The sequence below is a fragment of the Salvia miltiorrhiza genome, chromosome 2 (assembly GCF_028751815.1).
Source record: "Salvia miltiorrhiza cultivar Shanhuang (shh) chromosome 2, IMPLAD_Smil_shh, whole genome shotgun sequence".
Taxonomy (NCBI): Eukaryota; Viridiplantae; Streptophyta; class Magnoliopsida; order Lamiales; family Lamiaceae; genus Salvia; species Salvia miltiorrhiza.
The window spans coordinates 59,124,915-59,197,003 of NC_080388.1; the positions used below are offsets into that span (position 1 = coordinate 59,124,915).

General features: G+C 35.3%; 6 protein-coding genes and 2 long non-coding RNA genes across 9 annotated transcripts; 4 read left to right on the forward strand and 4 right to left on the reverse strand.

Annotated features, from left to right (window-relative positions):
• Window positions 1-2,686: 2,686 nt before the first annotated feature.
• Window positions 2,687-5,456, forward strand: LOC131010716 (uncharacterized). Of its 2 annotated transcripts, XM_057938384.1 has the most exons (4): window positions 2,687-3,055; window positions 4,617-4,722; window positions 4,955-5,005; window positions 5,251-5,456. In XM_057938384.1, exons 1-3 carry the CDS (start codon window positions 2,946-2,948, stop codon window positions 4,967-4,969), a joined length of 231 nt encoding a protein of 76 aa, XP_057794367.1. In that variant the 5' UTR covers window positions 2,687-2,945; the 3' UTR covers window positions 4,970-5,005; window positions 5,251-5,456. The 2 variants fall into 2 exon arrangements, with proteins under 2 accessions (XP_057794367.1, XP_057794366.1); XM_057938383.1 differs by having other exon boundaries at window positions 2,793-3,055; window positions 4,955-5,456.
• Window positions 5,457-5,477: 21 nt separating this feature from the next.
• LOC131010682 (protein NPGR1) lies at window positions 5,478-9,078 on the reverse strand. The gene is given in 6 exon segments (XM_057938340.1): window positions 5,478-5,907; window positions 6,171-6,318; window positions 6,398-7,060; window positions 7,062-7,609; window positions 7,984-8,245; window positions 8,321-9,078. Coding segments are annotated over 6 exon segments (2,133 nt in total). The 5' UTR covers window positions 8,522-9,078; the 3' UTR covers window positions 5,478-5,596.
• Window positions 9,079-15,233: 6,155 nt separating this feature from the next.
• LOC131010708 (60S ribosomal protein L15-like) lies at window positions 15,234-17,175 on the reverse strand. The gene is made up of 4 exons (XM_057938373.1): window positions 17,030-17,175; window positions 16,773-16,939; window positions 15,762-15,959; window positions 15,234-15,629 (listed from the first exon to the last, which is right to left on the reverse strand). Exons 1-4 carry the CDS (start codon window positions 17,031-17,033, stop codon window positions 15,384-15,386), a joined length of 615 nt encoding a protein of 204 aa, XP_057794356.1. The 5' UTR covers window positions 17,034-17,175; the 3' UTR covers window positions 15,234-15,383.
• Window positions 17,176-31,663: 14,488 nt separating this feature from the next.
• Window positions 31,664-32,325, reverse strand: LOC131010722 (uncharacterized). Its single transcript, XR_009096643.1, has 2 exons — window positions 32,105-32,325; window positions 31,664-31,914 (listed from the first exon to the last, which is right to left on the reverse strand). It is a non-coding gene; the product is annotated as an uncharacterized LOC131010722 (long non-coding RNA).
• LOC131010721 (uncharacterized) lies at window positions 31,739-32,403 on the forward strand. The gene is made up of 2 exons (XR_009096642.1): window positions 31,739-32,009; window positions 32,169-32,403. It is a non-coding gene; the product is annotated as an uncharacterized LOC131010721 (long non-coding RNA).
• A 911-nt stretch (window positions 32,404-33,314) lies between these two features.
• LOC131010677 (uncharacterized) lies at window positions 33,315-37,729 on the forward strand. Its single transcript, XM_057938335.1, has 3 exons — window positions 33,315-33,668; window positions 34,543-34,886; window positions 35,711-37,729. The coding sequence occupies exons 1-3, from the start codon at window positions 33,452-33,454 to the stop codon at window positions 37,565-37,567; spliced, it is 2,418 nt and encodes an 805-aa protein (XP_057794318.1). The 5' UTR covers window positions 33,315-33,451; the 3' UTR covers window positions 37,568-37,729.
• A 4,602-nt stretch (window positions 37,730-42,331) lies between these two features.
• On the reverse strand, window positions 42,332-45,816 carry LOC131010685 (proteinaceous RNase P 2-like). Its single transcript, XM_057938343.1, has 7 exons — window positions 45,207-45,816; window positions 44,432-44,824; window positions 43,981-44,082; window positions 43,708-43,880; window positions 43,094-43,214; window positions 42,792-42,860; window positions 42,332-42,596 (listed from the first exon to the last, which is right to left on the reverse strand). The coding sequence occupies exons 1-7, from the start codon at window positions 45,714-45,716 to the stop codon at window positions 42,465-42,467; spliced, it is 1,500 nt and encodes a 499-aa protein (XP_057794326.1). The 5' UTR covers window positions 45,717-45,816; the 3' UTR covers window positions 42,332-42,464.
• Window positions 45,817-48,989: 3,173 nt separating this feature from the next.
• On the forward strand, window positions 48,990-49,808 carry LOC131009811 (uncharacterized). The gene has a single exon (XM_057937218.1). The coding sequence runs from the start codon at window positions 48,990-48,992 to the stop codon at window positions 49,806-49,808; it is 819 nt and encodes a 272-aa protein (XP_057793201.1).
• The last annotated feature ends 22,281 nt before the right edge of the window (window positions 49,809-72,089 follow it).

Consider the following 72,089-nt stretch of genomic DNA (forward strand, 5'->3'; position numbering starts at 1 on the left):
GGGCCCTAAAATGTATTGGCCTATTAAGCTTAATTTGGCCCAGGCACTCAGGCAGCTTTTGATGAAATGGGTCGGAAAACTAATTTTTACGTGGACTTTGTAAGTCTTTTATTTAAAATGTCCTTTTTTTTCTTTTCTTTTTTCTTTTCTTCTTTTTTTACCTCTAAAAGAGTATAAGTATCGAAATTTGATCTTCGATTCCTTCTCCCCCAACTTGAGAAAAGATGTCATTTACAATATGATTTTGATTGGTTCAGTTCGAATTTTAGTATTTTCGATTTAGATTCGATTAATATCTGTAAAAGTTAATATTTATTCAATTCGGTTCAAATTTCAGTTCAAAAATTTTGATTCAAACTAAATCAACCGAAGCTTTAATATTCAATATTTTTTCTTTTTAAAAAATCTTAAATATACTTCACTTCCCGTCATTTTCCTGCATTAAATTTCAATTAGGTCAAAACCTAATTAATAATAATAATAATAATAATAATAATAATAATAATAATAATAATATTATTATTATTATTATTATTATTATTATTATTATTATTATTATTATTATTTTGGGCTCCTTCAAAGTGCTTTAGTTGAGACAGGCTACACTGATTTCATTTTATAATAGATTTGATTTTTTAAAAGTTTAACCATGTATTATATCCCTATTTTTAATATCTTTCAGAAAATATCTCTAAATTTGGTTTTATATTCAAAACCCCTAGATTTTTATCATTTTTAAAAAATGTATCGCTATACAAAATTTGGCGACAAATTAATGAGTCATCACGCTAGATTATTAGGTGGAATTTTTTTTTCAACTCACCTAATAAAATGACATCATTCCACATAAAAATTTAGCAAGGTGACTCATTACTCTGCTGGTGAATTTTGTGCAGCAGATTCTTTCAAAAAAATGTTGAATTTGAGAATTTTTAAATAAAAAATAAACATTAAGAATATTATATAAAAGAAAAGTTTGGGCATAATTAACCCTTAAAAAATAAATACTACTTTCTCCGTCCACGATATCATTTTCATTTTTGCTATTTTGGTTCGTTTACAATATTATTTTCACTTTCATTTATAACAGTAGGGTCCATAAAACTCCACTCATAATAATAATGAGATCCCAATTCCACTTATAATAATATTAAATACTGTTATTTTCTTAAAATTTGTGTTATCCATAAAGTGAAACGATATCGTGGATGGATTATAATTTAGATAAAAGATCGGTCAATCGAAAAGCGAACCCATATTGAAATTTGAACCCATTTTTGGTAGTGGTTGAGGTGAAATTTTGGTGTATTAATTTGTGTTTATCTTATGACGACAAATGCTTAATCGAAGGATGGATTCGAAGTGATGAAATGAGCGAGGAAAGTTTATGTATATTGAGTTGTCATTAGCCCAACTAACCCTGCTTATAATATTTAATAAGAGATAAAATATTTAATATAGAATATGCATTATTGTTGGTCAGTTTCTTATATTGAAACTGGAAAAAAGTTGATTGACACCATTAAATATTTGCAAATAAGAAATTGAATCACCCATTACGTTGATAAATATTTTTATTACTAACAACAAAGGAATAAAACAATGGGTGGTTGGATGGCTACATAAGTATAATAAAATATGGATAGTCTTGTTCATTGTTAAGCGCACCCATTTTTTCTATCAACATTTTATTCAAACGGTGATCTTTCATTAGTTTGTGAGTTATTGCACAATAACATATTGTTCAATACATATTTGATCAAATTGTGACTGTGAGTTGTTCTCAATGTGAAAATAACTTTAGAACTTTTACATACTGCAGAAAATATATGTAACAATTTTACAAGAAAGTAATGAAAAAATAAAAGTATATCTAATGAAATAAAAGAGAATCTTCAAAGGCATGGGACACAAGAGTTGAATAACTTTTTGTTCAAGAAGAAGCCCTTTGGTCTCCGATCGAAGAAATAGGAATTCATGGTCTAGCCATACTTAATAAAAGTAAATATGATAAACTCATACTTATAAAAAAAAGTTAATTGAATTCAAAATTGAGATATTTAATTTTAGAAATATCTATTTTATCACTAAGTAATCCCCGATTCCTAAGGGACATTCGTAGATACTTTATATTGATTGAATGACATAATTTAATTTTCGAGATTGGTCATCTTATTTAAATGTTAGTATTGTTTATTGTTTTAGTGTTCTATTCGATTAATACGAGTTTTAAGAAAAAATTGATGAATATTCAGTGTTCTATTTGATTTAAGATAGAGCTAATATTAATATTTTATCCTTTTTATTGGATAAACATTATACTTAGTAATTATATACACACATTCTAACCAGGGGGCTTAGCCCACTGGCCACCAGGTCCTCACTTAAGTGAAGTGACCCGGGTTCGATCCCTCTTGGGAGCGAATTGGAGATTGGAGATATAAGGTGAATTTGGTGAATGGAGAGATAAGAACTAACTACTAACATCTAACATGACTTTGCCCGATCAAAAAAAATATATATATATATATACACACATTCTTGAAATAGAAAAATGACGAGTTTTTTAAAATAAATTATGTTAAAGAAATTATGTTAAAGAGACACTCTCTCGAGTAATCTATTTTCAGAATCTGTGTATGTTACTTGTTAGATAGATACGGCTTTAACGCTTTTAGCATTCACCAAGCAATGTCCCCATATTATTTGAATAAGTATTTATTTGCACTAATTAAAAATATAAAACGACTAGTAAAAAGAACTAAAACAATTAATTGTTTTACGTAAAAATTAAACGATTAATTCTAAGTCAGACTTTGGTATTTGATAAGTGAGAATGTCCGAATCTACAATCTCGTGTCGTGACTGAAACCCATTTTTACCTTAGAACTCACAAAATTAGATTAAGTCAATCAAGAAATTAACAGAGAGAGGAGAATTGTGAGATGGGTTGCTTCGCTTGTTTCGATGGCGGAAGCAAGCAGCGCCAACGAGAAGAGGAGCGTTTGGCCTCCGAAGAAGCCCGCGCCAAAGCCGCCGAAGCTGCCCAGAAAAGGTTTCCTTCTTTTCCTTTGTTTGAGTTTATATGTGTGTGCTTTGCATTTGGATTGGGGCCGTTATTGGTTGTCTAGGAAAGTTCTTGATTAGAGCAATGTACACTTATCTCGGACTGTGATCGCAAGAATTAAGAAAGAATCTTTTAGCCGTAGTTGATTAAGAATTGCAATTTTTCCCCAAAAGTTAGTATAACCGAGTTAGACAAGGTTTGATTTTTATTAATTGGGCTTATTTATTTATTTTTTACTCAATTCCTTTATATGCATTTGTTTAATTTGATCGCTATTCTTGGTAGTATTTAGCCTGATTTATGAAGTTTTTTTCTTTCTTGTAATAGTTCATTGGTGCACCTTGCTACAAGTTTCATATGCTTCTTCAAATTAATAACTTGTTTAATGTGAGCTATGCGTGAGCTGTTGTGAAAGGGAAATAGACAAGACTAGGGAGGTCGTAAAATCGAAACTAGTCGAACAACCGCTTATATGTGGTGCCTGCATTTCCATTGATTTGTGTCATGGATCAATGGGCATATAAAAAAGAGAGAGAATTTGAAATATTGTATGTCTGCTCAATAGAAAATCATATTATTCCTACTACAAAGACTTCATCAATGATCAAACCCATTTTGAAAAATGATGTCTTCGTCTTGTTCTTGCTAATTTCAAACGGTTTTCTTACTATATTTGATCTTTTTTCTTGATAATTTTTTTAGCAAAGTAGTATAAGTAAAGATGATTAAAGCCCTCTGCTCAATATCAGTATGGGAGAGTACTTGTACATGCCTGTGACGATGACATGCATAGCAATGTGAACTCAAAACCGTGTTGAAACCAATTTATCAGAGAGTGGGTTCATGTAACCTTGTGTGATGTCACAAATCTAGTAACTGAGAATATGTTTTTGAGTAATTACCATTTCAGGAAACTGTATTGTTTAGTTGCCTCTTTGTGTGAGGATCTGTAGGTTTATTATGAGAAGCTTCAGTGCCCCTCACAATTAAGTAACTTTTCTCGCAAGGGTGCCTTATGGAATGATAAATAAATGCTTATGAGATGCTAGTGGCCACAAGACTAATGAGGACAGTAATGTGTAATGATTATGTCACTCGAACAGAGTCCGTATCTGATATTGTCGTACAACGGTTTTAAGAGGATCTTAATGTAAGAATTTGGTCAAATGACATGATGGATGTGTTTGACCCAATGCAAAAAGGGATAACCGGCATTGTTGGCCTTTCGGTAATTTAGCCCTCGAGAGGGGGATGCATCCAAACATAATGTACTAGAAGCAGAAGTAGAGGCACCGGACAACTCTTCATGTCGAGAATTTGTTTATATTCAAGTCAAAGGATCTTTCAAGTGTTGACAATCGTCATCCCCTCGATGATTCCTCTAGCAAAGTTGACTTAGAAGGATCATTTTCTTATACACTCTCATGACAGCTTCCGAAAAATTTGATAAATATTCTTGTGCCAGTATGTGAGACTGTTAGAATGTTTAATACTTAAGGTATTATGTTCAAATATTGTGTAATATGCCATGACAACTGCAATATTGTAGGCAAGAGCAATTTGAGCAATCCGCAGCAGGAAGAGCTGCAAAAGCACAGCTAGCGGCTGTTGCAAAACAAAACGCAAACACCAACAAAGGTGAACCAGTTCTTAAGGTATTATTCTCCTACTGCATAATTTTTTGCATCGTGCAGAGTATTGAAGCCTCGTTACTATGACAAAATTTCATCTTATTTTTCTATTTCTTTTTACTTGTGATTTGAATGGTCCAAGTTGCAGCGTAGTATTCTCATTGTGCTCGGATTCTCTACTTCATGCGCTTCATTTAATTGTGTTCCGATTATGATGCTTCAAGTTGCTGATTTTTGGTTCATACTATGACTGCAGTGGCAAATGGGATGAGGTTACACTTCATTGCTAGACCTTCAAGCATACCAAGTGAGTATACGAGTTGCTTTTGTCGACCATATTTCCTCTCAATTTCTTTAGTACAATAGACCATAACCGATTATACCATGGTGCTCCTAAGGCTTCTTTTTCCTATTTGCTGTTTTTTCTTTTTGCCCTTTTCTGCATGGTGAAGATGCTGAGGCGCGAATCGATTATGTGTTTCTTTAGCCTATTATATCGCCTCCACAACGGATAGAATGTAACTGCTCTGTTTTTTTTTTTTCTTCATGCAGATTTATGAACATATATGGCTTGACAAAGTTCATCTATCTATCAATGTGGAGGCATCTTTTTATTCTTAAAAATGTAAGTCTCTGTATAGAAGTGTGGATAAACTGAATAATTTCTCGTTGTATTATGCTCGATGTCTCAACTAATTGCTCTGTAACTTGTGTTGGTATATTATATAAAGATGGCTCTCACTTTTCTTCGAAGGAAACTACGAATATTGCAAGCCAAATTCACACCTATTGACATCATTTTATTTCACCGTACCATCAAAACAAGGCAATGAAAGAATTGCTTCTTTTATGACCAAAATTAGCATTCAATTTTTATGGAACAAATGAATGTGTGGTGTCATACAAAGCTTTGGACAGGGGCAGAGAGCTCGAGCTCATGCGCCGCTTGGAACGCGTCCGCTGCTTGCTGCACCGATCCTTCCATCTTGTAGACGTGCCCGAGGCTGGACCACGCCTCGTGGCTCGTGGGCTCCAACCGTAACGCGCTCATTAGGAAACTTTTCGCAATGTGGAGCGAGCGATCACTCATCTTCAACAGTATTCTAGCGGTAGAAACTATACTCGGGACGTAATCCGGTACTATCGACAAAGAAACCGCGAACGCCGCGATCGCATCTCGATATTGTTGTTTGGCTTCGAAAAGCCTCCCTGCTTAGCGTTGGAGGAAAAAATAAGCACAGCATTGCACGAAGCAATCAGAAATTCTAACCTGACCTTTCCCGCCAATTTTCAAAAATGTCCCTACCTTTACAAAATAAGATAAAAAATAACAGCGGATCGGTGGTGTTTGTAATGTCGTAGGTGATCTTGTAAAGGTCGGGATAGTTTTGAAAACGATCCTAAAGGTCAGGTTAGAATACGATATTTGCCCGTAAAGAAAAATATGCCAAGTTACGGAAGAGCTTATCGACCTCTTTCGTGCCAGCCACGAGCGGAGTAGAATTTCTTCGCCTTGGCCTTCCGAATGCAGATATCCGCATCCAACCATAGCTCGTGGTTCGAATAAAGTCGAGCTAAATCTAACCACGCATCTAACTCGAGACTCCTCTCAGCTTCCACCTGCCAAGAAACAACGCCAACAATAAACACATCGTTATCGCAGGAAATGTTGGTTCAAGTTTCGACAGTGTATGCACACCTCATTCGCGCTTTTTTCAGGATTTTCACCTTGTCCCCGAATCAGAGCTAGCAAGATCCTATAGCTTTCTATAGCCTGTTTCGGTTGCTCTTGAGCGATCTGAACGAGGGCTTTTAACCTAAGAAGCTCGAGCTGTTCGATGCCCTCTGTTTCATCCAATGCAAGATCAACGACGGCTTCTGCATCCACCAGCCTCTGCTCGGCTGATGCAATGCGCGCCAAAAGCTTCCAGCCTCTCGCTGAGCTTCCCGCACTCGTTTTTGAGTATGTCATGGCTTGGTTGAAAGCTGAAGCCAAGTTTCGCTGGACCGCGTTTTCTAGCCCGAGCTGGAAGCTGATCTCCGGATCTTTGATCCCAGCGCATAATGTAAGGTTTAGGGAGTTAACCGAGTCTTTATGTAGAGCGACTCTTTCAGAATCCGACATGGATATCATCGCAGCATTCCCATAGCAGATGCCGAGAAACTTATGAGCTTGGCCTAGCATATGCTCGTTTTGGTTTATCGAGGCATCAATTACTCTGCGCGCAAAGTTCACCCCTTCCAAAGACTCGGCTGGATCTAGAGCACAGACCTTCGATCCGAGCAAGAATGATGCTAGATGAGGCTTATGGTTATTCTCCGACAATCCAGACACTTTCTTTAGAAGATTCAGCGCTGTCCTGATTCTGACCAGCAGCACTGTAGCAGAGAGCGAGAAAGTACCACCTCTCAGCTCGATTGTATATCCCAGGCAGAACTTGCTCCACGTGATCTGCCAAAGACTCGAATTCTCCACACATTGCGAGTGCGAAAGTTAAATGATCCATAATCTCAGGATCCCACTCGATTTCACCGTAAACAACCTTCTGCATCAGTATAAACAACAGAAGAATCGACTCCTCCATGCTGCTGTCAGGGAATGTGGCTCCGATAGGTTTAAACTCGGAAGGAATGCTTGCCTCGACACCTCCGTAGAGCAATGTGGCTGCTAGGTCCTTCTGCACTTTCGCCAGTCTTTGAGGATCTAGATTCCATGGCCTCAGCAGCGCCCTCCGATATGCAGCAATCGCCTCGTCTAGAGACCCTGCTTGTAACCATAGCTTGGGAAGCAATTCGAGTGCTCTGTGAAACATCTCCAGCAATTTACTATCTCCATTCACCTCACCATATATACCGTGAGGAAGAGCTGATTCGACCGTGTCCAAGATAATCTTGCACTCCCTCGCGGCTTCTACATTCGTAACGAGAAACAAACATATTAGAAGTGAAAAATCTCTTTACTCATCAAGAATCTTAAACAATCTAATCCAACTTTCCAAGACTTCCAATAACACACATCAAATGTCAGGCTAATCTAGTGATTCTGATCAAATTCATGACTGCAGATAAACGATTAAGACTAATGATACCCGAAAAAATACAATCTAGACACCAAAAAAAGAAGTGCAGAATCTATCTACTCATCAAGAATCTTATTCAAACTAATACAACTCTAGAAGAGCTCCAACAACACCACATCACATGCCAAGCTAACCTAGAGATTTCAATCGAGTTCATCAACCCGAAAAAAAACCAATTTAGAGATGAAAGAGAAGTGATGAATACCTTTAACACGCCCCAGCTCAGCTAGAGAATTAGCTTTGAGCAGCATTGCTTCAAGAAGTAGGCTGACTGAATGCAGCGACATTACACCAGTCAGCACACTTCTGCCTCTGGAAGACCGTGATTTTCGTGGTCGAGTTCTCTCAGTAATGGCCTTGGACATTCTAGGGGATAGCAGCCTGATATCAATCCCTTGAAAAACTTGAAGGGCAGCATCAAAATTGCCTCTTTGGTATTCAAGTCTTCCCAGCAACGCTCTAGCTTCCTAAAATCCACCAAATTCTCACTCAAACGTGACATATTTGAAGCGATTTTTTTCAAGAGAGGTGATGGTGTGTACCTCGTAATTCAGAGAAAGTGCCTCCTTCAACGTGGACTCGGCTTCATCAACTTGAGCATCTTCGAGCTTGGATTCCCAATCACCATTTCCAGTTCTCGATGAGATGCCACTGGCAGAAAAATCCCTCGTGGCCAGTGATTCAGGAGACTGCGGGATTGCCTCTTCGAGCTTGAATTGCTCTCCGGAACACGCGCACAACATGTTTGATATTTTGCCCCAGAGAAGCAAAGCTAACAAATCCCACTTCTCGCCTTTCTCTTATTTCTTTTCACCAATTCTCATGAGAAAAAGCTAGGTAATGAAGAAAGATTCAAGAAATCCATTGTAAAGCAAACAAAAGTAGGCTGAAATTTTGAAAAAAAAGGAGCAAGCGGAGAAAAAATCAAAACTTTCTCACATTTTGTGTTAGATTCATCGGTAAAGCGACGTGGGTGTGAAAAGCAAGACAATTTGAAAATGGGATTTTGGTCTTGGAGATCTGGGGTTGAGTTTGATGGGAGGCTTTGAAATATCGTTGTTGCAAAAGACAATGTTTTTGTTTGGTAGTAAGAGTTATGGGTAGTTTTGAGTGACAATACAGAGAGGCTTTTGCAGTGGTGGGTTGTTCCACACTAGGCACCTGCTGTCTTAAGATTCTCTCTATTACTCACAAATCTCTTCATTTTTTGTTTTTTGAGGTTTTCTCAAATCTTGATGTCTTCTCCAAACTTATTTTAAATTGACCTTGCAACTCATTATTTCTAATAATACTGCCCCTTCTATCCGTTTTTGCTTTAAATACATGGACTATTTGTAAAGGTGCAAAAGTTGCAACAACGATCTTTAAAGTGCGAGCATGATTAGGGTAAGCATCGATCGATTTGATAGAAAAAATAAAAAATAAAAAAAATCAAACGCACTAGAATTGATCAAAATCGATAGTTTTGAAATATCCAATTGTAATTGATCAAAAGCAAAACTCGATGTGTTGTTTACAACTTGGTTATGATGTGTTCATCCTAAGGAATGATTTGTTCACGTGTACTTTTTCGATAATTACATTAATTTTAGTTTTACTAATTTTGATTGATATTGTAAATTACATAAATTGTAAACCAGAAAATGAATAAATATGATATGAAATTAATCCTGATCACTTATTATAAAAAGAAGTTAAAGGTATTGGCCTATTGGCTATTGGGACACTTGGGCTACAGCCTGTAACAAGACATATAGAAGTTTATAATTAGTCTTGGGTTGGATTCAAAATTTCAAATGATTAAATTGGGAATTCTCAAATAAAGTGGAATTGAATGGTTTTTATTTCATTAGAGGATTTTTGACTTTTGGGTGATCTGTGAGATTTTAAAATGAAATCAGATTGAATGAATCTTAAAACATAATCCGTAAACATTGAATACATTTATCACCATAATTACGAGTAGTTGACGAATGACGAGTGATAATGTACTATCACGTTGTTGGTGGGCACACACATTATCGATCTAATTAATTTATTATCCATAATGGAAAAATATTATTTTCTCCGTTGAAATTATTATTTTTTCTATCCACTGCACACAGTATAGTTCTGTTTAAAGAGGTGAAAGTTAAACAAAAACACACATTTAGTATTCTCAGTATAATCCTTTGTAATCGAATATTTTTTAATACCAAATTAAATATCATAGTTTTGAACCATATTTATTATCTAATCGAATAAAAAGAATATTTATATTTATATTTCAATCATAAAATTTCATATTTGAATATCAAAAATTCGAATCGAATACCGAATTAAATCAAAATTATTTTATTCATTTACAATCCTACTAGAAACAGTACAATCGAAATCAATTATGCCTTATTTGAAAAAAAATTAAAAAATATATTATGCCTATTGCATAAATTTAAAACTTGTTTCCAATTTACAACTTTAATAAAATAAATGTTGTGATTTCTTAAACAATTAATCAAATATATTAAAGTTGTGTAAAGTGATTACTCAAAAGGAAACATGTAAAATTAAGTAAATGAACATAATATAAATCAAACACCAAAAAAAGCATAATATAAATCAACATAATAATTGAAATTGATTAAACCACTAATAAGCCACGCAATAGCATACAAGAGAATAGGAAAATCTAAACCATCCCGCACATAAAGGTGGACACGAAAACACATTAAAATAAATTAAAAATAAAAGTTGCAAAAAAAATTATAAAAAAATAACTATAATGTAGAGAATACAATAAAATAATTAAATTCTATTTTTATTTTAAAATACAAATAAATAAAATAAAATTTTCTCTATTAAATTAAATTGTGGGTGGCCACAATGTGGCTGCATTGATTTATTGTTTCTTTAAATACTTCTTCCCAAATTCTACTAAATCTGTATGTTAAAAGGTGATTTAGTTAGTTAAGCATATGTTCAAAGATTCTCTTGGAGACTTGCATAATGGTGCATGGATTTGTGGAAATTAGTTATAATATCTAATTAATAAATTCACGGCTCTATTTTTCATATAAAGTTAGTAATCATGTAATAAATCATTGATCGATCATAGTAAACGAGCATATGGAGAAAATCTCCTGATGCTATAATAAACAATTTATCTCTAAAAAAATAATTTCCATTAGCTTAATAACTAGTATTATATATATATATATATATATATATATGGGAGCGCTCCAATGAGACCTCCTATTTTTAGTGAGATCTTAGACACGATTATATATATATATATATATATATATATATATATATATATATATATATATATATAGGAAGAGGTTCTAATAAAAACCTCTGTTAAAATGAGAACTAGGAACCTAATCTTGACCTTTTAAATATTAGATCTAATGGTTAGGATTTAGTCAACAAAAGAAACTGTGCATCTATTATATTTTACTGTGCACTTAAAAAATATGCAATTTATGCAATTGAAACCAACAATGCAAAATACTCAAGCAAATCGAAATTGTGCATCTATGCAATTGAAATTGTGCATCTATGCAATCGAAATTGTGCATCTGTAGTTTAATCTCAACCCTCTATTTTATTTAAATCAATGGCTTTAAATTGGTTCCTAGTTTTCATCTTAAGAGGGGTTTTTATATTAATGAGAAAGTTCAATGGAGAGCTATATATATTCAAATAACAGAGACCAAATTTCATGCGTTGGTCCTATCTAATCTAACAGTTCGTTCGTTAACGTTCAATGATAATTTGTGTTAAACGTATTCATGATTTACTAAGCAGTTCAAACGTTCAATAAAATTATTGATATGTTCAATGGTTCTTCATTCTCTACTCATTTACACTTTTCTGTGCAACTTAACCCTATATATATATATATATATATATAGGGTAGGGTTAATATAGAAACCCCTCTTAAGATGAAAACTAGGAACCAATTTAAAGCCATTGATTTAAATAAAATAGAGGGCTGAAATTAAACTACAAATGCACAATTTCAATTGCATAGATGCACAATTTCAATTGCATAGATGCACAATTTCGATTTGCTTGAGTATTTTGCATTGTTGGTTTCAATTGCATAAATTGCATATTTTTTAATTGCACAGTAAAATATAATAGATGCACAGTTTCTTTTGTTGACTAAATCCTAACCATTAGATCTAATATTTAAAAGGTTAAGATTGGGTTCCTAGTTCTCATTTTAACAGAGGTTTTTATTAGAACCTCTTCCTATATATATATATATATGGGGCGGTTATTCAATAAACCACCCTTATTTTAAGAATTACGAACCAGCAAAAATGCATGAATTTTATGTATAACACGCATGAATAAACTGTATAAAGGCATGAATTGCGAAAAATAATTTTTTGCTATCTTTGGGATTCGAACTCAGGACCAGGAATTTATCCAACAAGGTGATGAATCAACTGTAGATCTTGATGATCTAAGGGCTGAAAATGGTTCCTAATTTATATTTTAAGAAGCGTTCTTATTTTAGCCTTCCCCTATATATATATATATATATAGGGTTCAATTCTAATGAGAAGCTGTAAATGAGATTAATGAACTTTTCAATGTAACTGACGAACCCACAAATATATTTAATTTGTTAAAAAATATGCTACAGCCAAGAATTGAACCCCAGATCAACCGCAAGTTCATAAGAATTTACAGTAAAGTTCATCAAAATGTACTAACTTGTAAATTCCTTCTCACTTCTCAACACATTTGAGCTTCTCAATTAAACTTTACCCGTCAATGAGAAGACGTTTATCACCTTTTATTTGTAACATCTTATTAAGGAAGAAATAGTAACCTTACAAATTTTATGCGACAAATTCGATATAAAAAGTGTTGGTATGTATTCGATTTCAAAATAATAGATCAAGCCTAAATAGCTCATAGCAACTAATTAAAATGACATTACTTTTTCATGGAGATTTAATTAAAGATAGATTAATATATGAAAACTAATTATGGTACTTAATAAGTTAATTTAATTGATAATAATAAAACTCTTGGACCTCGAGCATATAAATTAATATTTTTTTTATAAAAATTGCACGAGTAAATTAAAAAAATTAAAGAAGATTGTACGATGATAGGACTCAAATCTAAAATCTCAGGCCTTATACATTAATCACTTATTATTGGGCCAATACACACAAAATTAGTATTTAATTGTCTCTTCTTTGAGAGATTTGCATAATATTAATGGGGATACCATTATCCCTTTAACTAATCAGCATTCTATAATTCAAAATATTATTTGTCCAATGGTCCATTTCACACTGTAGCAAAAAGCAGGCACGGCGCTCAAGAACATACAGTTCCAAATTCAAACATGTGAAGAAAAATATACTCCAATTAAGTTCCATATTTCGTATAGTTTCTTCAAGGTGTGGTCCAATTTGCTTTAAATTAATTTATTTACAGCACAGTTACAGAGGAAATGCAAAGTTCTTTTGTTTTTTTTCTTTTTTCTTGGAGCAGAAAGTTATTTAAATATAATTTAGTTAAAAATTTCTTTAAGAATAGATAAATCGTGAACGAGGACATATCAAAATAACAAGAGCTATATATTTAAGGTAAAGTCAGACTCGTTTCTATTTGTGTAGTTAGACTGATAATGAGTGGGGTTATGGTAAAAAAAATACACGGATTTTGAAAAAAATTATAATTTTCATATGAACTTTCAATTAAGTTAAAAAAAATACATGAATTTATATTTTTGTTGCAATTTTCACTTGAGTTTGACTTACGATAAAATTAGAGCTTAATTAGCAGTCGAAAATTCACCTAATGTTAGTCTAACTTATAATAATGAGGAGTATTTAGAAGCTCAAAAGTATAAGAATGTAAAAATTAATATATTTGACTTAATTTCGGCTGTCAATTAAGCTCTAATTTAATTGAAAGTCAAATTTAGATAAAAATTACAACAAAAGTATAAATTCATGTATTTTTTGGCTTGATTTAAAGTTTAGGTGAAAATTGTAAATTTTTTTCAAAATTCGTGTAGTTTTTTGCCATAATCCCATAATAATTCTATAATTTTGTTTCTTTTTATTTGTGTAGTCACCAACATATTTGTATTCACATTGTTTGAGGATATTAATGTTCACTACCTTGGGCCAACTAATTAATTTTTATAAGTTAGCCAGTATTAATTTATTACTGTGACCCAAAAACTACTCCAACTTACTAATTAGCAAAGTAATGAATTGGGTGGATTGGAAGGAATTTTTTTCTAAAGTTGGTGATTCGAGCGATTTTATTAGAGTAAAAAGAACAAAGACTGGAATGATTCTCCACACAAGATAAACGATTAATATTCCCTCTGTCCCATGGATCTTGACACGTTTGGTTTCAGCACGAAAATTAAAAAGTTGTAGATTAATGTTTTAAGTGTATAGTTAATAAGGTATAAAAGTGATAAAGTAGAAGAGAGAATGTAATAATTATTATTTTCACACATCCTTTTCACATTTAAGTGAAGCATTAAATAAGGTTAATTTAGTAAAAATAATATTTTTATATAGTATTAATTAGAAAAGTGGACTATCTTTTTGGGACATCTCAAAATGGAATAAGGGACTAAAATGGTGGGACGGAGGGAGTATTACTTTATTTGGAAATGTGTCAAGATTCGTGTGACGGTCCAAAAAAAATACGTGTCAAGATTCGTGGGACGAAGCGAGTATTAATCAAATTAAAACAATAACAAGAACTAAGAAAAGATGATCTCTTCTGCACAAGCACAAGCTGCACAACACACTTTCTCTTGATTAAATTAATAATCGATAAAGGTTTTCTCGGATTAGGCCCAAGCCCAAAAGAGAGCCCATGAACCAACATCTAAACAATGGAAACTCAGTTAAACAAGCCTTCGACCGCCGCTCATAAACTCCAACTTTAAATTTCCAATTTTCAACTTGAAACACTCGAACATTTACACTGTAGAGGAGAAACGCCTAGTGCCATTAATTTGACACTAAGCCTCCATTTTTTTTTTCAAAAAAATAAATTTTAGAAATATAATATACAATTCATATTAAATCAAAGCTTGTTACAAAAGATCCTCAAATTCAGTCCCATTTAATATTTTACGAGAAACTTTAAAAAAAGTAATTCGCATAAACAATTAAAATTGAGAATATTACAGTACGCTTAGAAAATAAATATAAATAAACTTAAAGTATACACCGAAGAACAAACATAATAGGAGTAATATACAAATCATTCTGGCAAAAGATTAAATTGAAAAGGTTGTCGTCTTCAGTAAAATTTCTGAGGCCGTATTCGTAATAGAAACAGAATACACTCAAAAGTAGCAGATGAAAGTCCAATGAAGACGGACATAATCACAAAAGTTTTGATAACATCAATTTTCAAAAACTATTGATAAAACAGCTAAATCATAACATAATCACGACCAAGAGCTGCAAAATCAAATAAACCACCAAATTTATGGCTTAAACTGTCGATAGATATATGTTTAAAATGCAAAATTTGATGTCTTGAAATCAACAACCAAGGCATGTTCAACAGATTGTTTCTAGACGGGAACTCTGAACAAAAAGGGCTTCAAGATCAGCGGTAACGGCGGAGGGATAGGGTCTGGTTTCTCTTCCATGTGGCCCTCCTGGAAGGACGTGCCTTATGGTGCAAGTGACCCCTGCCTCGGAGACCCCTGTACTTCTTTCCAGCAGAGGTGAGTCCCCGAAGCTCTCTATGTTTGTGGACTGGGTTGCAAATCCAGTTGATCCTTGGGTCGTTGCGGATTGTAGTATGAGCTGGGTCGATCAATATTACTTCAAAGTACTTGTAGGTTGAGTCCTGCAATGACAGGAAAGACTCAGTGACTTACAAGAATAGTTTACAAGTCCATGGGCTACATTATGACAATCTAAATGATACCCAAAATAGAAAAATACTATGCTCAAAAGGTGAGGAAATGTAAATGCAAACCTCATTGATCCAGTAAGAACTCAGAACTCTCAGACCACCTAGTTTCCGGCCAGCACGTTCTTCAGCAACTGATCTCTTGCTGCGTTGGAACTTAAGCTGGGTAACTCCCTGGTTGGTGGGCTTGCCATACACAATACCCTTGGAGACTGGCCTCTTCCTTCCACCTCTTCTGATACGAACTCGGTAAATCACATATCCCTATGAGAGAACAGCCATTGATCAATCACAAAAACATAAAAATGAGAGGGGCATATAACATTATGCAAATAAATGAATCAATCTGTGAGTCATTGTGAAGTGTGAATAACCAATATGTGAATAAATCTGTTTCACAAGTTTAATATTCTTTGTTCTTATTAAAAGCACATTTACATACGTATAAGACCTCATATCAGGGAAATGTTAAAACAATCAAATTTCTTCATTGATCAGAAAAATGCATAGTTTGTTATAAAAAAAACACCAAAAATTATCACAACCGACATCAACTTGAATAAAATCGAGATGAGTAAAAATATAAAAAATAAAACATTTTAACACTTAAAATGCTTTGGGACATATTATACCACAATAGACTGAATTTCACTTGCACATCTTACATTTCAATACATCAACATTAAAAATACAATTAATGAAGTTAAATACAAAGAAAATGCACACACTAAGATAACTTTCTATTTTTTAAATTCATTTAGTAGAAGATCAGATCATTACACAACCAAATAACATAATAAAACTAGCCAAACTGTACACCAATAATCTAAACATATTAACGCACAAACCGAAATTGTATAAACAATTAATGTAACCAGGAGCAACAATTTTCACCAAAAATCATACAACGAGCCTAATTTAATCATTCAATAACATTTTCTAAGTTCTTTTCCCCAAATAAGGCAATAAACAACACAACGATCAATTTATGAACCTAATCCATGAATCAAAAGCACGACTTTCTCAACTTCAAACAGTCAGCGAAAATGATTGTCACGGTTGAGAGCAAAAATGTACCTGCTTGGCCTTGTAGCCGAGGCGGCGGGCCTTGTCGGGGCGGGTCGGGCGAGTGACGCGTACAACAGCAGGAAGCTGGCGATACTCCCAGCATCGAACCCTAAGCAGGAACCGCATCACATCGGATTGCTTCTTCTTCCATAGCTCCGACACATACGTGTAAGCACCTGCAGAATGCGAAACGAAGCTGTCAGGCTAACAACAGTCGGGAAATGGAATTTGGTTCCGGCGGCGGTGCGGCGGGGGAAAACACCCACCCATGGTTGTCGCCGCTGCACTCTGAGAGATGGGGAGAGAAGCGCGAGAGATTATATGGCATATGGGAGAGAGCTAGGGTTTTAGATCAGTTACTTGGGCCTTTATAGTGGGCCAATATGGGCTAATATTGTAAAATTGATTTTTGTTTGGGCCCAACAGTTTGTGTGCAGTTAAATAGATTGATAATTTTTTATTTTTCCTAGGGCACAATTGATAGTAAATTAGTAATGGCTAGTGTGCGGTGCTTCACTCACAATAAATGGAATATCTTTTTCATTCACAAATGCTCATTTAATATTTTAAGGGTGGAGGGAGCATTACCTTATTAAAATATCTCGGATGTCATCAATAATTATTAAAATTGAAGTATTTAATTCGGTAATAGATGAAGAGACTATTCTAGTTAAGATCAAGTCTGCAAATCAAGGGAAAGTAGCTTAACAAGTAGATATGAAGAACAATGAAACAAACACATAGATTTATGAGAAAATATATTAAAAAAAAATCTACGAGCATATGATAAAATTTCACTATAAATTGAAAATAGAGTACTCCCTCCGTCCACGAAATATTGCCCTACTTACCCATTTTTCCTTGTCCACAAAGTAATGCCCTACTCTGCTTTTTGTACCATTACACCCTTTTTTCTTTCATTTATTTACCATCAATTGCCACTAATGGACCCACCATACAACAACTTATTTCATTTTTATATTCTACTTTATTACACTTTATTATTAGTGGACCCACCACACAACACCTTTAACACTTTAGTCAACTACTTTATCACTTTAGTCAACTACCCTTATATTTCACTCACAACCACTTTATCAGCTTTCTTAAAACCTGTGCCGAACAGTAAATGGGGCAATACTTTGTGGACGGAGGGAGTATAAGATAAGAAATAAGAACCAAGTAACCCACCCAAGACGAATTTCGTGAGATTCTTAAGCCCAATCCATCGAACCCCAACCACTGAAAAAATATAGCCTCTCAAGTTTCAGGCTTGACCCAAACATTCCATGTCATTAAAATCAATAATTTCTCTAGAATTTTCTAGGTTCGTTATTAAATAAATTAAGGGTTAAGTAGGCCCCTATCGCATATAGGACCCTATACTCAGGGTAAGCGCTGTTTACTACCTAAACAAATCCCCCCCCCCACGTTTTAACGGCCCCAAACGCCGTCTGTGAGTTAATTTTTTTTTTTTTTAATACAAGTGGGCTCCATTTCAACGGTTTTAAAAACAAACTGAGGGGAGGTTAAGCCCTCACTCAAAATCGATGAACCCTAGTTTTTTCAATTTCTATTTCACATCATTTGGGGAGCGAAAATCTGTAAATTAATTTGGGGTTTCAATTCAAAATTGCAAAAGGGATACGCGATCATTGAAGCATTATGAGTTCCAATTCTTTTTGTGGGTCGAGCAATTCCTCTGGAAGAACAATGGTAGACGCGGATATTGAAGCAACTCCACGTTTCTGCAACTGCAGAATTGATGGATCGAGGTTGAGGGCACCTATAATGACTTCATGGACAACTTATAACCCTGGCCGTAGGTTTTATGGGTGTCGAAATTGGAAGGTATATTTTCATCTCTTATCAATTCGAAATTTCTGAAATCGTTTTTGAGTGTGTAAATTTTTTGCTTTTCAGTCGAAGAATTGTGGTTTTTTTGTGTGGCATGACGAGCCCATGGGTGAACGAGCTAGATTTGTGATAAATGATTTGAAGGAATGTAGAAAAATGGTGAGGAAGCTTGAAGCAAGAGGTTGTGATTTTGATGTCGAAAAAGCTGAGTTGAACTATGCCCTGCATAAGATGAAGAACGTGTGTGATCAGTGGAGGAAGAAGACTTTCGTGGCTTATTCAATGTTGATCTTCAATTGGTTATTGTTTTTTGTAATTTTCTTTGTCCTTTAGAAATGTATTGCATCAATGGTGTTATGTTTAAAACCTCTCTTCTCAATCAATTATATACAACTCTTTTGCTTTCACTTTTATTAAGCCTTTGTGTTTCTAACTATGATGGATCCTAATATGCATGGCAATGACAAAAAACACAATGTCTTTCTTGAAAAAAATGTCTTCTTAAACACAATATATAGACTGAGAAGGCAGATTTAAAATCATCCTTACATTACAAACCAAATATTATGCCAAAGTTCCAAAATCACCATAACACCATAAACATGCTTCGACCATAACAACATCTTAACCCAAAATCAAAACTAAAGTTCGAAATGCAAAACTACATAATTCAGAAACAGAGCACATTTGGAGTAAAGCAAATCAAATCCAAAGTTCCATTCTAATTACTAGACATTAGAAATGCTTGAACTTTGTGATGATTTGCTTTTTGAGAGTCTTGTTCTCTTTGCAACAGCCTCATCAACCAACTGGCTTGTAGTCACACTATCGGATTCTTTCCACTTCAATCCGGGTGCCTTAAATGGAAGATTGCTCGGCCCCATCTGTACTCTAGAATCTTTGAATTTGATGTCATTGTACTTCCTCTTGCATTCTCTCTCATTTGGAATAGGATATCTTATCGGTGGATCCGAGCTCTCTTGAGTTGATACATCACCGTGAGACACAACTCTCTCACCATGCATTCCAGGCTGCATTTTATATTGAAATAAGTTAATATTGTTTCCAAACTTATACAATATGAAATCTGAGCAATATCTTACATTTATGGTTGTTCTGCTAGTTTGAAGGTTAACATAAACTCCCAATCCAGCTTTCCCTTTATTCGCAACTGTTGATGTAGAAGGTTGAGAGCTTGAAACCTACAAAAATTAGTAAAAACAGGAGTTAATTACTATTATGGATCAAGTTTTATAATCTCCCAAACAGAGGTGCCTGTTTTGAAGCATTTGGGCAAGCATTTTTCTTGTGGCCATTGGATTTACAAATGCTACAAAGTTGCACTTGTCCAATCCTTGAAAGCTTGTGTGCCTTCTGCCTTACCTCATTTGTAGCTCTCACTCTATGCTTCTTAGGCCTACCTATTTTTGTTTCAACTTTTGGGGGCTCAACGGGGGCATGGCCTTCCATCTTGTAGAATTTTACTCCTGGAACAGGCTGAATTGCATGGGCATAACTGCGCGCGTAGGTTTCCTTATGATACCAGTATGCTATCTTACTCTCCGGCTCTATCTTCAAATGATACATAGCCGCAATAGCATGTTGGCATGGTATGCCACACAATCCCCAAGCCCTGCATGTACACTGCATTTTATCTAGAAGCACAGTGTGTTGTCCAAGCCCTCCCCAACTTCGTAGCCATTATCACCATTCCATAAGACAATGCAGCTCATCGAATCCTCCCTAGCTGCCTGGAACACCTTCATGGCAGCCGGGGAACAATCACACTTCCACGAGGCAGAACTCATCTTTCTCTCCTTAAACTGATTCATCACCATCATCCGTATATCCTCTAACATGTTTATGATAGGCTTACTCCTAGCTTCTAGCAAACTGGAATTAAAAGATTCAGAAATATTGTTGTCAACCATATGTGTACTTGACCTGAAATCCTGATATGCTCTGTACCATGTATGTGGAGGATACTTCAAAAGTTCCTCAGCAGCTTTCTTCTTTATGTCACCAATCTTTGTCAAGTTTTGTTTGAAGTCCTCTTCATAAGTACTCCATGCACAAATCCAAAATTGTTTCTTCAATTCTGGACCTCTCCAGTTCTTCGACCAATTGGCATAAATGTGTCGAGCACACCATCTATGCTCTGCATTCGGGAGTGTGGTTTCCACAGCATTTATGAGACCCTATAAAAAATCAGTGAATAATCATAGATTAGTATGAAATAATATATCAAATGCAGTTAAGTAAGATGTAGCAGTCGTGTACCTTTTGCATGTCAGAAATTATAGTTACCCTGTCGCCTTCTCCAAGTTCTAGTTCACTCTTCAACCACTACATAAACCATGTCCAGTGCACCTTGTTTTCCTTGCTGACCATTGCCCAAGCTAGTGGCATAATTTGCTCGTTTGCATCCTTACCCACTGCTGTGAGTAAGACACCACCACTAATGTTCTTCAAGTGGCAGCCATCGAGGCAAATTATAGGCCTACATCCTGCCAACCAGTTTCTCCTGCAAGCATCCAACATCACGAACAATCTTCTGAAAACTCTCTTACCCTCGGCTTCACCATCTTTTGACAACTGCAACTCACACAAAGATCCAGGATTAGTCTCCTTCAGGATGTCAATGTAAGCCTCAAGCTGAATTCGTTGATATGGCTCCCATTGAGCTCTGTTAAAATAATCTTCCTTGCTCTTTTGCATTTGAACAGGGATACATGAAGCTTGAAATAAGTTGACTTCTTCCTGAATCTGCTTGGCAGAGAACTTTGGATCTTTGTAAAGTCTCTCTTTGAAATGGTTTGCCAAGAAAGTTTGGGTCATACTTGGCACCTCCCTTTGTTGGTAACAATCATGCTCTAAAACCAAGGTCTTCACAGCCATGCCTCCATCAGCACTGATTTTCGAGCAGTAGAACAGAAAAGGGCAATTCTTGGCATTAAGACAAATAGCTCTCAACTTAGTCTTCTCGTTCTTCACAAACTGAATCTTATATCCATTCTGTATGGCATATAGATTCACTGCCTCCCTTGCATCCTTTGCAGATGCAAAAGTCTGCCCAAGCTCGAAGCTTGGGTTGATCTCATGTTCAAGATCCTGCTCATCATACTCTTCATCCCCATCTGAATCTTCACCATGCACAAAATATGTGTAATCATCTTCGTCATCTTCCCCATCATCCTCATTCTTGTCTTCTTCTCCTTCAAGGTCCATGTTGTCCTCTGCTTCCCACTCAAAAGTTGCACCCTCTTCATGAACCTTTGCACCCTCACCATCTCTACCCTCTCCCTCAATTCCAGCAGCTTTATCGCCATCAATACCCTCCATCTGAATTCCCCAATCCTTATCACCATCTCTACCCTCTCCCTCAAATCCAGCAGCTTTATCACCAGCACTACCCTGTATATGAATTCCAGCAGCCCCATCACCATCTCTACACTCTCCCTCAATTCTCTTCATCTTTCCACTCTCCCCCTTTGCTTGTAATCTTTCAAGCTTCTCAATTTCTTCTTCATCTAGTAACCCTCGGACTCGACTAACCAATTCCGAAGGAAAAGGAAGCCTCTCATCGTCTATGTAAAAATAAACCTTGTCCCAACAACATATAAAAGCTACATTTAATACTCTCCTAGCCGATTCTTCATCATAAACAACATAAAGTCCATTTTCATAAGTCTCATCACAGTGTTGCACATAATAGCATTTAGGATTTGGGAAGCCTAGTTCTGCATATTTGGCAACTATTTTTTCAAAGGTCATTGAATCAACACTTTCTCCCTCCACGAAATCAGTGTTCACCTCTTCATAACACCAACATTCATTTTTCTCCCAATACCCCCCATAGTTGAACCAAAATCCCTCGAAAGCGATACTGAAAAAAAGAAAAGAATCATGGTGCTCAAGACAACTCAGACGAAGATAACAATGAAAAATTTCTCATTTGAAAACACTTACACTGAACCATCGTTGTCGTCTTCCGCCATTTATTGCAAGCTTTCTTGGCTCACGATTAACTCTCGATTTTTTCGTACACAGAGAAGCAGCGGCGGAGAAGATTGAATTTTGAGAGTTGTAATTGGAATTGTGGTAGAGGAGACCTTTGGGTTTTGTATGTGTAGCACAAAACCCCTTCGTCTCCCGCTCTAAACCGTTGAAATGGGGCCCACTTGCATTAAAATAATAATAAAGAAAATTAATTCACAGACGACGTTTGAGGCCGTTAAAACGCGGGGAGAGGGGGGGATTTGTTTAGGTTTAGTCACGTTGAGGTAGTAAACAACGCTTACCCTGAGTATAGGGTCCTATACGCGATAGGGGCCCCAACGTTGGGGGGGGATTTGGTACTTAACCCATAAATTAATTGAAGGTACAATAAGAAACAAATATTACTATGGTGCGACTTCAACAATCAACATCATATATGGCTGTAAATAAGCTAGGTTGCTCGAATAACAGCTTATTTGAAGTTCCATGATTACACCGAATAGAGGGGCCATCTTAAAGAAGAACGAAAATTTTCTGATCTGAAATTCGTGTAGTGAAGTAATTGAGATTTATGTTATATTTATAGATTTATAGATACGTGCAGATATATGGTGTTCGTAACTGATGCAATCATGGAGATATGGATCATGGTTATGGATGGCAGTTGATATTTAATTTACTAAATATTTTTTTATTAAATTGTGGAATTTAATTAGAATTGTGGTGGAAGTTAATATGTTTATTGTATAACTTAAAAAATATATAATATGCTTTAGTGGAAATCGTGGGTGCTGAAAGAAAATATGTGTTAATTCAAACCCTAGTAAAATAAAGCACGATATAATTGTTTTTGAATGCGAGCTTTTGCAAGAAGCTTCTAGAAATTGGCTCAATCACAAAATTTAAGATTTAAAAATTTGGTGGGAACAGTGGCGGGAGAAAAGAGCCGTTGAACTGCTCTTTAATATATAATATAGATAAGTATTTTTCAATAAATATATTATTATTTTGAATCAAAAAATATATTTTAAAAAAAATCATCATATTACAGCTAAATTTAGAATGTTGTTTGGTTGTATTTTTTTATGCTTTTTGTATGGCTATTGTGGTTAGGTAGTTCATCTGCAATATATATACTAGTATATATCATACAACTATCTAGAAAAAAATTATATACATCGTTCAAAGTTGTGTTTGCTGGAAATAGTTAGAGTTTAGTCTTATTTCTTCCATTCCACATTGGTTTTTAAACCATAATCTTTTGCATCCTTTTCAAACTTTTAGTAATGTATAATGTATTATGGGCTGGTCTTTGTTAGCTTGAAGTGAACTGTTACGAAATTTAGTAATTTATCCTAGCCTTAATCGACGTAACGTGAAATAGGTTGTGGCTTCTCAATGCCAACGACTTCCATTTAGTTTCACTTTTGTGTAGGACGTGCGAATGTCTCTTTTAATGGTTATCTATACTTATTATGTTGATTGAAATTTTCCACTTAACTCTGAACCTTCCAAAGTTTAAGTGCGAACTGTAAGTGGTAGCTGTGAAAACTATGTGGTCGAACGAATTTCACTTTCAAGGCAGTGGTCTCCATACCACAACGCAACGGTTTTTCCTTTGGTTATTTTGCTTAATTTTCTCTTTGTTTTTCAACTTCTCTTTGCTTGGGACTTATGTCGAACACGTGGTGTGCGCATATATTCTGCTCCTCACTTCAGAATGTAGACTTGGACTTTGATCGAGTACTTGGTATGTAGTGATTTTTTCCTACATTTCAAAATGAAATTCTCTTGATGGCTGCCCTAACTCCGAATGCACTGTCCAATTTGTTAAAGTTCGAATCACTCGATGAAACTAACTATAAAAGGTGATCGACGAAGTAAATTTCAAGGGCAACAAATTATTATTATTTTTTTGATATATTAACAGAATTAAATAAAGAAGGACTCGAACCCAAGACCTTTGGCCTTAGACATTAACCGCGTACCACTTGGCCAACACACACTCACTCAAGGACAACAAATTAGAAATCAAATGAGCAACGTGACAGTGTGTTTGAATTAGATTGCTTGCATGTACATCAAAGAGGTTTATTCGCCATTTATAGAGTTTTACAAAGGAATGGGCAAAATAGTATTTTCAGATATGATATTCTTTGCACCTGGGGGCATTCTCATCTTTTTAGGTCCTTCACGTACTCAGCATGATCTAGACGTGGCCGATGATTGTTGGTGAAGATCTCTCTTTAACGGTCTATTGCTAGCCTATCCAGAAAGTGCAAATGGTTGGTCGCCGCGTGTTCAGCCGTAATAAACTATTTTGTCGCTTAGTGCATATATAGAAATCAGTTTCGTGAGCAATGATACAGAATAAGCCCACGTTTGGTTTGGTGTTTTTAGGGGGTTGAAAAGGAAATAAAGTAATTGAATCCATTACTTGTTGTTTGGTTTGGATAATGAGATAATCATTACCCTTACTTGAGGGTAATTCAATCGCCCAATTTGTTACCCCTCAAAATAGAGGGGAAACAAAAGAAATAGAATCCCTTATTAATGATTCCTTTCCATCATTAAACCAAACACTCAATAAAGTAGTGGTTATTGTTACCATTCCACTCCTTTATTTGATTCAATTCCCTTTCCATTCCTCTACTTGAACCAAACGAGCACTAAGATTTTCTTTTCTCTGACCTGTCTTTGTTTTCAATATCACTATACGATCTGCGTGTTTCTCTACGTTTGCCTCTCTTGCCTTCATGATAAGATGTGATTCTTATAACGACAAACATTACCCTCATCAATAAAAAAAAAATTAAGTGAATATATTTGAGCTGAGTATTAAAAAATAAAAAAATAATAAAGAATTGGTGAGGGTGGTTTTTACCAACACTGATTACTTGTTCTAATCTGGACTCGGTGGATACTTGATACTCGTAAGTTTCTTTACTTCAATGTTGTGCTCTTCCTACGTACGTGGTGCCCTTCTCGCTTTTACTTTCATCTTTTTCTCTTTCTAACGGTCGTCTTTTTTGAATTGGGGTGTTATCAAAGGATTGAACATTGAATTGGGTAAATATTCGAAAACCAAGTGTGTCATAGAACTGATATTTGTGCTATTTATAGGTTACGTGACACGATGAGTATTTTAGTAATTTTCCTCTCAAGTACGAGAGGGTGTTTCGGTCATTCTCATTCATTTTCTTCCTTCCGCCTAGGGGCAAGGTTGTTTTTTCTACTTTAAGGTATCTTCCACGTCAGCCGACAAATTGTTGGTTAGGGTAGCGGTTCCTGCAAAAAGAAGGATAGTGACCGCCTGACATTCAGTTACAACGAGTGTTTTGCAGGTGCACTTCTCTTTTCCAGGTATAAAGTTACTTTTTCATCCGTATTCCGCTGCCTTGCTAGGAACATCAGCTCTGCTGAAGTTCATCAATCCCGCCAGACGACATTTGTCCTCTAAGGCTACCCAACTTACTTTCTTGTAGACTAAATTCTGCTCTGAGGTAGTATTTCAGCTCTGCTCCGGCTTAAAGGATTCATACTCTACTCTGACTTAAGGAGATTATGCTCTGCTCTACTTTGAGAAAATTACATTCTACCCTCTGGAAGGGTCTTTTACAGTCTACTCACGAAGATACTTTAATTAGATCTGATCTGTTGGGATTCTTCCTTTATGATAGGGTATTGATGTTTTCATGAGGGAGCTCTGAATCCCGAATATCATCCTCATCAAGAATAAGAGAGAAAGTACCACATTATACGAGAAATCGTACAAAGAGGAGATGTGCTGGTTGAGAAGATCAATACCTTGGAGAACTTAGCTGATCCTTGCACAAAGGGCTTACCACAGAAGGCCTACGAGAAGCATGCTCGAGGAATGGGATTGCGGTTGATGCCACCCACTTAGGAAACTTTCAGTATAAGTGGGAGAAGTGATAGTTTTGTAATAGCTAGTATTTAGACACATTGTATACTAAAAATTTGCTTTAGTATAAGTGGGAGATTGTTGGATTTGTATACTGAAAGCAAGAACGTTTTACGCTTGTATACAATGATTCTTGTGTTCACTATTTTATCTCCTATCTGATTATGTTCATGATTGCATATGTATGTCCTTTATCTCTATATATAAGTAGATTATATGGTGATTAACAGATCACAGAAGGTCATATAATTGGAATAAACTTAAGAGATATAAATAGATCACAGCCGAGATGACTCTAGGACGAGTCATTGGTCTAGGCTGTAGCATAGATGAAAATAGTTTGTCTTGACTATTTGCCTATACTGGTACGTCATAACGTATTGATAGGATCACGGTGAGATGTATTCTTCTATCTGACATACGTGAAGAATCAAGATCTCGATGACTTAATGAAATCTTAATACTAATAAGATTTCAAATATATATGTTGATTTGTGTATCACTTTGATTTATTATGGGTGAGAGTTATATATTAACTTGAGTACTCTGTATCTTGGGTGATAGCGGTTAATATATGATATTTGGTTATTTGTATTAGTACCCGTATCTAGTATAGGATAATGACATCCCCTTAAGGAGCTCAATAAGGTTTATTGCGTTAAACCCTGCAGGTTAATTAAGTTCAGACGCAATAATAAGGTTTGAGTGGTACTACTTAAGGATTACAAAAGATTAATTAATTTAAGCTGTCAGAGCTTTAATTAATTAATGGATGTCGGATATTTTAAATACGGAGATTGAATAAGTCTAAATACAAGCCCCGACTCATCATCGGTAATAAAAGGGTAAGTTAGTATTGATTCTCTAGTGGAATGAATTAATACTTATGAATTAATCATGATCTGGGCTGATCATAAGAATTAATTCATTAGAGGCCCATCTTTATTCCTTGTATCTGATCCCTGGACTGGCCCAAAGTCTCCTGAGCCCAGTAATGAGTAAGGGACGCCTATTACAGTTATTGGAGCCCTAGGACTGTGTTTTATCTATAAATACAACTATCTGCTCTCAGAATAAGACACACAAAAATTAGGGTTTTAGAGAGAGCAGTAGGAGGCGCCGATTTCAAGGTGGTCGAATTCTCTATGGGAGTTCTCATAGTTCGTTGTCCATCCAACATTGAGAATTAAGCAGGATACAGTTCAGAAGGTCAGAACTGGAGTCATTCGATTCAACCGTTAACAACCTCTGCATCCAATTCACAAGTAAGTGATTCTAACTCCAATGTGCATCACTTAAATTCATAGGAGCATGTTAGGAATTAATCGTTGTATGGTGAATTAAGATATCTGAGAAACGATCCACGTGGGGCTACATCCTTCATCATGTACTACCTGCGCTGCCTTGACATCGTTGGAAGGCTTCAAGAACGTTTCGTCCATGAAAATTCATACCTCTTTTCATGGACTAGGGGGGAGTAGCTGATGAGGGATAAGAACCCCATCAGTGCAGACACGTGAAATGATGATTACTTATGCTTACATTCGCGAAGAATAGACTGTATTGACAGCGCAGACGCATTAGCTAGAAGACCTGAAGGCCCGCGCTAGGAGAAATGGACCTGCGCAGCAGTAATAGCCTGCGCGGTCAAAAGAGGATTACATATTCATGACTGTAATTACTAATATTAAACCTACACTGATTATGCAGGTATATGAGTTACTTTTACTGACCAAGAACTTGAGGGAATGAAGTCTGCACCAGATCTTCCATTGACCAGAACTTGAGGAGACAAAACCTTAGCAAACCAGAGCTTCAAGGAACAAAGCCTGCATAGACCAGAGTTTCAAGGAGCAATGCCCGTGCGGCTTGAGTAGTAACGCCACCACGGCGAGGACAATTGGAGAACTAAAAGAACAATTCTCATCTCAAGAATGAAGAACGTCTACGCAGACGTCCAAGACCTCCGCCAGCGCAGCCATAGCTTACAATACTTAGACCCACACAGCTGTCAGTTAGTTAGAACGATGTAGTTTGTTGGAAAGTGACCGCCGCCCTCAGCAGTGTATGCAGAGTACGTGAGGAATGTAAAAATACCTTTTTATCCCTTACCCTTGTAGTCTCTATAAATACTCCGTCTGCTCCTCTGTAATACTCTCTCTCTCGCAATTATAATAGAAGCAACCATATTTACTTTAAGTGTTCTTTGAAGGTTCCCGGAGTTCGAGTTTATATTGAGATTGCTACACCAACAGGTCGATTTTCTGCTTTGTTATGAGTGTTTAGATTTAAGTGTTGGTTTCATGCTTTACCAATTATTAATATTTGCTATTAGGTCAACTCGTTAGTTAAATATCTAACACAGTTTTATTATTTAATCATAGTCATGATTATTAATAAAACTACTTAAGTTGTTGCTATTGAATAATAATTTCTTGATTAATAAGGACCTCATAGTAAGCATGCATTCTCATTAATTAAGGATTCCCAAACGACTTACCTTGTATTCCTATAATAAAAGGTCAAGCGTGAGAGTCAGTGCTATCAGAAGAATCACTGCCTTAGTAGCACAACTCTGCAATCAGGTAGGCTTTACTTTCATATATATATATCAAGCAAAATAAATGTTTACATTCGAGCAAGTTATTATTTTCTGAAATTTTTGAATTGAAATCATTTCAACTATTGTCGTGCCATAAATGTTTTAGATTTTAGTACGATATATATCTGCCAGTTTATAATCGAATTAATGTACACAGTGATCGTGAGTCATCGAGCGGATTGGCCGGTCAGGTGTCCGTGAGAGGTGGCCACCTCTCCGGCACACAGCTTCAGATATGATAGATTACAAAAGAACTTAGTTTGATCAAACGAACTTTAGAATCACAAATGAATTTAGTATGCTTGGGTCTTTTTAAGTAAAAACCCTTGGTTATACTATTGAAATGGCATGACAATTTACAGTTATTAAGTATGTATATGATTTTCGACATATGTCTACTGAGTACTTTGTACTCAGCCCTGCATGTATTTCTAAATGTGCAGGTTGAGTAGTGATGAGTGATGATGGGGTGTCGTGCGGAGCTTTGTCATATTTACTAAATAAACTCTTGGCGATAAATGTCTTCATACATGTATCACGTTCTCATTTTCGCTGCGAACACTCACTTATGATGCAGTTTATCCTATTATGTTGGATTATCAAATCAAGTGATTGTATAAATACTTAAATCGGATACTCATGATCGATTACTCGCTATTATCTATATATGTGTGACTTGTTCTCATATTATATCTCAATCTTAGTACAATTCCTTTATTATTATTTATCACCCCCTTTCTATCCCCTCTCCTAATTTCCCTTCCCTAGTCACGGTTTCCCGGCTTACCTATCCTTAGTTAAGTTCGATCGTGACATGTGAAGTCAAGATTATTAAATGCAGATACATGAATGTAATCTGCAATTTTCTGAAAAATTTCTCCTCAACTTCTGTCTAAGAGATGTACACGGTGTACCCGGAGCAATCAAGCACCGGATTAACTTGCATAACACTACTCGAAACGCTCCAAACATAAACTCTGAATTTGAAAACTTTATTCAAAATTACTCATCAACTGACTCAATAATTCAACAAAAATAATGAAGCATTCTCAAATTAAAATGCAAGAAGAATTCAAAAGAATCAAAACAACGAAAAAAACTTGCATAGGAAGTCTAAAAATGTCTGATGAATTCAAGATAAATTGAACTGTGCGTACAATAGAGAGAGGATAGATAAGAGAGAGAGATAGTGTGTGTGTGACTGTGGAGAGAAAGAGGAGAGATAGAGAAAGCTGCTAGAGAAATAGGAGAGAGATGAGAAAGAGAGAATTAAAAGAGATAGGGGAGAAAGAGAGTATATATGATATATTTTTTTTAAATGTGTAATGTATTTAAGGGTGGTAATTCGGTTCCAGTTATTCGGTTATAACCGTAAACGAACCGAAATTCCAGTTAATCGATAACCGAAATTAGCCGATTCGGTTCGATTACCGATTATTAAGTTTTATATATATCGATTATTCGATTAAATCAGTAACCGAGTTAAATCGAATAATCGATTAATTAACTGGTTTAATAATAATTAATACATATATTTATTATATTTTAATATTTTATACTCCCTCCGTCCCGGCTTTTGGTATCCAGTTGAGAATGGCACGGGTTTTAATAAAGTGATTGATGTGTTGTGAGTGGAATAAGAGTCCCACATTTTATGTGAGAGTTAAAATAATTAAAGTGGAGTAAGGGCCCCACCTACTTTTACCAAAAATAGAAATGGATACTAAAATGTGGGACGGCCAAAAAAGGAAAGTTGGATACTAAAAGCTGGGACGGATGGAGTAATATTTTAGAGTTGTTCATTATTTTTTTATATATAAAATTACAGGTTTATACTCCCTCCGTCCATGAAAGAACTTCCTAGGAGGGAGTGGCACGGATTTTAATAAAATGTTGTATAGTGTATTGAGAGTGGAGAAAAGGTTGTAAAGTGTATTGGGAATTGTGAAAAAGTATTAATAATTTATTGTGTTGTTTTAATTAATGTTATTTGAGTGGTGGGAATTGTCTTTGGTGGGGTATTGTCCCAAAATAGAAAAAGTAGGAAGTTCTTTCGTGGACGTCCCGAAATAAAAAAATAGGAAGTTCTTTCGTGGACGGAGGGAGTATAAAATAATTTTTGTTCTAAGTAAATATAAATAATAAGTTGGTGGAGTGGATAATACCTCATTCTTTCTTCCAAAAGGGCCAAGGTTTGAATTCTATTACTACTATTAATTTGAAGTCAATTTTTTTTAAATAATCAATTTTTAAAAAATAAATTCAACTAAACCGGTTAATTCTTTTTTGCTAGTTTAAATTTATATATCTATATATAAACTAATGGGTTAATCGCACCAAATATCACCAATTTTGCCCGAATTTCATTTTTTCCACAATTTTAAAAAATTTCATATTTTTATCACAAATTGAATTAATTGTTCATTTTCCCATGATTTTTTTTTCGCCCTCAGATCGGAGTTGACGTGGCGCTGATGTAGCTCGCCGGCACACGCCACACACGTTCCACTCCGGCAACTGAAAAAGTTGCATTTTTTTATTATACCAAATATCACAAACTTTGCCCAAATTTTATTTTCCCCATAATTTTTAAAGCGAATCCAAATTTCACCAAATCTCGTTGGCCGCCATCCATCTTCGTCGCCATAATTCTTGAGGCGCAATCCAATTTCGCGATATTCATCAACCTTTCTCTCTTCCTCCTCATCCTCCTTTTTCTGCCTCTTCTAAAACTCCTTGGTCTTTTTCCGCTGCCTCGCTTGCCATTCCTACATACACACGAGAAAACTCACAAATAGAAGAGAAGCGCAAGAAATTTTGGAATGGATAGATACATCATCGTAGTATTCTTTTGGAAGGCTAGGTAAGTAGTCGTGCTCTTCTATCTTCTTGCTCCAAACCAACATAAAACATCTATCTTGAGAACCTCCAATTTTGAATCAACTTCAAACAACTTACGCTTGAAACAAGAGTGTGTTGAGAAAACAATCGGAAATCTTGAAACGGGCGAGATTGATGACAGGTGGGTCGTGGAGCGCTGGAAATTTGAAGAATCCCCTTGCGATAGAAAGACTGAAGATAGACAGAGGTGGATGGCGGCCGGCGAGATTGGGATGGAGGAGAAGCTGCCGGTTTCTTTGAGTTAGGGAATTAGGGATTTCTTTTCTAATTTTAGTGATATTAGGACTTTTTTGTGTGATTTTGTTATTATTTAATATTATTTGAGTAATTTAAAATTAATATATATTCCACGTCAATAATATGTGTAAATTCAAATCTACATCACTGCCATGTCAACTTCCCGGTCACCGGAGCTAAAAAATTGTGGGGAAAATGAACAATTAATTCAATTTGTGATAAAAAAAAATGAATTTTTTAAAAATTCTGGGGAAAATAAAATTTAGGCATAATTGGTGATATTTGGTGCAATTAACCTTAAACTAATCTATATCTATAAATGTTACTCCCTCCGTCCCAATAAAAGTAGCCACTTTTTTTTGGGCACGGAGATTAAGAAGGAGATTGTTATGTTTTAATTGAGTGTGACCCACCAAAATTAGTGAGTAATTTTTAGAAAGTGGCCTACAATTGTTGACCAAATTAGTGAGTAATTTTGGCATTTTTAGAAAGTGGCCTACAATTGTTGACCAAATTAGTGAGTAATTGTTGACTTAATTAAAGTAAACTTTTGCCATTTTAGAAAGTAGCCACTTTTAATGGGACACCCAAAAAGGAAATGTGGCCACTTTTATTGGGACGGAGGGAGTATTAAATAAAATTAAAAGGATATAACTAGAAATTATGAAAAAAATAATAATTAAAAAATAAATTAATGATAACCGCCGAATATCCCATATTCCTACAAAGCCATAACCAATCCGGTTAACCGGTTAAAAAATCGATTTGGTTTTCGATTATTTATTTTATGGTTAATCGGTTCTAGTTAATCGAAAAATCGGTTCGGTTATAACCGAATCGGATCGATTATCACCCTTAAATGTATTTATGGGTAATTTTTAAATTTTAATGTTAGAGCAGTTTAATCATTTAACACAAAAATTAGGTAATTTTTAAAGCTTTTATTTAAGTGGGTAAATTTTTAATTTATTATAAAAAAATAGGTAATTTGATAGTATATTGATTGTTTATAATTTGTTGACTCATTCTAGAAGTCATATTTCATACTTGGCCGTAGGCCGTAGATAATACGCAACGGAACTCAATTGAGACGAAGCTCTCTTACTTTTTATCAGCATACTTTCGTACTTTGAAGTTTAAACCCTAACTCAGAATCGGTAGAGAGAAATGGAACCAGAAGATTGCATTACCAGTAATTGCAGTGAGATTCCACAATGGAGTTATGAAGCCAATTGGATCATCGCTCACGGCTCTCTCGAATCTTCCGTCACCGTTGAGTCCTCTGACGAGCCGATCGCAGAACCCGACCCAGAAAATACGGCCTCTAAATTGCCACTGATTCTGAAGCCTCGTAGCCCCGATTCTGGCCATTGTGAAATTAAGAGTAAGTGTCGATTTTTTTCCGTCCTGTTTGTTTGTGTATTTTTAAGAAATTTCAAGTATGCTATCGCTGCTACCGAGTTGTTTTGATCTACAGTGCATTTAGGCTTCTTCGCCTTTTATTTTTGGATTTATAGAGTTTATGGTGATTGTAGGTTTAGTCATTATCTGTTTAGATTGTTTTTAAAATTTTGAAGTTGAGTTTCCGGGAGTAAAGATCGTGTGAAGTTGTTATGGAGTTCGATGGTATATTTCTGCTGGGATGGAGTATGCTAGATCATGAATTCATGCATTCGATAGTGCCCTCCTGATTTACATGTTCAACATTCTATAAGAATTTATTTTCTTTTCAAATCAGTCACTTAATTTTCCATTTGATTGATTGGTTTTTGTTCTTGAGTCGTATTTTCTCTAAGAAAAAGAAATTTGATATTTCAATTCAACTGGCATTTGATGTTTTACAATAGTATCGCTGTATTAGAGGTTCTGCATCGAAGGCTATTTCTTGTGCTTGCGTTGGATTGCATTCTTTCATCTTCATGCAATAAAATAAATCCAGAAGAGAATTTGGAGAAATTTAGCTTATGTTTGCTAGGAGTTAATGTTTGGGAAATCAATTAACCAGAATATTAATTTGGACATAAAGAGAGATATGTTCTCTGAAGATCCTACATTAGATCCTATATTAATTAATACTACTACAAATTAATACTTAAAAGAAACTAAGGGAGCAATACTTTAGTTTTGATCCTTAACTGTATAGTGTATACATTTAAGTTCATAGATCTTGTATAGTTCTTCATTTAAGTCTGGTTCCGTACCATCCAGACAATGTTATAGCAATGTCTTATGATGAATTGTAACATCATTTTTTGCAGTATGTTTTAAGCAAAAGTATGAGGTTGGGCAAATATATGTTCGGAGCACTGCTCGTGCATATGAGATCTATTATGCAACTTCTTCTCATAGTATCAACGAGTATCTGTCTACTGTTCGGTGTGGTGTTGCTGAACGAGGTGACAAAGTTCTCCAAACCTGTTGTGTTGAAGATGTTGCTGAGGAGCATGGGAAATCTTTATCAGGAGACGTAACTGCAGAAACTGCTTCAAGTGGAGGAAGTGCTGCCACTAGTGAGGATGATTGGGTTAAGATAAAAGTCCCTGGGACTGGGAGCAGTCCTGCTTCAGATAAGACTGGTACCAATGGATTGAACAACATACAGGTATAAGGGAAATCTCTAACTCTTTGCACCAAAGTGGTGCATTTGTACATTAAAAAATGGTACAATTACTCTACCAAACTAATGTACATTCCACCTACAATCTGTGAGTTATGCACACCTACATGTATTACCAAGATATTTCTTGTTATCTTATGAACAATAATATTTCACCAAACATGTACGTATAGTTTTCTATCATTTACATAAAGTCTGTAGTTTTAGTAGTTTTTACATTTAATTTATATAATTAATGATGATTCTAATTAAGATACATAATATATATAGGGTTATATATATATATATTGAGAATTTCCTTGTATTCACTACTTAGGGATTTGAAGTGTTTTAATAAAAAAAATAGGATGTTTGCTTCTTGTACTCTGCATTTGACCCTTGTTTGGATGAAGTTGTTTCTTCTGCTCTAGAAGTAGTACTGGATAAATTGATGTCGTTTTCTCCCCTTGCCCCCCTCTTCAATTACGTTACAGCCATGAAGGATTTTCTTACTGGTTGATGCTTGATGATTTACCATGTTAGCAACTGGGATACGTTTGAGGGGAATGATAGTGCATTCATAATTTCTTTAAGCTTTTCATTTACACATTACTATGTGGGTGGCGTGTAGTAAATTTCTACTTAGCAAATAATAGAACCCAAAAAGTTTCATGTTGTGCATTTTTGTTATTTTTATTATTTGTCTTCAGACCTATAACCTCTCGAGGTACTATGGTGGATCCTCATGTTCTAATAACTGTACTTTGTGGATGAAGTGTCAATTCTGCATGGGCAACTTATTATGGTGTATAATTTTAACTTTTATGCAGGACCTATATGAGGCTACGGCACAGATAAGTGATTCAGAGCCTTGTTTGTCACTTACAATTCGATTATTATCACTTCAGGACAAAGGACATGTATATGTGGATGAAATATATGTGTTTGTGGATCCTGTGGAGTCAACTGATTCGGGAAATGGGGCTGCGTCGGCAGGAGGCTTGGCACAAAGTTCTCTTATGGCCATGTTCATGCCAACCCTTCTGCAGTTATCAAAATCGGGTGTAAGCCGAGCTCAAGAAAAATCTGATGAAGTGCTTAAGAATAGTAAGATGGAATCCGTATCAACAATTATTGACAAAATTGATTCTCCTCAACAAGTTGTGATGCCAAAGGAACATTGTGAGGATACTACTGAGTCAGCTGAACATCAGCAACACACTTCTGCAAAGCAATGTGGTGAGGCAGCAGATGCAAATGGTTTTCAGCCAAGCCATCTTGAAACAGCTATGGAACAGCTCGTCTCTCGTCTGAGTAGAGTGGAAGATATATGTTTGAGGTTCGAAGAGAAAATGTTGGGGCCAATAGAGAGGATAGAGGCAAGGCTTCAACAAGTTGAGAATCAACTTGAAAAACTTGCCAAGAGTTCTCATGATTTTGGTTTGCCACATTGCACAAGAATCTCTGCCCCTACATTTTCATGCAGTGAATCAAACGCAAGCTCTTTCTACAATGATGAAGTTGAAAAGAAGGATTTTGCAAGTGATAACATGCCTAACTTATCACTTGAGGCAAATTTTAATCCAGGCCTTATTATAACTGCTCCTGAATTTTCATATGGTGAAGATGATGAAGATAATGATGATTGTAAACCATTGGAGGATTCTCCTTGCATGAAGCCAAAGAAAACTTTGTCGGTTGATGATGCTTTGGCAGCAGCACTTAACGGGTTTATGTCTACTGCAGTTAATCCTTCTTTACCTATACAAACACCTATAGAGACCCCTGGTGATGTAAATGAGGAAATTCAGTATCAGGGGCATGCTAAATCTTGTCAAAGTGAGACTAGAGAATTCGCTGCTGCAGAGAATGGCAGTACAGAGTCATCACAGAATGCTCATGCCTTTATAGTCGAAGCTCCTGATTTTATTGTGGAAGAAACTGGGAGTGAGGAGCAACTGAATTTTGTCCAGTCCTCGTTAGATGTGGCTTCTGTTACTGAAAATGAGAAAAGGGACCATGGTAATGAGACGGTCCCTCTTAGCAATGATTCTGCTGACTCGTGTGATTTTGGTAGAAAAGAAAGCACAGATGAGATTGGTTCACCATCTAATGGTAACTCCCCTGCTGCTTCTAAAGGATGCGTGAATGAGAGCTCCAAAGTAAATATGATAGACACTTATTTCGAAGGGAATAGTAGTAGTGGTCGTGCTGAAATTACTAATGGTTCTGCACCTAATCCAGCCAAGGACTCAATAGATACCCGCATGCACAACATTTCTGATGAAAGTAACCTAACTAGTAAGCCCGATGATCAGGATGCTGCTTTAGAAGAGGTCGTAGTCTCCGAACGTGTATCTGACCCTTCACATGTTACTTCTTTAGACTTCGAGTTTCCTATTTTAGAAGTGAAATTCACTTCTGATTTGCACATGAGTACGAAGTCTGCCCTTGAAGCTCTTTTAGATGATGAAGCAGCAGAATCAAATACTGAAGCTCCTCCCATCGATACGATAGAGATTGATGGTGTTAGCACTAATGGGAATGAAACAACGTATGTTTTGTCGACAAACTGCCTCTTGGTAGATCTTGGAATCTCTGCTGAAGATGCGGTGGTCTCATCACATTTGGAGGCTCACAGCCTATCTCCTACAAGCAGCTCGGAAATGGCCGTGAGTCTCATCTAATACTTTTTAAGAATATCGAGTCCTTATGTATATATGCTATGGATAAAATCGTTAGCCTTTCCTTTTGTTGGACTATATCAAAATTGGTGTATTATATCGAATTCCTATTCACATTGCGAAAGTATGCCGATTAACAATGAATAAAAGAGACTGTTGAGAGAATACTTTGTTCTAATTTATTGATACTTCAAATAATTGCAATTACTGTCAGGGAAAAGAGACAAATCTTTGCAACTATAACACATGAATAAAATCATCTACCCCAAGAAAATTGCAACTCTCCTTCTACAGTTGTACCTTCTAAGGTTTGGGATTGATAGTGTGGTGACGCAGTGTGATGAAATGAAATACGAGATTGAGATGAATTTAGTTGTTTTGGGAGTGAATTGAGCTTGTTAGTTTCTGCATTGAAAGATAACCCAAGAAGCAGTTTTCATCAAATTTTGCAGAACATTGTTTTTTTTTGCATGGAACTGATTCACTGCAGTTCAAATTTATGGCCACCTTTGTAGCACTTGTATCTTTTATGTTCCTGTATTACATTGCATTGCCGATTTCGGCATTTTCCCCCCATAAATATTAGAAAAACATTATTTAATGGTTGTCAATATTAATTAAGTTCCAAACTAATTATTTCATTGATAACTGGAGGTTTATAGAATTAACCCTCTAGGTTTTGATAAAGAAATTGTGTTAGTTACTACGCGACCCGATAATTCAAGAATCAAGAAGTGGTCTTGGGTGCAACAGGTTGCATCGTGCAATTGGATTGTACCCACGCCCAGATCCTGACCCGCATTTTGACCCAAGCCGTGTAAATGACATTATTCAATTATACCAATGGCACTGCCTGTAACTGACATTATTCGGTTATACAAATGTTACTATAAGATTTTAAAATGTTATAGTATCATTTATATAATCGAATAGTGTCAATTATATGCAGTGTCATTTATATAACCGAACAATGTCAATTATAAACACTGTTATTTGTATAATCGAATAGTGTCAATTATAGTCAGTGTCATTTGTATAATTGAATAATGTTATTTACACGGTTTGAGTCAGGATACAGATTCAGATTAAGATGCAGGTCAGGATTTGAGTGCGGGTGTAACCCGGTTATACCGTGCAACCGATTTCACTCAAGTTTTTGTGATAATTCAAAACGTCCCCATTCTCTATAGGTTTTCTAAACATTGTGGGGGTGTTTTAAATGAAGAGGGTGATATGTAATTAAATTCTGAATTTACAAAAACTAATATCAAAATAACTTTTAGATATTGCATCATAAATATGTACTACATTTTAGACAATGGAATCAAAATTTCACGGATGGTTGTACCCTAAAAAGAAAATTTAAAAAATGGGATAAATATTGGTTAATGACAAAACGCAATAATACATTTCATCAAAATTAGTAGTTGCACCTAAATTGATGACAACACACTTCTCCAAACATCTTTTCCAAGTTGGAGCTTTCTAATCCCAATTCCCAAGCAATCACGATTTACGAACCAAGTCACCGGAGAGCACAATCACCTTTTCTTCGATTTTGCCCCATATTTCTCCTTTATTGCCTTTTTACAACTCCTTCGCCATCAGGCCATCACCTTCAACATTCAAGGTTCTTGACAAATAAAATCACAAATTATTTTGAAATCGTAATTTTAACGTAATTTTTAAAATATGATAAATTAAATTATCACATTTTTAATTTTTATAATTCCATTATCTTAATTTTTTTTCGATCATCAGAGTACTGAATTGAAACTTACATGGCTTAGTAAAAACGTCATTTTCGTAAGGCCTAAATAACGTTGTTTAGTACAATTTCAATTAAATTTTTTTTGAAATTATAAAGGGACCATATTTTGTACTATAATTTTCAATATTAAACTATTTTATTGCAAACGATGTCATAACATAAATATTACGTGGCGAACTAATCTAAGTAAGCTCTAATTCAACAATCCGACGATAAAAAATAATTGGGGGACATAATTGCAAAAAATGAATAGGTGGTGATTTAATTCGCCACACTTCAAAAGTCACGTCAAAATTACAATTTCAAAATAGTTCGTGATTTTATTTGTCAAAACCCCTTAAAACTAGTATTAATGATGTGAAATATCCACTGAAAATGGTGAAAAACAATAATTATTCATCCAACATTATTTCTCGTAAGTTATTTTCTCAACCCATAGCAATAAGATTAAACAAAAGGACTCACAAATATTACCCCCAACCTTATATGTTTTACGTACAAACAAAGAATACGGGCTTTGTTACATTTATATATCGCTCTTTCTCTCAAACGCTAGTTTTATACGTCTCTCTCTCTCTTTCCGACGAGCTGCTTTTTCTTTTTATTTCCGACGACCCCTTCTCTGATTTTCTTTGTCACATCTGGCAACATTCTCATTTTATGCAGAATTCAGTGAAATATGAGTTTAAGAAGTTCCAAAACTACGAGAGTTACAAGATTCAAATTCAGATTTAAAAAAATGTGGAACGAAATCGTACGATTTCGTTCCATCCGTACCAATACTTGTCGTATCACCCGGAGGAATGAATGGTCAAAAGGTACCATCCATTCTTTGAGCAGTAGAGATCCTTCGGATATATGTGCGGCACGAATGGTACGAAATTTGTCATTTCATACCATTCATACCAAGTGTGCCAAATTTTGCAGAAGTTGTTAAACTTTGTTGCCTCTCGAGGAATAAGTCATTTTTTTATGTTATTCTGTCAAATTCACATGTCGACCATATACCGACGGATAACTTTGCGAGATTTCGTTTTATTTTGTATTTTTCTATAATATTTGTACTTATATTTGTAGTTGTATTTGTTGTAGAACGAAGAATATTAATAAAATGTTGTTTCGAATTTGTGTTATTATTCGAATTAGTGTTATTCCGTGTTATTTCGATTTTCTGTCGCGTAAGCACATAGGACGATATTCCATTTACATCACTCGTTCCAAGGTCTATTCTTGACAAGTGTTGGAACAGTGGGCTAGCGGTCAACAAGGCAATCGATGCTATCGAGGTAAGCGACACTACGTGGGCATGCGGCGGGGCATTCGTGTAGTGGGCAAGCGGCGGGGTGTCCGGCGGCCGTGAGTGGGGTGGGTGGAAAGTAACTAGGGTTTGGTATAGAATTAATGCGGAGGAAGAGAGAAGTGAGAAGAGAAATGAAAGAAAGGGTTCTACGATTTGATAGAGAGAGAGAGGGGAAAGAGAACAAAGAGATTATGTCTGTCACAATTTTTTTTAAGTTAAAATAGAATGTGTTGTTTTATTATTTATGGTTCACATTAAGGATACATTATCTTTTAATATAAAAATAGTTATTTTTGTTATAATTGTATACTTATGGATTTATAAGTTTTACTATTTATTTTTTGGGCTAGTTTGACATTTCACCCTAAATAAAAGCCAATTTCGATTTGATAAAATTTGACACTCTTGAAGTACAATTTTGATTTTTGTTTAATATATTGGCAATATTTTATAGTAGTAAAGTATCTTGTTAATTAGTGACAACTTTAAAGTATTACATCGTCCATTAATGAAATGTACAAGTGCATATATATTAAGGTGAGTTCATGAAATGAATATATATTTGGGATTTAATTCACGAGAATAATAGATAAAATATGCATCGTTTGAAATAAACGATCTCAATTTTCAAAAATACAGTAGGTTGAGGTTGTCACACGTAGTTGGGAAGGGGCTTAAGCCCCCACCAATTTGATTTTTATTATTTTCGTTTATAGGAATTTTTACAAAATCCTTTTTTCCAAAGATAGATGACGCTTCGTTATTTACTTCCTTTGAAGGTTTTGATTCATATATATAGAATCTTGATTTTGCATACTCTCTCCGTCACACGAAGCTTGACTTGTTTCTAAAAATAACAAAAAATTTACCTTTTATTCACCTTTTCACTTTTTCACCTACCACACTTAACACATAAAATTCTAATTTCTTAATTCCCCTGCCGCAAAGAACTTGGTCATGCTTCATGGGACGGAGGAAGTATCATTTTTATATATTATTTTCTTGAATTTCGCTACGGTTATTAGGAATTGCTTTTTGTAATGTGATGATGAGGTGCAGCAAATGAGAGTGGTTGGAGACAAAGATGTTCTATTCCGCAGAAACAATTGATCGATAGTCATAAAATTATTTCTTCAACACTCACATTCCGCAGAAACAATTGATCGATAATCATAAAATTATTTCTTCAACACTCACATTCCGCAGAAACAATTGATCGATAATCTACAAAACTGTAATAAGATTTATCTACATATTCGTTCATTATTTTGTACTCCCTACGATCCCATTGATAATGGCTTATTACTTTTGGGCACGGTTATTAATAAGAAAAGTGATTTAAGGATAAAAGTGTTAGAAAATGATGGAACCCACAACTTTTTGTGAGAGAAAGTGATTTCTTTTTATAGAACATGCCATAATCCATGAGACATACTAAAAAGGAAAGTGAGCCATTATTAATGGGACGAAGGGAGTATTAAACCCATCATATATTACTTCCAGATTGTAGCAATTTATAAATTGTGTTAATGTATCAAGTTGGCATCTTCAACTTTCTAGTTTGGCATTTTTCTTTCAAGTTTCTAAGTAAAACAGAAATATACCTAGTTAACTGTCCAAACCAATGCAAAGCAAATACACACATAAATAAGAATACAAATATACGAATTCACTACACTGAGAGCCATTCAAAGCATAAGCAAAACATATTGATTTGGTAATTAACTTATCCATTATCAGTTATCATTTCCAATCCATTTAAAGTCACAATTGCGAATGATGATTATCATCGATTCTATTTGTAAGAAGAGGGTATGCAATTAAATATTTCAAGAAACTGTCACAGTTGTTACCATGTTCTTGGTTCCGACTGATGATTGTGTCGCGCATAGCCATGTTCGTGAAGACTCGTCACTAATTTCCCCAGCTAAGGGTATATGCCATGATCCCTTCTCAGATTCCTGTAACATAAAAATATGTCAAAGCATTGATAATAAAGGTTCAAAATATTAATCCTCACTTAACATTGTACATGGAAATAAGTTTGATGACAATCATTAAGCATCTTGGCAGTACTACCTCAAGAAACATAATGTTCGTCGTATTATATAAAAAGTGACATCAAAGATACAAAATCTTTATAATTGTATCAGTACCTGGATGATGACGGAATAAGAAGGCGGCATAATAAGCTTTAGACTGCCTTTTAAGAATGTATATCTCACCTGCAATACAATACAGAAAGTGGGATATCAGTCGCTGACTACCACAAGATGTAAAAGTTAGTGAGATAAGTGAATCTAACAGCATCAGCAAACCAATTCCACAAGCCAGATAACCCAGAGTTATCAGATTTTAAACAATGGTGGCCCGTACACACGTTGGATTCATATAAGCCAAATTATTATAGACATTAAGAAAAGCAAGAACACATGAAGGAAAAGAGAACAATTTCCACCTGATGTCTTTCCTTCCATCTCGAGAAAAAATTGCTGCCAATAAGCTCAAAAATATGATCTCTCATTTCATCGTTTGTCACTAGCAAGCACTTCAATTTCACAGCAGCATAAAGCCAGTACCTGTGTTATTGAAAATGAAATGTCACAAACACAACAAAAGGCAACTTAAAATACACTTAATTGAAGATTTTGTCGGAACATGTACTATGAATATCCTGCATTGGCATAGAAGATCGACTATAAAATAGCAACTACCAGATATGGAGCAGTTAAAGCAAAAGATGAAGTAAAATACCAAATGTATAAATTAGTTCAAGATTTGAAAAAATAATTTCTCCATATAACAAAAAATCCTTAATATATAGTCTATCAAACAATCATATGCCAAAGAGAAAGCCATACTAGAACCCATTACCTTTTTTTAATTTTCCTATAGTGGTTTTCACTTTTCAATATGTGGCAAAGTATACTTTCTTGCAAATGTACACATAATTTTCAATAAACATAACAGCATGGTAGAAACTGATAACGTATGACCAAGATGTGACTTATATCTATATATAAAAGGCCAGAACAAACATATGAGATGTACCCTTTACAGGGTCATATTTACCAATCATCATTTGATCCATATGGTGTTTCATATAGCACTCCTTGATCAATCCACTCGTTAATGAGCTCTCTTTTAGAAGCATCCTCAAGAAGTGAGCGCACACGTTTTTTATGCAACACAACAAGTGGTTGTTTCTGTGTCTTTCTATGTACTTCTTTCACAACAGCATCAAGCTGCCCTATGAGAAAATGAGAAGAATAGTGAGTAATGTCTACGTTATTGAATAATTTATTCAACGGAGATGACATGAAAGAAAAACTCAAATTTTAGAACCTGTGTGATACTAAAGCCACCCTGTGCGAAGTTTTGTTGGTATAGTCCAACATTTGCTCCATCTACCAGAGTTTCATATCCAGAATGTTGTTCTAGCCACTCCTTAAAAATAAATAGGTGAAAATCAGAATCCAAAGATATTTACACAGGACTTCTTTTGTCAAACTTGTAAATAAAAGAATGCAGATCAATGCCATACTTATACTCTTTTTGGTTGATACAAATTACAAGTTAGACATGAATCACAAGATAATTTTTTCTTGAAGCACCTCATTTATCAATCAAGCACGAGTCAAAAGATAGTATTTTTTATACTTCACCACTTCGCACTGACATGCAAGAAGACAACCACCTTATGAACTGGTAGAAGAATATGACAGGGCCAGCTTCTCTATTTGCATTAAAGAAAATACGAAAATTGATGATTAAACAAGAAAATTAACAATCTAACCTGAAACTCCTTAAAATTTGACTGATGTTCCCTTTCCATGGCTAAAGAAGCAATTGATTGTGCAAACTTATCAGTCTCTGCTGTATCGGTATCAACACAAACCAACTGCTCACGGCAGGCACAACACGTTCCATTTGAGGCAGCATTTGTTTTCTGCAGGACCCATTCGCCCTTCCCGAGCCACCCAAGTCCATGCCACCCACCTCCATTCCTCGCAACTGCTTCCTTGATCTGTTCCTTATCCAAACTAACTAAATCCACATCAGCTGCCTTTTTCTCTCTGAACCAACTCTCTATGATTGCCATTGTTGACTCTTCAACCCCCCTTACTACCCTTCTCAGTTTGTGCAAATACTCGTAAACCTTATCCCCCCTCCCCGTCTCGACACTCACCTTCAGAAACACATATCAGATTCATCAATTCAAGAAACTCCATGACTTCCTCACACTAATATGTTTTACTACATTCATTTAACAAAAGAAACTTAAACACGAGCCAACAGCAAAGTAAAAGAAATAACACATGTAAACCAACATAGGAAGTTTAAGCTCTCGTATCAAACTTAGAAAGAGGGGAGAAAATTAAAACACAGCATAATACATTATAAAATTTTTAGAATAAGCAAGTCGATGAATTAAGTGAATGAAACATTACACAAATTCATTCGAAATAATGCAAATGAATTTCACCAATTGAGAAAAAAATATATTAAAACTAACAATTTCAAAAAATTAGAGGTTAAAGCATAAGTGGACCGCAGAAAGAGTTGCAAACCTTCAGCAATGCCGCAAGCTCAGGTTCCTCCAGCTGCAGCCCCGCCGAAAGCACATGCTCCGCCACTTCATAAGCCCTATCAGCCGCTCCAGCACTGCAAAAGCAATTCAACGCCGGGGTGAAGGTCCTAAGCTTCTGCGCAACGCCATGTTTCTTCACGCTTTTCGCGAGCTCAAACGCGTAATCTCCATCGCCGTTCGCCGCGGCCAACCGGGCCACGGCCGTGAGTGTCGCCTCGTTTAACTTGAGGTTTTCATTGTTGTGGTTGCGGAACAGCTTGAACCCAAAGTCGATAGCGGGTTTCCACGTATTCGGGTCTGATAGGGCTTCGGAGCAGATGTAAAGGAAGGAATTAAGATTGTTGAGAGTAAGGGTTGGATGTGCGGAGGATTCATAGAGAGAGATGGCGGCGGAGAGGTCCTTCGATTTGGAGCACTGATCAAGTGTAGACCGGAACTGCGATTCCGGCGTCAGTTTCTGCTTCTTCCGCCGTGTGTTCTGGTGGCTCATGGCGTCGCTACGAGAAGTATGTCAAAACCCTACAGTATGTTCGGATTAAGATACATTATGGTGTATTTCGAAAAATAAATTAAAAAAACTAAACATGAAAAACATATTTTTAAAAGGGGTTATTGCCCGAAAATACATATAGTTTGTCAATTTTCTGCTTTATAACATGACCTCGTAATTTAACCAGAAAATACATTAATTTTCAATTTAATCGTGATTATAACATGACTTTATAGTCTGACCAGAAAATATACTAAGTTTCAATTTATTCTCAATTATAACATGACCTTATTTAGATTATTTTTCATCATAGATGTATTAATATTTATTTTATTCATATTAACTTGTTATGTATAAAATATTGTTAATTGATTGATTAATTTTTATAAAAATTAAGTTAGATGATTAATTATTTTATAATAATTATTTCATTATATATATATATATATTTAAACTATCAATATATATATATATATATATATATATTCAACACACAAATGCATATATATATATATATATATATATAAATTTAATTTTAATATTCTATTAATATATACATATATAATAAGTATTTATTTATTTAAATTATGAAATTATAAAATATTAGTACCAATAAATAATTTAGGTACATATATAATAGAAACTATGTTAAAAAGTAAATAATATATTATTTACATATAGATGTATATTTATCAAATATATATGTATATATATAGTATATTGTGAGATGAAAAGAAAATTAAAAATATTTAATATTAAACTTTGATATTATTATACTAAATTAATTACAAGGTCATGTTATAATTGAGAATAAATTGAAACTTGATGTATTTTATGGTCAGACTATAAAGTCATGTTATAATTGTGATTAGATTGAAAATTGATGTATATTTTAGTCAAATTATAAGGTCATGCTATAAACCAGAAAATTGACAAACTATATGTATTTTCTGGCAATAACCCCTTTTAAAACGTACTCCATCCATCCCAACGAAAAAAAAAAGGTTTATGACGTTTATAAGTAAACGAACTTTGAGTGTAATTTAGTTTTTCAATACTTTTGAAAATTGTTAGAAAATACACGAATCTACGTAGTGTTGTGATTTTTCCACAATTTAAAAATATTTAGTTTTTCATTATGTACATATTTATACTATTTTTTGGTGGGTTATATTGTACTATCTATATGATGTAACATTTAATATACACATTACTGCATTATTGAGAATAAAACAATATATAAAATGCACGTCTATATTTATACTATATTAAAAAGAGAGTTTCCAATTTCAAATTGATTTGAATGCAATTTTATAAACAAATTCAATTAAAGATGATGAAATTAAGTATTTAAAAAACTTGCCAACAATATTTGAAACATACACTAACTGCCATCCCATTAGGCCATAATTTTTCATATATCCTATTTTCTAATAATCTTCACATAATATTTTTATTATATGTTTTAGTTTTAATTCTTTTTAAAAATATTAACTTTAATTTATAAATAAATATTCAATATAAATGTTAAATTAATGATTATGATAATATCTTTAATTTGATAAAAAAAATTATAAAAAATAAATTTAAAACCAATAAATTATTATAGTTTAAAGTCAGTTTTCTTTTTCTCTCCTTTTTCTTCTCTCCTCTATCTCTCATTTCTCAGTTTTTTTTTAAGTCACCGTTCTTGACTTCTTTCTTTCTCTTCGATTCATTTTTCATATTTATTCTATTTTACTATATATTATTTTTATATTTTACTATTTATATCTTTTTTTATAACTTAGTACTATTTATATTTTTTACTATAACAACTTAATGCAACTACAAAGATGAAATTTATATTTGTTTATATTTGTATTTACTTATATATAAATTATGTTTAATATTTGTATTTATTTATTTAAATTATCATTTAATTTCGATGATGGTATTGGGCACATACTAGTATATATAAAAGCCAAGTGCAGCCAACTCTAACCATTATACCTATATAATGGTTAAATCTATTCATCCACATTTACATGGTTAATATCCAAACCCAATACTTTGGTTCCAAAAAATGAATCAATATAACTATAAGTTCAATTGTCATTCCCATAAATGATCATCTATTTGGCTTCAAGAAATTATTCAATATAAATATCAAAATCAGTTCAGCCTCAGAAATTATCAATCATTCCCATCAAGGGAGAGACGAGCAGATAAATATGGAGGAAGAGTGTGGTCAGTGGTTATGGCCGATTAGTTCGACCGCAACGACAGCGGATCGATCGAGCTGATGAAGAAGTGAAGAGAAATCAACGTAGAAAAATAAAAAGGTATTGTGAAGAAGAAGCAGTGTGTTTTGCTTTTGGCTTTATACTCCCTCCGTCCGCCAAGATTATGTAAAATTGCTTGGGCACGGGTTTTAATAAAATTGGTGATGATTTTGATGTAGTGGAGAAAGGGTCCCACCACTTTATGAGATGTGTGGTTGAGATTGAATTTTGAGTGGTTTTTTTGTAAATAAAGAGTGTTAGTAAGGATAAAATATTAAAGAAGATGGTGGGACCATTGCCATAAAAGTAAAGTGACATAATCTTGGCGGACGCCAAATATAGTAATTTTTACATAATCTTGGCGGACGGAGGGAGTATTATTACCTGTTTGACAGAGGCTACTGCTGCGGACGCAAGGCGGAAGAGGCGGGGTGATTCGGGACAATGAGGAAGGCTGGGCGAGTCGACAAGGGTGGCGGCACATCGAGAGATGAGGGAGACTGGTAGACGAGTGGGGTTGGGCAAGCCGGCGACGGGGAAGGTTGGGCGAGTCGGCGAGGGCGGCGGCACGGAGAGGCCGGAGACGAGAGAGAGTGAGAGCGGCAAAGAGAAGAATGCGAGAGAGAGAGAGAGAGAGCAGAGAAGCGGCGTAGCTGCGTAGGATTTAGGTTTTATTTGTTTGAATGTTATGCTGTTAGAGCATCTCCAGTGCTCGTTGCGAGCGCTGGATCGACGCAGGGCGAGGGGGCGGCGTGCGTACTGGCGACCCGGCCAGATGCGAGGCAGCGTCGAAGGAAAGACCCGGGGCGAGCGGCGAAGGAGTATGGCGCATCCTTCGGATGCGCCCAATTTAATTTTTAAAAAAAAAATTCGACCGTTCCAAGCAACGGCTATTTTGATTTTTTTTTTTTTCCCCTTGTATAAATACCACTCTTCCACTCTTTCAAATTCACCAATATCTTCAACTACAATTCTCTCCCAACAACAATTCTCTCTTCTACATTTTTGAATGGATCGTGAATTCGATGAATACCTCGAGCAACAAGGCGGATCGAGGCTTTCAATGATGGGGTTTGCTCCATTTTCACAAGCCTCCAATGTCTTGGCTACGGGAAATGTTCCCACGCCGGCGGCGAACGCCAACGTCCAAGAAGAGCCGGAGGAGGTGAAGCCGAAAGCCAAGGGCACCCGCACTGCATATTCTAGCGAGGAGTCCGAGCTCATGGCAATCTTGTGGGCGGAGGCAACCCACAATCCTATTTTGGGGACCTCCCAAAAGTTGCTCCAATATTGGGGAGCAATCGCCGAGAAGTTCAACGCGCTCAATACGTCGGGAGCGCCGCCGCGAAAGCCGGATCATCTCAAGTCCCACTTCGCCCGTGTCCAAAAGGAGACGAAATTCTTCGAGGGCTTCTACAACACTTGCAAGGACAATTGGGGGAGTGGTATGAGCGACTATCAAATCTTCCAACAAGCCCAGACGATGTTCGAGGCGAATTTCAAGAAGCAATTCTCCTACGTCAAAGCTTGGAAAGTGCTTCGTGAATGCCAAAGATTCACGTCGCAAGCCGGAGATGTCCACTCCACAAAAAAGTCGAAGGGCTCCGATGGTGGAGCAACCACTACTTTTTCGGAGCCGAGTGTCACGACGAGACCCCAAGGCCAAAAAGCGGCAAAGCGAGACAAGGGCAAGGCGAAGAAGGGAGAAGGGTCTTCGGGAGGAGGTTCGACGTTCTCCGACGCCCTCGAGAAGGTAGCTGAAAGCATGAGGGAGCATGCTCTCAAAACGGGGGAAATCGCCAAGGTCAAAAAATGCAAGCCGAGATGAAACGGAAGGAGATGGATATGAAGATCTTGAACAAGGACACGATGGGTATGACGGAGGCACAATTGGCCTTGCACAACCACCTAGTCCAAGAAGTGCTCAAGCGTCGAGGGCTTATTTAAATTAGGAAATTATGTATTTTTTATTTTATTATCGTATTTTAATTATGTTTTTAATTTTATTTTAATTATTGTAATGTTCAATTTTATTTTTAATGAAATTAGAAATTTTAAAATAAAAGTGTAGAAATATGAATTTTGTGGAAATGAGGATTTAAGCACCCACCTAAGACACAATGCATTGGAGAGGAGTGTGTCGTAGGTGGGGCCCACTCCTAAGACACCCCTCTAAGACACTACCATTGGAGGTGCTCTTAGTACTTTTTATTTTTGTTGGGCTCAAAGTGACTACAAAATATTTACGGGCCAAAATTGGTCCATTAATCCAAATAACGAATTGGAAATTAAGGGGAGTGTCCTTCAGGAATTTCTATAAATTTTAAAATCTATGGATTTTAGAAATCTACAGATTTCACACATATTTTTCATGTATTTTAGAATTCTAATACAGAATCTGTACAGACTTTGAACGGATTTTAACAAGAATTTGACGTGATTTTTACGGATTTGAAATCTACACATCCCAGCGCTCACTGGAGTTAATTGAGCGTTGGGATAGCTTCCAGCGACCGCTGACTTCGTGCGGTATATATATATCGCGAATACGTTATTTAGCAACTAAACTGCAACTAACACGGTGTAATTGTAGCATATATGTAGCAATCGAGTATCGTATCCTCATTGGCAGATTGATCACTAATTTATTTAGCAACTAAACTGCAACTAACACAGTGTAATTGTAGCATATATGTAGCAATCGAGTATCGTATCCTTATGGACTGACACAACGAAATAACTCTAGCTATTCCCTAAACAAACTATTACAGTAGACAGACAACGAATATGAAGAAGGTTTAATTAAAATAAAATTCAAACAGCAACAAATAAAAATCACGGAAAAAAATCAAATTATAAAGACAACTGATCCTACGGTAGTAAATTCATTAACTAAATCCACATAATAAATATATTAATCCTATTAACCAATTTAATCCAGTTATGATAAGATTAATTAATCAATCACTCTCGCTAGAGCAGCAACAATCGTAGATTAGTAAATTCTCTATCTCCGTAGATTAGTAAATTCTTTATCTCCGCTAGGTCTTAAGAATATCTACTAACTCTCAATAGCTCCTAAGAATAGCTCCCTATGATCCACTTATCTCTGTTGGGTCTCAAGGTTAAAATCATATCATACATTCATGAATCCGCTAAACAGCTATCTCCGTTGGGTCTCAAGGCGAATAACTACACATGCAAACTATTGGTCAAATAATTCACACGAATTCAAGCACCAGGAATTATGAATCATAAACTGGAAGGTAAATAGATACTAACAAATAAATCACATGAATCTAATTAACTATTTACAAGCCTTTGAATCAGAAAAGAAAACTAGCCAGACATATTAAAGTAAACCATAAACATAATTAAAAAGAACGCAATTGAAAGAATTGAATTAAATAAAAGTGAAAGAATGATCTTGAATCTTCAATCCTTGCAGAAATCCAATCCAATCTCTAAAAACTGGAAAGCAATAAAAATCTAAAGCTATGAAACTGAAAAACTAAAGTTGGGAACTGAAAATAAAGTTGGGAACTGAAAAATAAAGTTGAGAACCCTAAATAGGTCAAAATAAGACCTATATACAGGCACATGAGATAAATACAGTACAGAGCTCGAAAATACTAATAAAATCCGAAAATCCCGCAAAATCCCGAAAATTCAGAAATTCTCGTCTGGCACTATTCACTGCTGCGCGCGACTTTCTTGTATTGGCCATATCTTCCTCGTTCGAACTTGGATTTGCAAACCGTTTGCACCTACGAACTTGTATCGAGACGATCTACAACTTTCATTAAAACCATCCATCCAAATTCGAACTCCATATTTCTGTAAAAATCATCAAAGTACGACCAAGTAACATATTTCACAAGATAAAACAATTTAAGCACAAGATAATCATCCAACACTCAATTTCCTATAAAATTAACATCATATGAACATTAAAAATCATGGAAACATGAGTGTTATCACAGATCCCTAATTCTATTTTTCTCCTTCATCGCGACGCAATAACACATTCTTCCCCAAATTCTCAAAATTTTCTTCCAATCTTTTCACATCCAACGACCGCTGCCTCCCACCACCTCTACCGCCGCCGCTCTCCTCCAACGACCACTGGAATATGGTGCGAACAAGAAATGCCAATATCACGGTCGATGAAGATTTTGAGCAGGAGGAGGAAGATTTCACGAAAAGGTACATGTGTCCGTTTCAATTGAAATCTGAATGGGAGGGCAGAATATTTAAGAAATTCAACGAATCAAAGATTACTAATCCTCATTATTTGGATTGGGATTTGATTAGGGATTGTAAACACAAATTTTTGTATTTCAATTTAAGAAAATACAAAAGCGCGTTTACAAAGATAATTTGATAGAGTTTTGCGGGTTGCAATCTCTAGTTGATCCTCTGATTCTTCTCTTCCATTTGATTCTTGAACAATCTCAAAGGTTCTTGAACTATTTGATTTGATGACGATAAATCTAAAGGGCTTCAAGCCATGATTTTGAATTGTACATCGAAGTTTATTTGATTTGGAGAAGAACGTCCTTAGAATTTTATAAGAACGCTTTGAAGCTTTGAAGATCTTGAAGATTTGAATGCTTGATCAGTTGAAGATTTGAAGGTTTGATCACTTAAGATCTTGATCACTTGAACTCTTGAGGCTTTGAAGACCTTGAATTCTTGAACTCTTGAAGATTTGAAGACTGCTTGAAGAATACTTGAATCCTCCACCTCTTCCACTTGTGACACTAGAGAGAATTCTTGTGCTCTTCAACCTTTCACTCCTCCAAGATGTCATTTATGAGCTCTCAACACCCCTATTTATAGATGTAGGAGGTAGGTTTCATGGGCTTTATAGGCTTTGGGCCTTAGGGCTTTAGGTGTCCATGAGCCCATTAATTCATTTATATTAAATATTAATTATATATCTATTTAATTTAGGAATAAAATTTCTTTTAATAAAATAGAAAATATAATTGAATATTTAATTCATGAACTTACACGTGGCATGATTTAATTCGACGACAAATTTAATTGTCTACAAATTGCCCCATCGAGACTTGTTTATGGACAAAATGCCTTTGGTAATAGACGAGTCTCGAAATTTATTTTGATACTTATCGAGGAGTTCTTGATTTTAATTTTATAAATAGTTTATAATCGTATTTAGGAGTTCTTGAATTTCTTTGAACTTATAAATAGTTTATACTCGTATTTAGGAGTTTTTCATCTTTGAACTTGAATTTATAAATAGTTTATACTCGTATTTAGGAGTTCTTGATTTGAATTTGGACACCATATTTTTATTTAAGAATGAATTTCTTTCATTTGATTTGATCAATCCAAACTATTCATATATCCATAGAGGTCGATCCTTGTATTTTGTTTCAAAGATTTGTAATTTAGCAATTAAATAATTAATTGCTTAACTACATCTTTGAAATGAGAAATCAAATACTCTTAGACTCTTAGTCACAATATCTGAGACCATTTCTCGAATTTTGGAGTCTAATTTATGTGCAGTCTTAATAAATTACAAGCCCAATTCACATCATTTACTTAGGCCCAACACATAGCAATGTTATCTTGCCAACCCATGTGTAAAGAAGTACTTAATGAAGGCACATAAATTAAAAGATTGTACTCCCAACTCAGATTTTCATCTCAGACGTTCATCAGTCCTAGCTAATTTGGCATGAATTTCAATCACAACCGTCCACCTCTAGCAATTCTGTTCTGCAAGTATTGAATTCTACTTTTGGCCAACACTTGAGCCATTTTCTTTCTTCTTTTCACAACACTACCCTTTTAAGGCAATCTCATACGTGCCAACGCAAACAAGTCCTTTGTTGCATTAAATGTAGTCCCTTTTAAGCTTTGTTTTGAAGGGCCTCCACTCTTTTCTCGTACGCTGGCGGCTAGGATTAGGGTTTTAAGATTCATTCCTCTTTTTGCCTATAAATAAAGGGCTGTTTCTTTCTTTTCTTTATTTCGTGTTTCATTTCTTTCATCTTAAGAAAGCGAGAACGAGTGTTCCTTTCATCTCAGCATATCATATCATTCAGTACAAATTTCTTGAATTGTCAACTACAAAATATAGGTCGGCTCTTTCTTCAAATCTTTTTTTACTAAAAGCAACTTCAATAAAATCAGAGCCAATCCAAGTAAAACTCGACATCTCCACGAATAACATTTAATAGATAAACACATCCATCCATTTGAAATTTAAATATGTATAGCATAAAAAAGAAAAATGTATGTGAAGAAACCAGAGGTAGGAGAGGAAAAGAAGACTCTTACCATCGATTCCATTCTTCTATGTCCAAACAGGCCAGAAAAGAAAATCAGGTTTGTCTAACTTGAATTCAACTCACTTTGGTAATGCTGATATTTCAAAAGTGAAAAGTTCCCGGTGAAGTTCATTTGTCCAGAGTTAAATCACAAGAGAATACTGAATATCAATACTCTATCGTCTGTAGAAACAGAACATGATTATATAGGATCATCCAAGTTTTTGGGTATCTGATTATTAAATGCTCATCTGTCTAGAAGACTAGGCAAGATTAAGCAGACCAAATCTGGATTTTATGACCAACGGCCATACTTCGAGGAGGGGGAGTTCCACGTGCTCAGAGCTACCAAATATTCATATGATTACACTCTTTAAACAAAATCAGACAAATATAGAGTTCTATTCAAGTTATTTCACTTAAGCTTTTGAGCAAAACCAATCATTTTGACATAATCTTAGATCTCTACCATATAAAAGTGGAAAACCACAATTAAAGCTGATATTATGTGAATAACCAAATATATATATATATATATATATATATATATATATATATATATTGGGGTGGGGTACCGTAAGAACACATCTTAAAATAAGAAATAAGAGCAATTTTCAATGTATGAATTTTATGTACAACACGTATGAATTCGTTGTATAAATGTATGAATTGTGAAAAATAAATTTTTGCTAGCTTTGAGATTCGAATTCAAGATCATAAATCCATCCAATAGGGTTATGAATCAGCCGTAGATCTTGATGATCTAAGGGTTGAAAATGATTCTTATTTTATATCTTAAGAAGTGTATTTATTTTAGCCCTCCCATATATATATATATACATACATATATATATATATATATATATATATATATATATATATATATAGGGTTGGGTTCATGTGGATCCATATGCTTATAATATATCCGTAGATCCAAATCTAGACCACACATTTATGACATGTGGCGCATCAAGATGCATAAGAGCATTTCAAGGCAAAATCTGGAGAGGGGTAAAATTGGAATGTAATTTTCGAAATTAAAAAAAAAATAGATTTTCTCAAAATAGTATTTTAAATGCATTGATAAACATGCATTTTTACCTCTTAGTGTGTCATATTTGATGGTTAGTTATGAGGTTTTTGTGTGTTTGATGGTTTATTTTGAGCTTATATTGGTTTTTGGTCAAGAACTTGTCACTCGCTTGTGTTTGAACGTATTTTCAGAAATAACGAAGAAGAATTTGGAAGATTTGGCTGAAATACAAGTTGTAGTTCATCTCGAGAGGAGTTCTTGAGCGCAAACGGTTTGTAAATCGGAGTTCGGACAAGGGAGAACGAGCCAAAACAAAATCACTGCGCAAGGCCGCGCGAGGTCGCGCGGTCCAGGCGCGCGGCCGCGCGACCCGGCCGCGCGACGATGGCAGAAGTTGCTGGACTGCTCACGCGGGCACAGCGCGCGGGCGCGCGAGCTCGCGCGGTCCAGCCATGCGGCTGCGCGACCCGGCCGCGCGAAACGCCGAGTTCCGCCCAGTTTTTCCGATTTTTCACTAAAAGCGCGTTTTTGGAGTATTTTCGGGCTTAGACGACCTAGGGCTCATAAATACCATCTTTTAGCTTATCCCAGACACCTTTTATCATATTCTGACTTTTCCTGAGAGCTGTGAGACACGGAGCAGAGCAAGATTGAAGAATCTCGACTTCTCTACGGTTTTTCATTGTTTAATGTTCATTAGTTTTATTGAGATTGTGATTGTTAGTCATATGTCTATGTGTGGCTAAATCCCTTTTCCCAGGGTTTAGGGAGTAAACATGATTCAAATTTCTGACTGTTGATTTAATTAATTGAGATTTATATTCCTTTCTATGTTCTTGTTATAATTGCTTGCTTTATTGCTTGATCACCAATTTAGCATTATCATAGGTTTTAATTTGAGATCGGGAGATGATAATTAATACCTGAACTAAGAACATAGAACACATTTATTCTAATTCTAAAGGGAATTAATAATTGTGAGGGCGTTAATCCTAGGAACTTTTAGGAGTTACATGTTAGAAGTGTGATCCAGGGATGGTAGCCTTGCATGTAATCAACGATTTGTATGCCACGGGAGTGGGTATGAATTAACTTTGAGATTGCCTTAGGAATTATCTCATTAATTGAATCAAACGTGTTAGTTAGGAGAATCTGTTGAAACCTTTGCCTTGGGAAACTCTCTTTCTTCTGTTACTTCGCATTTTCACAGCTTGATTTCTTTTTAGTGTTTCTTTATTTCATGCATAAAGTTTCATACGAGAATGCATGAACTTTCATATAAAAATGCATAAAGTTTCATATAAAAATGCATAAGATTTGTATCTCATTGGCCCCAATTTGAGCTGCAAATTGTAAATAAGGAAACAAAATAAAAAAAATTTGAAAAAGGAAAAAGAAGAGCATGTTATGCAAAAAGATGTCCCTCAGAAATGCCTATTTTCTACCTGGCATAGCAATAAAGAGATGGTTCCTCAACCTCCGTTGCAAGAGGGAGCTCCAACTTTGCAAAGCTCCAGATTACTAAATATTTCATCGATTTTACGAAAAAGTAAAAAAAAAAGTTAAAAGATGAAAATAAAAATAGAAGATAATTGAAAAATAGATTTATTTAAAAAAAGATGAGAGAGGAGTGATAATTTTTTAAAAAATTAATCTTTAAATAAATATAATTTTTACATTTTAAATCAAATATATCAAATTAAATCTCTTATCGTGAATTTAGTTTGATATGAATATTAAATACTTTATAATTAGTCGAATTTCACAATTTTAGAAATAAAAAAAATAAGAAAATAAAGAAAAAGAAACTAAAAAGAAAAAATATAATTTATAAATAAACATTTAATTCTACTATGACTATCAAATTATCGATTAATTTCACCTAATTTTTTGATTTTTTGTCACTTAATTTTAAAATTGATTTCACTTAAAATTTTGATTTTTAATATACTCCCTCTGTCCCACTATAAGTGAGACTTTTTCTATTTTGAGTGTCCCACAAAATACACTTTTATTAATTCTCGTACCTAAAGAAATGATCTCACTTATAATGGAACAAAGAGAGTAATATAGATTAGCATATTTTTCCGCCCTTAGTAATTTATTTGGTGGTTGTAATTTGATTTGAGTAAAGGTTTGCAGAATAACTAACCAAATAAAAGCGTGGATAAGAACTTATAGAAAAATATTCTACACTTCGTTGCTATAATTTATTGAGTTTTGAGTTGTTAAATCTTAGGCTACCGTAGGTTTACCAACTGTAATGCACATAGCTTGGGGTTTAACGTTTGTAGGTTATGAAGTGTCACTTTGCTAAGTGGACATAGATTTGAGTCAATTGACAATATACATAATCTATATCTCTATATATATATATGAAAGCACAGTTTTTAAGAAATTAATTTCCCGGCAAAATTTTAAAAGAGCAGTTTTTTTTTTTAATTGCAATTCTGCCTTATTTTTCGCTAAATTCTACCGTAAATTCAGTAAATATAATCATTCAGTTTTATCACGTAGTTTGACTATTATCTTCTTTTTCTTTTTTTCCTTCTTAATTATATGTATGTTTAACTTTTCTTTTTCTATTTTCCTCTTATATGCAAGTTTGCGTATTTCTTATGGGCCTCTTTTCCTCTATAAAAATCTTAGTATAATTAATTAACTAATAATAAAATATTAAATTTACATTTTAAATTAAAGATTATGGTAAAAAAATTAATTTAGTGCACATGATTCTAAATGAGTATATACTAAAAATGAATATAAAATAAAAATGGCACAAAAGTCAGAAGTCATTAATTATTTATTTTCTCTCTTATTATTTTCGCATATAATTGTTTATTTGTTGGTTATATTTTATTTTCTATATTTCATTTTATATATTTTTTATTTAATTTTCTTTATTTTTTACTTTATAATGTTATTTTTTTAAATTTGATTTTCTGGTACTGCAAAACGCATATTTTTCTTTCAAAATATTGTGGTTTAGAGCACCCGCATCGCGGGTACTCGAGGAGAGGAGCGGCTTCGAGGAGTGCGATGCGGGGGGGAGGTCCTCGAGGAGTACCCGAGTTATCGGGTATCCTCGATCATACGTCCACCGTGATCGTGAAGAGGCCCATGTACGTCTTATGCAAGACTACTTCGTCGACAATCCAACGTACGGCCCTACTTTTTCCGGCGTCGATTTCGCATGCAGAAGGAGCTCTTCTTGCGCATCGTCGAGGCTGTTCAAGGTGAAGATATTTACTTTCATATGAGCACTGATGCACTCGGTCGAGATTCTCTTTCTCCTTTGCAGAAATGCACATCGGCTATCCGCCAATTAGCCACCGGGGTTAGTGCGGATGTGTTCGATGAGTATCTCAAAGTGGCGGACTCAACCGGTCGTCTATGCCTAAAGAAGTTCTGCAAGGCGGTCATACGGGCTTTTGGAGCCCATTACCTACGCCGTCCAACGCCAACAGACGTGCAACGCCTACTCCGAATGCACGAAGCGAGACATGGTTTTCCCGGGATGCTCGGGAGCTTAGACTGCATGCATTGGGCGTGGAAGAACTGCCCAAAGGCGTGGCACGGCGCATACACACGCGGGGATCAGGGAGAGCCCACCTTGATATTGGAGGCCGTTGCCTCTTTCGATTTGTGGATTTAGCACGCCTTCTTCGGCGTCGCTGGTTCAAACAACGACATCAATGTGCTGAATCAGTCTCCTCTCTTTTCCGACGTCTTAGGAGGAACTGCGGCGCCGGTGGCCTTTCATGCCAACCAGCGCGAATACCGGATGGGCTACTATTTGTGTGACGGCATATATCCGGAGTGGCGTTGCTTCGTGAAGAGTCCATCAATGGCAACATATCCGAAGGAGGCAAGGTTCAAGAAGATGCAAGAATCGGCACGGAAAGATGTGGAACGCGCCTTCGGAGTCCTTCAAGCTCGGTGGGGAATCATTCGAAGTCCGGAGCGCAATTGGTACGTAGAGCACTTGAAGGACATCATGTTGTGTTGCATCATTCTCCACAACATGATTGTGGAGCACGAAGGTGAAGCGGCTGCCAACTGGAGAGATGATGACGGGGCGTCTAGCAGTGGTTCGACGGAGAGTGCTGGACAAACACCGGTGTCCTTCGAGGAATATGTGCGAAGGGATAGCCTTCTCCGAGATAGACAACTACATGCTCAACTCCGATATGATTTGATTGAGCACCTTTGGGCACGTTTCGGACCTCTAGGGCCAGAGTAGTTAATTTTTAGGAATTGTTTTTATTTTATTAAAGTTTTATGTAATATTTAGGATTTTATAATTAATGCAATTTAAATTTGAAATAAATTGTGTTATTTAAATTGAACAATTAAATTTAAATGAAAAACATAAAATCAAAACTAATGTTATCAAGTAGGCTATCAAGGAACCCCAATGCAGCACTACCTACTCAATAACACAACCACTATCAAGTAGGCTATCAAGGAACCCCCAATGCGGATGCTCTTTGTGTAGAAAATATCTTACAAATAAAAAGATCATCTTCCAAAATAATGTTCTTTTACCATTTACTTCGATTCAAATTAAAAATTATGACAATTTTTTTTAATTTGGAATAAAAAGAATCAAATCAAAATTTAGAATGAATAAGTTATCATTATTAAAAGTTTTAGAATAAACTTTTTTCTCTATACACAATAAGAGTATATTTTTATTTATATTTTTTATATGAATTATATTTTACTTTTGATATTAACTTTTATGATTTTATTTACATATATTTTTTTCAATTATAGTTTTTTCATGTACTCTTTTCCTCTATTGTAATTTTTTCAAAAGGTTTTTGAGGAGATGCTTTTAACGAGGCCTAAACATCAAAACAATAATGTCCAAGGGAGAGTTTTCATGAAGTCATACGGATTGGTTTTACTAAAGAACAACTCAATTTTATTGGCTAACTCAATATGTACATGATCGTTGACTCAAAGATGGTACATAAGATCGGCATGCGACGACTTAAAGATCTACAATGAATATTCTCAAGGGGAGCCATTGTGCTCCTTTTCCTTCGAATAGGTTTTGTCTCATTGGATTTTTCTGGCAAAGTTTTAATGAGGCAACATCGTTTTAGGGTTGGTCATTTAGGAAAAAGTGTTGTAAATATATAGTATAATATATCTTCCGTAATATAGATAATGATCTAACCCTAAACCTTAATCTTGTATCATTATAAATAGAAATTGTCGGTCCCTATAAGATGACCTTCACATGGATTTATTCTCTCTATTATTTTCTCTCTTCTTCTTCTTTTTTAGAGTTATAATAGTAGAGTGATTTTCATTCTTTTTGCATTTTTTTTATAAATTGTACATCATGTTGTTTGTATATACATATATAGGAGGAGACTAAAATAAAAACACATCTTAAAATATAAAATATGAACCATTTTCAGTCCTTAGATCATAAAGGTTTATGATTGATTCATCACCTTGTTGGATGAATTCATGGTCATGAGTTCGAATTTCATACGTAATTAACAAAAAAAATTATTTTTCTCAATTCAGACATTTGCACAAAGAATTCAGACGTGTTCTACATAAAATTCATACATTTTACCTAGTTCGTATTTCATATTTTAAGAAGTGTTTATAGTCTAGCAATTCAAACATTTACACAGCGAATTCATACATGTCTTACATAAAATTTATATATTTACATACGATTTCTCTAAGATTAATCTCAACCCTTAAATTATAGGTATATCAATGGTATAAATTTATTCATATTTTATACTCTAAAAAATGTTTTTAGCCTAACCCTCTGCTATATATGAGTAGGGATGACAATTTACCCGCGGATAATGGATATCCGCGAAAACCCGACCCTAATAGGGTGGGTTTGAGGGGCATTTGATATCCACGGATAGTTTCATGGTTACAATTCACTATCCATTTAGTTTGTAGGTATGAGTTTGGATACTTACTATCCATATCCGCGATATCCGTTTACATGCGAAAAATATCCGCAAATTACCCGTGAAATACCCATAAAATACTCAATATCCTTAAGATATGAGCTTTGGATATACATATCAGATATGGGCCAACATATGTCAAGGAAAGAATGGAAGTTTTTGGACATGTCTTGCAGACGAAGAAGAAGAGTTCAATGAAGAGGACTCTATTTCTACTATTGAGCAATAATATAACTTTGTTGAATTTTATATTTTAGTTGATGAACTTGGATATTAAATTTGGATTTAAACTTTGTCATTTGTGGATTTGAACATGGATGAAAGATGTGGATTTGAACCATGTGATTTGTGGTATTTTTTTTTGTATTGAAGTATCCGATGGATAGCGGGTGGCGGGTATCCGACGTGTATCGGGTTGGTGGATACTCGACGGGTAGCGAGTATCTGCGGGTTTGGGTACCATTTGATATCCACGAATAGTTTCGTGATTAAAATCCACTATCCATTTAGTTCGCGCGCCCATCGTACCCGATTGTCATCCCTATATATGAGGGGGCTAAAATAAAAGCACATTTTAAAATATGAAATACAAACCATTTTCAGCCCTTAGATCATCAAGATCTACGGTTGATTCATCACTTTGTTGGATGAATTCATGGTCCTGAGTTCGAATCTCATATGTAACAAAAAAAAAAATCGCAATTCAGACATTTACACAACGAATTCATACATGTTCTACATAAAATTCATATATTTACATACGATTTCTCTAAGATTAAATCTCAACCGTTAGATTATAGGTAGATCAAGGGAGTATATTTATTCCTATTTTATATTTTAAAAAGTATTTTTAGCCTAGCCCTCTCCTATTTATATACCGCTGAAGGAAATATTCTATGACACTTTTTCCTTGTCGTGATTGCCACGTAGTTGGTTAGATTTGGGCCCCAAAAGGAGAATAAAAAAATGGATGATTCTATTCATAGCCCTCTTTTTACTCACTATAGCCCCCTATTTAAAATAATAATAATAATGATTATAAATTTACTATTTTATCCTTTAATTCATAACCTCCAAATTAAATACATGAAATCATTCTATTTCAAATCCATTTTTTTTCTTCTCATCGTAGCCATTTATTTTTAAAATATGAAAAATACTAATAAAAGTATCATATTAGCCTATGTAATTCCAATTAAAAAAGTTCGCATCCCCCTTTTCTCTGAAACCGTAGCCATTTTTTTCTTCATGTAACCCTTTCCTGCACAATTGCTTGAAGTCCATTTTTTTCTTCATGTAGCCCCTTTCCTGCACAATTGCTTGAAATACATTCAAAAAGTATCTCAGCCATTTTCCTGTGCAACCGTGCCCAATTCTTAAATACATTTAATACAATTTTATTGCAACAAGGCAAACATCATATTATTAGACAGAGACTTGATTATATTGAAATAAACCTAGTTTGCGTTTCAATCTTGATATATCAATGGAAGGAAGAAGACAAAAGACGACGACTTATAGCGCATATAGTTGTATATACCTCGCTCCATCTCCATAGAGTTTTCTCTAAACAAATTCCAAACTCCCTTCCAAATTTCATTTCTATTTGGTTAGCCTGTGTGCAATTTCTACACTCAACTTAGTTTTACACGAAAATGATATAAATTTGTAGGGAGAATTAACTGTGTTTTGGAATATGGTCTAAAACGATACATTTATAAGGTATTTAATTTACAATTATAAATTATAGGGCAATATAGTAAATTTATAATTATTATTTATTATTATTTTAAATTGGGGGCTTCAATGAGTAAAATGGGGGCTATGAATATAATTACCCTAGAAAAATCCCAACTTATTTTCACAGATAATTTCAGTTAGTATGACTTCCCGTGCAATACACGGATCACAATATATTTATTTATTTTTAAAATTATAAATTATATAAAAATATTCATTATTTATGAGTTAGATTAAATAATGACAAAAATAATTATATTTATTTAAAATATTAATTATTTATGAGTTAAATTATATAAAAATATTCATTATTTAATTTATAGTAACAATATTATCAACTTAATGAATATAATATTAAATTTAATGTGTATTGTATAATAATGATTTCATACGTACAATAATAATTAAATTTATAGATTGTTAGCAAATGATTTAAGTCAATCTCAGTTTAAACAAATAACACTACACAGTCAATATAACAAAATTATTGGCTGTCATTTGATATAACAATTTTGGACTCTTAAAAAGTTCAAACTGTATTATTATTAAAAGTTCATATTTAAATAGCCCAATATTAATTAAAAAATTAGAAAAAAATGTGAATAATATAAAAGAAAAATATAACAACAAATATATTTATATAAATAAATAAATAGTCCGTACAAATAGTTAAATAAATCTATATAACATTTTAAATTCTAATTTTAAGATATATCACTAATTTTTTTTAGCAATTCATATTAAAATTAATACAAATTTCCTTCTCCTTAATTGCATTAAAAATTAATACTTCTTCCGTCCTCATAAAAAGTATCCAATTTGTCATTTTTGTCTGTCCTCATAAAATGTATCCAATCTATTTTTGGTAAGTTTTTTCACTCACAATATAGTGGTACCCTTACTCCACTCACAACACATTCAACTATTTTATTAAAATCTGTGCCATTTAGAAATGGATACTCCACCTCATTTCTCTCTCTATTGGATCCTGAAACCCACCCCTGTCTTGCTCCGATTGACAGCAACAGAGCCGCCGCCGGAGCTCTATATCCCCAAATTTATGCACTGGCAACATTGGTAAATTAACGCAGATCTATATCCCCAAACCCAAATCTATATCCCCAAACCTAGATCCCCAAACTCCCTCGTCTGCCTCATTTGTTGCTACGTCTAACGCCACCTCCCTTCACCGCAAAACCAACAGCGGCAAAAACAGCAAAATCGTCCTTCTATGGAAGGAGAATATAGGAGGGGGAGGCGGCGAGAGAAACGGTGGAGGAGAGGCGGAGACGGCGAGAGAAATGGTGAATGAGAGGGGGAGGTGACGAGAAGAGGGTCGAGGTGGCTGCCGGAGGAAGAGGGTGGAGACGCATGAGAGAGAAAGGGAGCAGAGGAGTGGGGATGAAATCTGGTGGGTGGAGTGTTTTTAGGTTAGATTTAGGTTTAAATACTAGGGTTAAGTATACATTTAATTGTTTCCTAATTACATCTAAAAAAGGAACGAGCCAAGTAACATGGGACGGCTCAAAAAGGAATACGAGTCATGAATAATTGGACAGAGAGAGTACTTTTTATAAGGATGGATGAGGTACTATAATTTAAAAAAGTTTAAAATAATTATAATTAAACAATCATGCAAACTTTTTTGAAATGAAAAAAATTAACGTCTATTTATTTTTTCACCAACAAGTAAAAATAAAATAAAATAAGAGTATAATGTTCAACATTAGTGATAAATGATAACAATAAAAAATTAATTTAACACTTTAAATGATCATAACTTATTTATTTCAAATTTATATTTTATAATATTTATATCTAATTAAAGATTTTCTCGTAATATTTAATTTAACATTCATGTTAAATATATATTTTAATTGTTATATGAATTGAAGTTAACGATTTTTAGAAAAGAATAATTAAAAAAAAATTGATGAGAAAAATTTAAAAGAAAGAGCAAATTTAAAGGTTAAAAACTCATCTACAATATAATAGTACTATATACTAGCGTCTAACCCGTCGAAATTCGACGGGAATTATTTTATGTCATCATTTATAATTATTTTTATTACTATAACATATGAAATAGTTTATATATAAATTATTTCTTTAATTAATTTGATATGAACAAATTAAATTAGTAATACAATATTTGAAATAATATTAATCTTAATCACTTTCGTCATTTGATGAAGTTTATAAAAAGTTGATGTGGGATTGAATATTTTAGAAGAAAAAAATATGTAAATTTGAAGTATGATATGATGTACGATTGATGTGTCGAATTTACTGTTAATCGTATATCGATAATATTTACTCTCTCCGTCCCTCAAACATTTTCCTTTTTTTTCTATTTTGGTTCGTCCCCAAAACATCTTCCTAACCTATTTTTTAAAACAATTTCACTAATTATTATTCTTACAATTTCACTTTTTGTGGGACTCGTTCTCCACTTTCAATAACTATCACTTTTACAATTTCACTTTTTGTGGGACTCATTCTTCACTTATCAAATGCATAACTAACTTTTATTAAAATCCGTGTCATCCTCTCTTAGGAAGATGTTTGGGGGACGGAGGGAGTATTAAGTTTGTCATATGGACTGATGTGTGTATTTTAGCTACCTAATTTAGTGTGCGTTTTGCCGTGGGTTCATGTGATATTACATGTTTTGCTATGTTTTGGCGCAGGAATGAGAAGAATTGGAGATGGAGCTGCTAATTGGAAGAAAGTGGAGAAAGACGAATTTGCGATGGGATTTGATGTGAAGATGGAAGAAAGTAGAGATTGGGCTTTTAATTTAATTGTTATGTTTTTTATGAAGCCCAAAACTCTTAGTTTTATTTCGTTTTGGATTTTAATTAAGTTTAGGGCCGAAGCCCATGTTATTAAGGTTATGCGGCCTTGGAGGAATTAATTTCCTTAATTAAGTTAAGGGCCGCAAGGTAGTATTTGAGTAGGAGAAGGATTCTTATTTTTATCATTAGTATTAGACTCAGCCGCAACATTGGACTAAGGATTATTAGGTTTTGATTTTAGTTTTGATACACATACAATTTTTACAACACTTCAGCCGCAACTTTTGATTAGGAATAGCATAGTTGACTCTTAATTTTCATGCAACCCTTTATTTCCATGCAATTTGTGCTTTACGTTTTTGGTATTTGATTCATAGTTTGCTTTAGTTTTAATTCTTGTTCCTTCAATTGTTGATTGCGGCTGGGATTGGATCAAGGAGGCAGACGGCTTTCTCTTCAATTGGTTCAAGGGTTCCTTTAAATTCTTGTTATTTATTTTGTTAATCTTTGTTCGGTTATTTATTTATGTTTGCTTTAATTTATTTAATTGTTCTTAGTTTAATTATGAGTAGCTAATTCTTTTAATTCGGCGAGAATAATGAAACTCTAATTTAATGATCTGTGAGACCTAATTGGTTTAAAATTGATTCCTATTGATTCCGATTAATTCCTAGGTTCCAAGATAATTCTGATTTTATTTAAGTCTGGCCAACTTAGGTTTAATTGGATTACAGTCAATTAGCTCATGCCAATCCGTAATTGTTGGAATTGGACTAATTAGTGATACAACTACCGTGTTCGTAGGGGGAATTAATTGGTATATTAATTATTACTAGCGTATCTAGGATAATTGGTATAAATTGGGTTCTTTCATCGTTATGCTATTAGAATATTAAATCTAGGTCTGGCGTCTCCAGCTAGGTTATATTTTAATAAGGGAAATAAGCAGGTCTGGCGTCTCCAGCTGTTTATCGACACAGTAAGTAGGAATTGGGGTACGTCCGTTGCGTTTCACGGTATCCTATAACTGGTTGGTTGATAGGGATTGATTAATTATTGCGTCGAGGATCAGAGTTTGAATTAGAGTGGATTTATTTGAGCCGAATTACCTCTTTAATTGATTTAATTCAAGAATTATTTTTATTTGATTTAATTTGCTTTTCTTAGTTTTAATTAATTCTTCTTAAAATTAAGGCGTGGTGGCATCACCGATTTTCTAGACTTAGGGATTTGAATGGTTTTATCTGCTCTCTGTGGGATCGACCCTGCTTACCATTGTATTAATTTATTTTGGTAATTCCGCAGGAATTATTTGGTGGTTGGCGACGTCCACCAAATTGGCGCCGTTGCCGGGGAGCGGTGTTAATCTAATTCTTTTCCCTTTGTCTATTTTTCTTTTTTTTTATTTCCTTTGTTTATGAGCAGATCGTCCAAGCCGAACCTCCTCTACGATAGTGAAATTGAGAAGACCGCGAAGAAGTTAAGGAAGGAGGCGAAGGCGAGGAAGCTACTGGATCTGCTGGGTTCACAGTCCGACCTTTCGGTTCGAACGGAGCAGTTCGTCGAGGAGAAGCCCAGTACTGTTGCTGCTACAGAGGTTCTGTTTGCCCAAACAGACCACGACTCAGAGACAGAATCAGACTGTGAAGAAGAAACCGACTCAATTTCGGTTGCAAGTACAGAGAGCGACATGGCTGACGATCCTAGATTGTGTGATCTCTCCAGCCACGAGGCCGATGATCCACCCACTCCCATTCAGATGCCGGCAGCTGCTACCGGTATTGAGATCAAGCTTGGACTGCTTAATGTTCTCCCGAAATACTATGGCAAGAAGGGAGAAGATCCGTACAATTTTTTGAGCGAATTCATCAAGATTTGCAAAGTCTAGAAACGCCCCACGGGGATTACGGAGGAGCACTTTAGATTGGCGGCATTCCCCTTCACCATGACAGCAGAGGCGAACTCTTGGTTCGTGAGTCTTCCTCCCAATTCTATCACTACGTGGGCAGAGATGAAAAAGCTATTCTTGGAACATTTTTTTCCGCCCACCAAGACGAATGCGCTGAAGAAAGAAATTAGTGGAGTGAAGCAGGAGTACGACGAGTCATTGAGCACCTACTGGACTCGATTCAGGAGATTGGTGGACAGTTGCCCCAACCATAAGTTTTCGGATGGGGATTTGCTGCAGTACTTCTATCAGGGGATGACCGTGGATACTAAAAACCTTGTGAATTCATCGAGTGGAGGAGGGTTTTCCCAGAATACTGTGAGTGAAGCCAAACGATTGATTCAGCACTTGGTGGATGCAACGAGGGAGTATGATGAGCCACGCATTCAAATGCTCAAGAAAGCTGCGCAAGCAAGCTCCTCAAATTTGGATGACAAGTTCGAAGAGAGATTGGGAAGGATAGAGAGAATGCTAAGCACTGTGGTGGAGAAAGTGGCGAGCGCTGGACAACCGACGGAAAAACCATGTGGAGCGTGTGGAAACTTTGGCCATACGAGCTTGCAGTGCACAGGGGGTGAGGAAGAATATCAAGCTCAAGCGAATTCTTCCCATAATTTTTACAGCTGTGACGCGCCACTGCCCCATTTGCCCAAACGGGACCAGTACGCGAACAATCATAATGCTCCATGGAGAAACCATCCCAATTTCCGATGGAGAGATCCCGAGCCGAAGCAGCCGCCAGCGATGCAGCAGCCACAGCAGCAAAACTACCGTCCTCCACATCAAAGGACGGGGTATCAAGCTCCACAAGCTCAGCAACATCTTCCCGAGAAGCAAGGCAAGTCGCTTGAGGAGATGATGGCGGATTTGATCGGCAACCAGCAATTTCTGCAAAATAATGTGCAACAGCTTCAACAATCCCAAGCCGAGCAAAAGGTGCAGATTGAGGGGCTAGCCCGTCAGATGTCTCAGCTTGCGACATCCGTGAACCAACTCAAGGGCTATCAAGGTAAATTACCATCACAAGTCCAATTGAATCCAATGGAGAACGTTAGCATGATTACTTTGAGGAGTGGAAAGGAGTTGAGTGAGCCCACAACCCAGAATTCAAAGGGGTGTCCGAGAAAGGATTCTGGAGTCGAATTCAGCTTGGAAAAATTCGAAAATTCTGGAGCCAAGGTGGATTCTGCAATCCAGAATGCAGAACAGTCCGGTTTGGCCAAACAGAACAGTGAGCCGACAGTTGAGCAGAAAGAAAAGGGAGCAGCAATTGAATCCAACGAAGAGGAGCAGACCAAGGTCTCTAAACCGTTGAGCTTACATGATCCCAAGGTTGCAACATCATTCCCTTTTCCAGAAAGATTGGCGAGGAAGAAGCCGGAAGAGGAACTCATCGATTTTGTGAAGATCTTCGGCAAACTTGAAGTGAATCTTCCATTCTTGCAAGCACTGAAAATTCCTCCCTTTGGGAAATTTGTGAAGGACTTCATAGCTGGAAAGTCCAAGGCAACTGGAAAGATTGTGATGGGCGAGAACGTTTCAGCTGCACTCAAGAAGGAGTTACCAGCCAAGTGCAAAGATCCTGGTATGTTTTCTCTTCCCATTTACATTGGTGATACTAGGATCGAGCATGCTATGTGTGACTTAGGAGCGTCTATCAATGTTATGCCTCTCACTGTTTATAATAGATTGTCGGGTGTAGAATTGGTAGACACTAGAGTGGTCATTCAGTTAGCTGATGGGTCATATGTTCATCCTGAGGGTCTTCTAGAGAATGTTCTTGTAAAGGTGCATGATTTTGTTTATCCTGCTGACTTTTATGTGGTGAAGATGAGTGGTATGCAATCGAGAAAGTCAGCTGGTGTTCTGTTAGGCCGTCCTTTTTTAAGGACCACTAGGGCACTCATTGATGTTTATAGTGGTACTATTTGTTTGGATTATCATGGAGAGAAGTTCACTTTCAATATTGATGATACCATGAAAAATCCTCTTGTTGTTACAACTGTTTGTGCCACTAACATTACTGACCCTTCTGTCCAAGAACATCTTGAGACTAAATCTGTGCAGGACAAGTTGGAACCGACCTTGATCAAAAGAGCAACTGGTCTTGATGCTCGTGGGATGAACAATGAAGAAGTCAAAGAATCTACCAAGTCTCTTCATGCTCACTCGAAATTGGCAGATTCTGGAAATACGTTCTGTTTGCCCAAACAGGACAAAATTCTTCATGATGACCCGAAATTCACAGGTTCTGGACATACGGTTCGTTTGCCCAGACGGAAGCCACGTTATAGAACTCTGCATTTTAATGTGGAACCACCCGACTTAAAAGATAAGTGTGAGGAGGAGCTCCGTTTGGAAGCCTATAATACCAACATGGGGTATGCAGATCTAATAGCGATAGCTTATCACAAGCATCGATTCTGGAGAACATTTGAAGTCGGTGAAAAGGTTCGATTCAAGCTTGGAAGGCAATGGATAGGTCCTTTTGAGATACAGTCTGTTTGGCCAGACGGACCAGTGGAGATTAAGAGTTTGGCTACGGCAAAGACGTTTGTAGTCAACTATCACAAGTTGGAGCCATATTGCGATGCATCTCATATGACAACAGTGGAAGAAATTCCATTGTCACCTCAGACGAGATTCTGATTGCATCAACAGTCGAGCCGACGACGTTAAATAATGGCGCTTATCGGGAGGCAACCCGATTTTCTTTCCCTTTGTTTCTCCCGTTTTGTTTTTCTTTTTCTTTATTTCCGTTTCGTTCAGTTTTAATTCCCTTTCTTTAGATTTAATTTTTGTTTCAGTTAAAAAAAAAAAAAAAAAACAGATCGACGGGAACGTGGATGCACTACAGGAAAGCCTCACGAATTTGAACGCCACGATCAGACAGGAGCTGCGGCGGCAGCGCGCACGGTGATTCCCTTCCTTTTTCTTGCTTTGTTTTGCTTGTTCTTGCGTTGTTTTTGTTGTTTTGTGTTTCGTTGTGGGTCCTTGTTGTCCCTTTCTTATACTTTATTTTGTTTGCTTGAGGGCAAGCAAAATTTAAGTGTGAGGGGGGGCGTCTTTGAGTTTGTGTTTCGTTGAGTCAGTTTATGTTCAGTCTTGTGAAGTCTTCTAGCCAAAGTAATTGATAAGTTCAGTGTTGGAGCATGCTGTTAGATTAAAAATGTGTGATAACTTGATCTTTCCCGACTTAAGAATTGAGAGCTTGTGATTGACAATGTGTGTTTTGATTACATGATGTCTGGAATGACAAAATAAGGTTGATGAGTGAATCTAAACTACACATAAGTGAGGTATTGAGCTTAATAGAGTAGAGCACTCTCTACTATTTTTTGTTTGGAGAGATTTGATTACCCATGAAGTCGTGATATCAAGTGTGTCATATGTGGTGAATGATAAGAGGCATTAGGGTAGCCATTTGGCCTGCTTTTGAATTCCTACCCATACACTAAACCCTAGTGAGCCATGTTTGAGCCTTGCCGTGATTGTTCATATTAGTCACTATATATATATAGCCAATGCCTGTTTTTGTGAACCTTCTCTTGGGCCCTATTGTGCATGTTAGAATTGAATTACATCCTAATTGAGCTTTTGGAGGAATGTGCATAAAGATGCTTGTTTGCCCAAACAGAACCCGAGCTGAAATAACATTCTGAATCTAGACAGATGGTCTGTTTGGCCGAACAGAGGAAGATGTTGACAGTTGGGCAAATTGTTTTTGATGTACTCTTTGCATGATTGTGTTGTTTTAATGAAGTGGTGCAGAAAAAAAAAAAGAAAAAAAAAAGAAAAAAGAAGAAAAAAAAGAAGAGAAAAACAGAAAAAAAAAAAAAAAAAAAAAAAAGAGAAAATAAAGGTTGCACCAATGTTGAATTAGTATACATGCATTGAGTTGTTTGATGATTGTTGCCCATGGTTGAATTGGAGGTTATTCTTCATATGTTTAGATTTCTTGGGGTGTGATTTGATTCGAGCATGCACGATATTTGATCTTCAATGTTTGAGCTTAGGACCCATAGGATCGTGCCTACATCATTGATAGTCCTTAGCCCCATTACAACCAAAGAAGAAAGACCTTTTTGAGCCATAATGTGACTGCGAAATATCATGACTAATTGGAGTTTCTTCTTGTGTGAGAATTACCTTATCTTATGGAGAGATTGAATGAGCGTGAGAGTTCCACTCATTATTGCCTAATTTGGACTGGATTGATGATGGAAACACACTTTGGAGGTTCATGTTTTTAGTTCGAGAGTTGGGAAGTGATGGTGAATTGCATGATTTGATTTGATAGACTGTTTCACTCCTGATGCTTTGATGTT

Coding starts and splice junctions, on each gene's coding strand:
- LOC131010716 (XM_057938384.1), top strand. CDS start 2,946: ATGGGTTGCTTCGCTTGTTTCGATGGCGGAAGCAAGCAGCGCCAACGA. Junction 3,056..4,616: donor GCCGAAGCTGCCCAGAAAAG/GTTTCCTTCTTT, acceptor GCAATATTGTAG/GCAAGAGCAATTTGAGCAAT.
- LOC131010708 (XM_057938373.1), bottom strand. Junction 15,960..16,772: donor TCGGCTACAAGGCCAAGCAG/GTACATTTTTGC, acceptor GTTCTCTCATAG/GGATATGTGATTTACCGAGT. Junction 15,630..15,761: donor GTTCTTACTGGATCAATGAG/GTTTGCATTTAC, acceptor CTGTCATTGCAG/GACTCAACCTACAAGTACTT.
- LOC131010677 (XM_057938335.1), top strand. CDS start 33,452: ATGGAACCAGAAGATTGCATTACCAGTAATTGCAGTGAGATTCCACAA. Junction 33,669..34,542: donor TGGCCATTGTGAAATTAAGA/GTAAGTGTCGAT, acceptor CATTTTTTGCAG/TATGTTTTAAGCAAAAGTAT. Junction 34,887..35,710: donor ATGGATTGAACAACATACAG/GTATAAGGGAAA, acceptor ACTTTTATGCAG/GACCTATATGAGGCTACGGC.
- LOC131010685 (XM_057938343.1), bottom strand. CDS start 45,716: ATGAGCCACCAGAACACACGGCGGAAGAAGCAGAAACTGACGCCGGAA. Junction 44,083..44,431: donor CAAATTTTAAGGAGTTTCAG/GTTAGATTGTTA, acceptor TTTATTTTTAAG/GAGTGGCTAGAACAACATTC. Junction 43,881..43,980: donor GTGGCTTTAGTATCACACAG/GTTCTAAAATTT, acceptor CTCATAGGGCAG/CTTGATGCTGTTGTGAAAGA.
- LOC131009811 (XM_057937218.1), top strand. CDS start 48,990: ATGGATCGTGAATTCGATGAATACCTCGAGCAACAAGGCGGATCGAGG.